Here is a 72,089-nt window from a genome sequence, read left to right as displayed (position 1 = left end):
GTGATGTGGTGCTGATTTTAAGATTTAGATAATACCAAATTAAAGTGGTGTAGATTTTTGAAATATAACATCATAGTGGTAATGTTATTTGACCCTAGATCTCATGGTGACAATATCACTATGTGCTAACCAAGTGTTTGTCTCGAGAGAGCAAGTTGAACAAATCAAGATTCTATTGATTGGGCCAACCGGTTATACAGGTTTATCACAGGGAAATTTGATTTGATCTAATTGGCTCAACTAGGAATGGTGTTGGAAAACATTGGCCTAACTATGTGTGAACTAATAGCACCTGATCCTGTCCGAGAGTCGAGGCGACGGACGCTGGGGACGTGACGCTCCTGTTAACTGCGCGGACCTCCGACGAGACAAGCCTGCAAGCACAAAGCGTTAGTGCCGAGCCAGGGAGTGGTTCCCCGGCGATGGCCCTCCGCCGATCAAGTTAGATCTCCCGTGATGGCAACAAGAAAGTAAAGTAGTGAAATGAAAGCAGCGGAGTAACAGTAGCTACAATAGATTATTCATACCTTCGACGAAGCTTGGGGGGGAGCGCGCGTGCATGCACGCTTCTCAATGTGTGCATGCTTTTCAAAGCCTTCCCTGAAAGGACGTGACCCGAGCATATCCTGACAAGACAGTGGAAGCTTCCGTCGTACGATTCTCTACCTGATCTCTGCTTGATCATGTCGCCGACCATGCTGTCTATCGACGGCTCGGGTCTCGAAGAGGATATCAGTCGATCCTGCTTTTGTCTGCTAGTGGGCTGAGCGAATGATCGCTCGGTTACTTCCACTGTCTAGGCTTGCTGGGTCATGTTTCCGCTTCGCTGGCTGTGATCTGATCTTCTAGCCGCTCGGCACAAGACCTGCCGGTTGCCGCCTGCTTTGGTGATACTGGGTCTTTGAGCGTCGGAAGCTCGTCACAAGACTAAGCTATGATAACGTCGGAAGCTCTACCTAATTTCTGCCTGATCATGCCACCGACCATGCTGTCTGTTGGCAGCACGAGTCTCGAGAAGGATATCAGTCGATCCTACTTTTGTCTGCTAGTGGGCCGAGCGGATGACCGCTCAGCTACTCCCATTATTAGGGTCGAGCGGGGTGGCCGCTCGGCTACTTCCACTGTCTAGGCTTGCTAGGTCGTGTTTCCGCTTCATTGGCTGTGATATGATCTTCCAGCCGCTCGGCACATGACCTGCCGATCGGCGCCTGTTTTGGTGATATTGGGTCTTTCAGCGTCGGAAGCTCGGCACGAGACCGAGTTGTGATAACATCGGACCGGCCACTCCTTAGTCTGATCGGTTGAGGGGGCACCTGGTCAAACACTAGCCTGGGGGCGTTGACCGCCTTGACTTTGACCCTCCACGTGACGCTGACCCCCTGCAGGGTAGGCCCCACCTTACCACCAGATCACTTGTCTCCCCCTTAAGTCTAGTCGAAGGAGGATGCAAGTCCGACTGACTGGACAAGTAGTCTGGAGATCGGATGGCCGGTCAGCCATAATGCTGGTTGGACTCCGACCGATCCGCGCAGGACTGGCCTTCTAGGCCGCTCGGCGATCCGATGGTTTGCACTTGGGAGGTTTCTCCTTCGACGTTTTTGGATGGGCACGAACCGCGCGGTCAAATGTTGACGTTGCCTGAATCTTCTTTGTGCAAATCCCCTCCATTAAGGTCGAGCATGCGCCTCCACCTAATAATGACGCTCATTAAATGTCGCCTTATGGTAACGTGTCATGTGTCGCCACAGCAGTTGCCACACGTCCAAGACGACAGCCGCTGATGTGACACCTGACGATTTGCATTCAACAGCTGGATTTGGCTTCGATGCTCGTGACCTAAATCGAACGTCTCCAGTCGGCCAAGCCCCACCTATAAAAAACCGCAGCACCGCCTTCATCCCTACTGTGCGTCTCCTTTTCCAACGGCTATACGCGACCTCAAGTGACCAGTGCTCCGACGACCGTGCGACCCCCTTTCTTTTCCCTGTTAGCTTTCCCAAACCTTTGTCGTTGATCTTCTACTGTTCTTTCTCTGCCACGCCACTGTTCTGACATCTATTTTGTGTTTTTCCTTCCTTTTGTCCGTCGAGCTTTTCGTTCTCCCAACTCCTTTGGCAATGCCCAGTTCATCGCTGCCGTCAGACATTGCTCCCGGACTCTGGTACACCACTATGGAGACCAGGTTCAACGCAGGCGACGCTGTGATCTTCATAAATGCCTTTGACCTTCCCTCTGACTACGAGATAGTCCTGGCCTCCCCATCCGATCGGCCCCATGACCCGTCGACTGACACTGTCTATTTTTTCTGAGACCAATTTGTGGGCGATCTTCGATTCCCCATCTATCCTTTCATAACTGAGGTCTGTAACTACTTCTGTGTCCCTTTAGCACAACTCATCCCCAATTTGTTTCGCCTCTTGTGCGGCGTGGTCGTTCTGTTCAAAGTGCACAGTATTCCTCTAACACCTCAGGTATTCCATTACTTTTATTATCTCAATCAATCCGAGATGGGCACCTACCTCTTCCAGTCTCAGGTCAATTTGGTCTTTTTTGACAAAATGTCTTCTTCCAATAAGCATTGGAAAGATTACTTTTCTATATGCGACTCCCCGAGTGGTCGAGCTTCCGCACCAAGTGGCAAGTCGGACTCCCGCCTCAACCGGACCTGCAAAAGTATCGGGGTCGGCCGGACTACCTTCACGCGGCTAACCTGCTAGCTGTCCAAAAGTTCGGCATTCACAAGCTGCTGCCAGAGGGGGTGATGTATATGTTCGGGGTAAGCCCCATCCGAGCGAAGCTCCCGAGCAGTCTAGGTACGAAATTTCTCGACCTTCTTCTCTTGAGTCTAACTGATTATTTCTTTTTTTTGTAGCTGACATAATGATGCATGCTCGGGCAACCGGTCTGATGAAGCTGAAGAATGACGAGATAGAGGCGGTAGTGGAAAAGGAGATGGCGAGCCTCGGCCTGACTCCGGTCGGCTCTCATGAGGGCGAGAACGAGGTGATGCCAATTGAAGGAGAAGGCGCCGCCGATCTAACGCCCCACACTGAACTGACGGCGAACCTAGTCCCTTCTGAGGCACAGCCTGCTGCCCCGGCCGAAGGCTCGGGTCGTCTGGCGATGGAGTTCCCCTCTCCATGAACAAGAGACGTCGCATGACCACCCCATCCCGTTCTGCTGCTTCGGCGGTGCGTTCTTCCGAGCGGGGAGGCAATTCTTCTATGGCAGCTCCAGAGACAGTGGAAGCCATTTCTTCCTATCGGACCCCTTCTATGGTCGATCTGCCGCTGGGCCCGATTGCTACCCAGCCGATCGCGTCTCTCCCTCCAGCTCAGCGGAGGATCCTGCGATCCACCATTCTTCTGGCCCCAACCTCCCAAGCTTCCGGCCATGCAGCTTCTTCCCAGTCAGCGCCAACCAGTCGGCGCTCCATAACGACGATCCTCCACCTGTCGATCGAAGATCTCCTTGATCTGAGCGGGCATCCGTCCTCTCCCGAACATCAAATCTTCATCCGCGGATGGCTCGTTCGTATTTGGGAGGAGGCCAGAGTGCGAGCGGCGATGATGCCTCCGGGGGCGCTCGCCAACAGTCTTCTGGATATGTCCATCAGAGTATGTATTCAAACTTTAGAAATTAATTTACCAATTATCTCTGATCGACAGTTACACCCATCTGATCGCTTGCAGTACTGGGTGGAGAATGTGGTGATGTGCAACCACCTGACATTTGTGGAGGATGAGCTGAAAAAAGATTAAGATTTCTGGGGGAGCCTCTTCCTCCCAGGGGCCATCCATTGCCCAATTGTAAGTTGATCTGGAGAAGGCCAAACTCCTGGAGGCTAAGCGGAAGAAGTCTGTCGATCAGGCCATCATGCTGGGTCGGCTCGAGACTCAGTTGAAAACCTACGACAAGAAGATCGAGCAGGCTGCCAATAGGAAGAATCGAGCCATAGATGACCTGGAGTTGAAGAACCAGGAGTCTCGGAAGTTAGCCGAGTAGCTCAAGGAGGCGGAGAACTTGCTGATCGTCGAACGGGACAACCGTTCGACTAGGGAGGCTGATCTTCAAGGGCAAGTGAGAACCCTTGAAGGTGCTCTAGAGTCCTCCCGCGCTGCCCTGAAGACTTACCAGGACGCCGAACCGATCCGCTTCGAGACCGTGAAGCAAGAATACCTCCGCTCAGAGAAATTTACTGACAAAGTTGTTAATCGGGTCGTACGGAGTTTCGAGCTGGCCATAATTGGGGCGTTCAACCAGTTGCAGGCAAACGGGCATATCTCAAGCTCTCTGACTGACGGTGTCGAGTCGATGTCGGACGAAGTCTTCGACTATCTTAACTGAGGAGGGATTTTGTAGTTTTGAATGTTTGACTGCCGCTCGGCAGTGTTTGGTTTGTCATCAATGAAGTCATTTCGCAGTTATCAATAAGCCCTTGTCTATATAACCCCGAACGGACGTCATGCTTGCCTTTCACTTAGTGATAAATTTATAAGGGTCATACCTCTGGGTCTTAAGGCTGCCGATCGGCCCAGGGATTTATAGCCGCCGCTCGACTCTAGAGTTTATAGTCGCCGCTCGACTCTAGGGTTTAATGTTGCCGCTCGACGATTTGATAAAAACTCAGGTTTAAGGTCATCGCTCGACTGTCAGTGGAGACCTGGGTTTAACGTCGCTGCTCGACGATTTGATGAAGACTCGGGTTTAAGGTCGTCGCTCGACCGTCGATGGACACCTGGGTTTAACGTCACCGCTCGACGATTTGATGAAGACTTGGGTTTAAGGTCGCCGCTCGACCATCGGTGGAGACCTGAGTTTAACGTCGTCGCTCGACGATTTGACTTGCCGTTCGGCCTGAAGTTTGGCAATCTTGTGCTTTTGATTTCAGTCCTGCACTCAAAGGGCACAGGGGTATAGAAAATACATTGATTACATCAGCGCACCTCTCATCTGGCTCAGTATGGCTGGAGATGGTTCGCGCTCCATGGGCGTTCCAGTCGCCGTCCATCCTCGTCCTCTAGGTAGTATGCGCCCGAGCAAAGCTTGTCAACGACCTTGAAGGGTCCGACCCATGGGGCTTCCAACTTGGAGACGTGGCCGACCAGCTTGACTTTCTTCCACTCAAGGTCGCCGACCTAGAATGATCTCGGGATCACTCTTCTGTTGTAGCTCTATCTCATTCTTTGTCGGTAGGCCATTATCCGAACGGCGGCCTTAGCGCATGTCTCATCCACCATGTCGAGCTCCAAACGTGTCCGCTCGGCGTTGTCCTCACCATAGCGCTATATCCGGTCGGATTCCACTCCCACTTCGACGAGGACGACTGCTTCACCTCCATACACCAAGTGGAATGGGGTGACTCCAATCCCCTCCTTGGGAGTTATGCAAATTGCCCAAAATACACCAGGGTGCTCATCCACCCAACTCCCTCCGATATGGTCGAGCCGAACACGCAGGATCCACAAGATCTCCTTATTGGCAACTTTGGCCTGTCCATTGCTTTGGGGGTATGCTACAGAGGTGAAGACTTGATGAATGTCATACCCTTCACACCATTTCTTGAGTTTCTGACCGGCGAACTGCCTTACATTGTCCGAGATGAGTCAGCGCGGAATGCCGAACTAACAGATGATGTGCTGCCAAATGAATTTCGTGACCGTCTGTTCGGTTATTCTTGCCAGCGGCTTGGCTTTAACCCATTTGGAGATGTAATCCACTGCGACGAGCAAGAACCTCCGCTGTTCGGTTGCCATGGGGAACAGGCCCACGATGTCCATGCCCCACTAGTCGAACGGGCAAGATACAGTAGACGCCTTCATCTCCTCAGTCAATCGGTGCGAGAGGTTATGTTATTTCTAGCAGGACAAGCAGGTAGCAGCCGTCCGAGCGACATCCTCCTGGAGGGTCGGCCAGAAGTATCTGGCTAGGAGGATCTTCCTTGTTAATGAGTGGTCGCTTGGGTGTCCGCCACAGGATCCTTGATGCACCTCTCGTAGTATGTAACCGACGTCTTCAGATCCGACGCACTTGAGCAGAGGCCTGGTGAAGGCTTTTTTGTAAAGTTGGTCCTCGATCAGAGTGAACTGACAAGCACTTTTCCTTAGTAAGTTGGTCTCTTCCCGATCGGAGGGTGTAGCTCCTGATCGCAGAAACTCTATCAGCGCCGTTCTCCAATCGCTTGGGAAGGTGAGCCCCTCCATTCGATTAATGTGGGCCACTAGGGACACCTGCTCGATCAGCTATGATATGACGATCGAAGATAGAGAGCTGGCCAGCTCGTCCGTGGCCTGATTTTTCGCTCGAAGGATCTTCTGTATGACGACCTCCTGGAAGTTGGCCTTCAGCTTTTCAAAAACCTCAGTGTAGAGCTTGAGCCTTTTGTTACTTATCTCAAATGCCCCTGTATGTTGCAGAGCGGCTAATTGAGAATCCAAGTGGATGAGAACCTTGATGGCTCCGATATGTCAGGCGGCTTGCAGACCGGCTATCAACGCCTGGTATTCGGCTTCATTATTTGTTGCCCTGTAGTCCAGCCAAACGAACAATTGCATCCATTCGTCCTGGGTAAAGACGAGTAGTATACCGATCCCGCTTCCCTGCCGAGTGGACAACTCATCCACATATACCTTCCAAACAGCCTCTGGTTCAGGATTTGGTATCTCCTACCGAGTGGATTGCGCTTTGATGGTCGTTCGGGGTTGATATTGAATGTCAAACTCGTTGAGCTCTGTTTTCCATTTGATCAGCCATCCTGACGCCTTTGGGTTGAGAATAACTCTCCCGAAAGGAATATTGGTCATCACAATGATAGTGTGCGCGAGTAAGTATGGACGGAGCCTCCAAGCGACGAGCACTAATGTGAAAGCAAGCTTCTCGAGACTAGTGTAGCGGGACTCAACGTCTTTTAATATATGACTTAGGAAATATATTGGTTGCTCTTTGTCGTTCTATTGGACTAGTGCCGAGCCGACAGCATGCTCGGTCGAGGACAGATAGATTCGAAGCGGCTCGCCGGCAGTTGGCTTAGCCAGTACAAGAAACGAGTTCAGATACACCTTGAGTTCCTCGAATGTCTGGTCACACTCCTTGTCCCACTAAATTTTGATGGCTCGGCGCAATATCTTGAAAAAGGGCAGACTTCGGTCGGATGATTTGGAGATGAACCAAGACAATGCAGTTATCCGACCGATGAGACGATGAGATTCCTTCAGGTTTCTAGGGGGCGGCATGTCCTGTAGTGCCCTTACCTTGCTAGGGGTTGCCTCTATTCCCCGTTCGGTCACGATGTAGCCCAGAAATTACCCGCTCTTTGCGCTGAACAGACACTTGCTGGGATTCAGCTTGATCCCGTATGTCCTGAGTGTTTGGCAGGTCTCCGCGATATCTGCACAGAGGTCAGCAGCTTGGAGGGATTTGATTAGTATGTCGTCAACATATACCTCCATGTTGCGGTTGATCTTCCGTCGGAACACCTTGTTCATCAACCTCTGGTAGGTAGCGCCGGCGTTCTTTAGCTCGAATGACATGACGTTGTAGCAGTACGTTCCATCAGCCATGATGAACCTGACTTTCTCTTGATCTTTCCTGGTGAGTGGCACTTGATGGTACCCTTGATACGCACCCAACATGCATATCAACTCGCACCCGGTAGTGGAGTCTACCATTTGATCGATCCGAGGCAAGGGATAGAAGTCTTTCGGGCACACTTTGTTGAGGTCCCGGAAGTTGATGCAGACTCACCACTTATTGCTAGGCTTGGAGACTAGCACTACATTTGCAAGCCAGCTCGGGAACTGCACTTCCCGGATGTGGTCGGCTTCCAACAGCTTCTTGATTTCCGCCCGGATGATTAGATTTTGTTCGGCGCTAAAATCTCTTTTCCTTTGCTTCACCGGTCGAGCGTCCGGTCGGACGTGAAACTCGTACTGGGTGATGCTCGAGGAGATGCCGGGTAGTTCATGCATCGACCATGCAAAGACATCGTGGTTCTGGCAGAGACACGCGATCAGTTCAGCTCTCTGCCCGGTATCTAGATCAATAGCTATGAAGGTTGTAGCTTCTGCTCGGCTCGGGTGGATCTGCACCTCTTCCTTCTCTTCATACACCAAAGTAGGTGGCTTTTCGGTTATGGCACTTACCTCCAGCCGGGGTGTTTTCCGAGTGGACTTCGCCTCGGTCTTAACCATCTCGACATAGCAACGCCGAGTGGCCAGCTGGTCACCCTTGACTTCTCCCACCTGGTCTTCCACCGGGAACTTGATCTTCTAGCAATAGGTGGAGACTACCGCTCGGAACTCATTGAGGGCCGATCGGCCCAATATGACGTTGTATGCGGAGGGAGTGTCCACCACTATGAAATTTGTGGTCCTCGTTCTTCTAAGTGACTCCTCCCCGAGCGATATGGATAATCTCATTTGGCCAATCGGCAGAACTTCGTTGCCAATAAATTTGAACAACGGGGTTGTCATTGGCAGCAACTCGCCTAAGTTGATCTGAAGCTGGTCGAATGCTTTCTTGAAAATTATATTTACCGAGCTGCCTGTTTCAACGAAGATTCAGTGAATAGTATAGTTAGCGATTACCGCTCGGATGATGAGGGTGTCATCGTGAGGAACTTCAACTCCCTCTAGATCTATGGGCCCAAAGCTGATCTCGGGCCCACTCGCTTGCTCTTGGCTACAACCTACTGTGTGGATCTCAAGTCGTCTGGCGTATGTTTTCCTGGCTCAGTTGGAGTCTACGTTGGTCGGACTGCCGGCGATGATATTGATTTCGCCTCGTACAATGTTACTTCTGTTCTCCTCCTCCCGAGAGGACGGTCTGCTTCGCTCGCGTTCGACTCGGGTGGGATCGGTGCTTCTCCTATGGGGCTGCTGCGGTTATCTTCTTGCGTCCTCTCTTCGTCCAACGTTCTGCTGCCCGTGTCGCCGATCTAGAGAGGGAGACCGGTGGCGATAACTTCGGGGCGCCGATTGGGCAACCGAATCGAATCCGCGACAGTCGCAGGCGTTGTAAGTTGCTAACTTGTGGAAGGAACAGAACATAGGGGTCCATACCTTTCCTTTTGGTTTTGAACGCTCGGAGGTCACGTGCTAAACAGCATGGGGCCTAGCTTCTTAGTGTGACCATGTCCCTTCGGCTCGGGGTCCTCGTGGTGGCTGATGGCTAATCGGCAGCCTCCGTTCGATCGACGCCGATGGTTCGGACGACATTTCCTTCCTCCTCGTCGCCTGGGCTTCTTCCACGTTTATGTATTCGTTTGCCTTCTTTAGCATGTGGGCGTAGTCCCGAGGTGGTTTTCGGATGAGAGATCGGAAGAAATCTCTGTCTACGAGCCCTTGGGTGAACACATTCATCATGGTCTTGGACGATACCAATGGGATGTCCATGGCCACCTAATTGAAGTGTTGGATGTACGCTCGGAGGGACTCTTTGGGGCCTTGCTTCATGGAGAACAAGCTGATGCTCGTCTTCTGGTATCATCTGTTGCTTGTGAAGTGGTACAAGAAGGCTGTTCGGAACTCTTTGATGCTCCTTATTGATCCGTCCGGTAGCCTTCTGAATCACCTCTGAACCGAACCAGAGAGTGTCGTAAGGAAGACTCGACACTTCACTCCATTTATATATTGGTGGAGGGTGGCAGCATTGTTGAATTTTCCCAAGTGGTCGTCCGGGGCGGTTGACCGGTTGTATTCCCTGATCGCCAAGGGAGCGTAATGTCTCGTCAGTGGATCTTGCAGTATCGCCTCGGAGAACTAGCGATTGATCCGCTCGGGAGAGAAGTCAGCTCGGAGCGCTTTTCCTTTCCTTGCATCCCGAGCGGGCGCTTCATCTAAAGAACTCTTTTCATGATTAGCCTGAGCAATCTCTGAGGGCGTTTGAAACAACACCCGGTGGAATGGAATAGGCGCGGGTGGAGCCTCTCCGTGAGTGCCGGTCGACATTTTATTCTGCCCCCAGATGGAATACTGCTCCGGTCAGTCTTCGTGCGCCGCTCGACCTACCGAAGCTAAGGTCGCTTGCTGTGCTTGCCGATCAGCAAGCGCTTTTTGCTGCTGTTGTTGCTCGACAATCTTCGCAACTCGTGCTTGTATGAGCGCATCGAGCTACTCCTGGGTGAGTGTCACAGTATGTAGTCATCCATCTTCTTCCATCTTCTCGATCCGGATGCAGGTGCGTTCCCACAGACGGCGCCAAACTTGATCCTGTCCGAGAGTCGAGGAGACGGACGCTGGGGACGTGGTTCCCCGGTGATAGTCAGCTTCTTCCATCGAGCTTCGACGAGACGAGCCTGCAAGAACAAAGCATTAGTGTCGAGCCAGGGAGTGGTTCCCCGGCGATGACCCTCCGACGTTCAAGTCAGATCTCCTGTGATGGCACAAGAAAACAAAGTAGTGAAATGAAAGCAGCGGAGTAACAGTAGCTACAGTAGATTATTCATACCTCCGACGAAGCTTGGGGCTCCTTATATAGGACCCCGGGAGCGCACGTGCACGCTTTTCAAAGTCTTCCCTGAAAAGACATGTCAGAAAAAATACCTCTGACATCATACCTCAATAACCTGAGCATATCCTAACAAGACAGTGGAAACTTCCGTCGTACAATTCTCTGCTTGATCTCTGCCTAATCATGCCGCCGACCATGCTATCTGTCGGCGGCACGAGTTTCGAGGAGGATATCAGTCGATCATGCTTTTGTCTGCTAGTGGGTCGAGCGGATGACCGCTTGACTACTTCCACTGTCTAGGCTTGCTGGGTCGTGTTTCCGCTTCGCTAGCTATGATATGATCTTCTAGCCGCTCGGCACTTGACCTGTCGGTCGGTGCCTACTTTGGTGATACTGGGTCTTTGAGCGTCTGAAGCTCGGCACGAGACTAAGCTGTGATAACGTCAGAAGCTCTGCTTGATCTCTGCCTGATCATGTCGCCGACCATGCTGTCTGTTGGCGGCATGGGTCTTGAGGAGGATATCAGTCGATCCTGCTTTTGTCTGCTAGTGGGACGAGTGGATGACCGCTCGGCTACTCCCGTTATTAGGGCCGAGCAGGGTGGCCGCTCGGCTACTTCCACTGTCTAGGCTTGCTGGGTCGTGTTTCCGCTTCGCTGGCTATCATCTGATCTTCCAGCCGCTAGGCACATGACCTGTCGGTCGGCTCCTTCTTTGATGATACTGGGTCTTTGAGCGTCGGAAGCTCGGACGAGATCGAGCTGTGATAACGTTGGACTGGTCACTCCTTAGTTCAATCAGCTGAGGGGGCACCCGGTCGGACGCTAGCCTAGGGGCGTTGACCGTCTTAACTTTGACTTTCCACGTGACGCTGACCCCCTGCGGGGCGGGACCCCATCTTACCACCGGATCAGCACCTTTAATGTCTATATGATTAAGCAGTGTGCTTTCCTTGCAATGGGTGGCAGTCTCGCACTGATTATCTTATTGATTTGTTACTGATACAAGATTTATCAGTTGCTTGTGTAGGTCTTCTATATGTCTTTGTTTCTTTTGATATCCTATTGGGGATAGCTTCATCCTTAGTATGATGTCTAGCTGCTTGTCTAATTGTATGTCAACCAATTTCCGATAGGTTTTCATATTAACAACTTAAGGATGTTAAACATTACTCTTCCTATCTGCTAGCTTGATTTTTCCACTTTTTCCCTTTGTCTGACCCATTCCAACGGATGGCTTGTAGCATTCTCGAGCTTTACAACATCATTTCTAGCACATCGGTCATTGTTACATTGGATCAAGTCACTTGAATCACTTCTAGTCTTTTACACTCGAACACCTTCATATCAAAGTGATGTTCAAGGGGTTTCCAAACCAGTTGCAAAAACTCATTCATAGGCTAATTGGGATTCCTTAGCGTGCGCTCATCAAAGATAGGAGTACAAGAGATTGCCACATGTGTGTTCCAAGCACTCAACTGGTGTAGGACTAAGATGCAAGTCCCTTGGTTGCTATGAGGATTTCCTCATCCTCAACGCGTATTATCTTTAACATATAGACTGTCCATTGGCTCACTGGCTGGCCTGTTGCTTGCATTAAAAGTATGACATACAATTTCTGGTAACAGTTGTAGTGGTAGCTTTTCTTTTGGAAGAAACGAAGAAAACATTAATTTACATACATCCTACTGTCTCATCTCATAATACCAATGACTCTTGAAAACTAGACATTGATATGCTAAAGCTTTAGATGCTCTGCAAGGCAAGTATTTTGTCCCTGGTAAATTCTCTTTTTCTTGACTGCACTGCAAGCTTCTATTAAGAATTCGAAGCAAAGTCTAAAAAATTAAGGATATACACTTGACCAAATGTGACTAAGTTTAGATATTACAAGGTTAAATGAGCCCGCATCAACCTTATCTTCTCTTCCTTCTCCAATTTCTGCCATGAAGTGCAATTCTTGCTACTATTTCTGCACACTGCCGTTCTTGGTGACCATCCTCCTGCTGTTGCCATGGATTCATTGCAGGGTGCACCGCCATCGTCATCACCATCAATGCCACCTTGCCAACGGTTCTACCTCTTCATTGCCTCCAACACCACCATCACCACGTTTTAGAGAAGAGATTGAGCCATGGTACAGCGTCGAGAAGAGGCTAGTCCCCACAGGGCCCAACCCTCTCCACAACTAAAGAATTCATGATGATGTGCATACATTGAGCTAATAATTTTCTTTTCACTTTCAATTCATGCATTATGAATGTCATCTTCGTGGTGATTTGCATGTATGACTATCCAAGATGAAATGTTTTATTAAGGTTTTTAGCATGAAACTCGATTGGAAGTTTATCCCGTGTTGGGTGCGACTAGAGGGGGTGTGACTGCACAAGGGTGACTTGATAACAAAAGTGTGCATTCAAAAGATTATTTTCTCCTACTTTAGGTTTAGGTTTGACAAATATTTGAGTTCCAGATGATATTGATGATATGGTTGGAATTATTCTCCACGCTTCAACAATGAAATTTAAAAAAATTGAATTGTTGAAGTTTGAAAAGTATATGAGGACAATCTTGTACGACATTCAAATTATTTCCCCACAATGAAAGTCATTTGGGATTAATATTGCCGGCACAGAGATTAAGATATAAATTTATTTTTATTTTAGTATACATAAATATTTTGCAAGTATTTGATATAAATTTAATTTAAAATGTGAATGTAAAAATATGACTAGCATGTAAGATATCATTTTTAATAAAATAATTGATGTAAAAAATTATAAATTAAATATAAAATATAGCTTTTGCAATTTAAACGGTATGATCCTACGACATGTATATATATGTAAAAAAATTATAAAAATTAAATATAAAATAGATTCAATGAGAACCCTAGCTCCATTGGAAAACAGGGTGAAGGTGCTTCTGTAAAATATCGAAAAATGACGATTAATGATAAGGAAATTTTTTGAAATTTTTAGAAATATTTTTGAAATTTTTTGGAAATCGTATGGACGAGTTTACAGAGGTAAAATTAGGCCCCAAGAGAGCCTGTTTAGACACCCATTTAAGCGAGGAAAAGTTTGATTTTTCTTTTCCTTTTTATTTTTCTATTTCTTTTCTTTTTTCCCCGTGCCAGTGCCGAGCCCCTTCTCCTCTCACACTCGATCTTTTCCTAACCGGCGCCGCACGACGGTTCCTTCTTCCCCCGAGCCCGATCGACTTCCTCTCCCACACAAACAAAGTCTCGGCAAAGGGGAGAAACCGAGCGCTCTCCCTTCTTCCCTTTGTGCTGTAGCCGACGTCGGTTCACAGCCCAAGCGCCGGCGACACTCGAGCCACCGTCGGTTAAGCCCTTCGCCCTCTTCTGATTTGCTCCGCGCCGATGCCACTGTGTGGCGCTCACCGCTGACGTCTTCTCGCCGGTACTCAAGCACCGCCGACATCTACTGGTGCCAACCTTCCCTTCTGCCCTAGCGCCGGCTGCCACCACTGTGCCTGCCGACGCCGCCGCCGTCTCTCGACCCAGTGTCGGCCTTCTCCACGCCGTGCCCTTAGTATCTTCTTGCTGCTGGATCCAAACAAGACAACAGTGAGGTGAGCAAGCATCAGTGATTTCATTAGGAAGGTGCCACGGTTCCAATCGGTTGGTGCCACTGTCGTTTTTGTGAGGCTAACATCGTTCACAGGCGAGCCACGACTCTGGTCATCTTGTTCCGGCAGAGAACCCTTCGATCGTGAGTTAACAGAAGGATATTTGGATTTAGGTAAGTGCTGGTTAGGGTTCGACTTTGTTATGTGATATTGCCTAATTGTGATGATTGTAATGTAGGGTACTTGATTTGGGAAATCAGTGGATCCACCTAGCTCAGGCCAGCAATAGGGTTCCTTGGTTGCGAGTCCTACAACAGAGCATTTAAATTTGGGTGAGTTGTTTGGTTTGGTTTGATTCATTATGCAGTAGATTGATAATTTAGGGATGGATTGGCTATTGATTAATTGATCGATGGATTAAGGTTTCCTGGTTTAATAGGATTAGATAATCGAGTTAGACTTACTCATACTGAGATTAGCTATGCAGGAAAATATGGACAATCCAATGGAAATAAAAACATAGTTTTTTTTTTTTGAATTATGATTTTTGGTTTAGCTATTTTATTTATAATAAAACTTAGCTAAACCATACGGTTTATTACAGGATTCGGATTTGGATATGGGACGAGCACATCGACATAGAGGTTGATTAGCTCGATCTACATTGGAGGCGGGTACCTTGACTTATCTTTGATAATGTCATGTTGATATGTTTAGTAGGTTATAGCCTTTAGTAATAATTATGTTCGTTCTTGTTTCGATATGTCACTACCGGATACCTGTTAATTGCTTGTTTGCTCACCTGTTATGCATTTTATGTTAGTACCCATATGATTATATATATGCTCATATGGTAGTGACATACCATGCCTCATTATGCTCAAGACCTAGGTTTTTATACCCTACCTGACCTGTGTACCTTAGGTCTTCAGATTTGACCATCGATACTACTGTAAAATACCGGAAAAGGGCAGATAATAATAAGGAGAATTTTCTGAAATTTTTAAGACTTTTTCGGGAATTTTTCGGAGCTTGTATGGATGAGTTTACGGGGATAAAAAACAGGGGTTCGGGAAAGCCTATTTAAGCTACTCATTTAAGCGAGGAGAAGTTTGATTTTTCTTTTATTCTTTCCTTTTCTTTTATTTATTTTCTTTCCTCCATTTCTCCTTCCCTCGCTTGCCCGACGCCTCACTCGGTGTCGTCTCCTTGTTTGCCGTAACCGCACACGGCGGTTCCTCCTCCCCCTCGAGATTTAATCCCTCGGCCACTTTATCTCCTTCCCTTTCTTTCCTTTGCGACACTTCTGCCCTAGATTTGCGGCCACATGGAGCAGCGCCGACCCATCATAGATCGCCTCCTCTGTGCCGAACCCCAGTGCCGATCACCACCTTGCCGCCGGGTTCTACCTCCCCTCTGCCCTTTGCAATGCTCGAGCCACCACCGGCCGAGCCCTTCTCCGGATCCCTTCGTCCTCCACTCGACAGCGCCGGCCGTTTCCCCTCTCTTCCTCCACCACCTCCACACGGACACATCCCGGCAGAGCACTCCCTCACTGGTCTCTCCTGGTCTGCCCCCTTTCGTGCTCTAGGTCGCCAACCCAGCGTCGTCTCTTATGCCCTATTTGCCGACCACCAGTTTTTGGTTTCGACCGGTTATTGTCTACTGTCAGAAAAAAAAACTAGGGTAAGGCAGGTAGTGTTCTATTTTTCCTAATTTTCGTGCTAGTGGATTAGCTGATCACATTTGCTTCTGGTTTCCAGTAGCAACTCTGCTCTTGTAAAATATCGGAAAAATGACAAATATTAATAAGGGAATTTTCCGGAATTTTTGGAAATTTTTCGAGAATTTTTCGGAGCTCGTATGGACGAGTTAACGGGAACAAGAACGGGGTCCGGAAAAGCCTGTTTAGGCTACCCGATTTAAGCGAGGAAAAGATTATATTTATATATCTTTTTCTTTTTATTTTTTTTTATTTTCTTTTCCTTTGCTTTTGTCGCCGAACTCCGCCGACTTCCTCTCGATCTCCCTCACCCTTCGCGACACCACCGCTCGGTTTCCTCTTCCTCCTCCTCTTCTTCCTCATTCCCTGCCCCTCACGACGACAGCGTTCTCATCCCTAGCACCGTCGCCCGACCGCCTGCCCTAGCCACCCGGCGCCGACCACAAAAGCCGACGCCGACCTCAATCGCTGGTGCCCTAGCCCCTGCCCCGACTCCAGTGACGCTGATTCTCCTCTCCTCTGCCGACAGTCGCCCTCACGGAGTGATCCCGACGCCGCCGTCTCCGAGCAGCAGTGTCGCTGGCGACTCCTCCGAGGAGTGCCCTAGGTGCCGACGCCGCACCCAGCACCCGAGCCCTAGTGCCGTCGCTGTGCTATAGCGAGCCCGACGCCACTCCTTGCCACTGCCGCTGCACACTTTGCCCCAGTGCCGAAACCGACCCTTTCTTCTGCCCTAGCCGAGCCTCACATTGGCGTGAGTTGCTGCCCTGGATTCTACCGAGCTTTGGCATTAGGGTAAGTTGTTGGTTTAGAACTGTGGAGGTAAGGTTAGGGTTTAATTCATAGAGGTCGATGTATTGACTACAAATTTTGGTGTTTGATGTGTAGATCAGTGGCTCACTCTAGTTACGACCACGGTTCCAGAAACAGGTGTTCCATCGACAAATTAGCGACGAAGAATACGAATTTGGGTGAGCGTGGATTGAGGTAATGCGTTGTTGCGCGTATAATTGATTTAGGTCTTGATGCGGATAAGTTAATTGATTATCAGTTAAGGTTGATCAATAATTAGGGTTTTCCTAATTGAGTGAGTAGTTTGATTTAGTTATTTAATATATGTTGAGTAACTAAATTATATGTGTTAAATTAGGTAGGTTGATGATTATGACTCAGGGTTTTGCCCTAAATTGTGTTGAGAATTTTATTTAGCAATTCATTTGAATTTTAGCTAAATAAAATATCTGTGTATTGGTATTTCAGGACTTTGACGCGAGACGAGTATCTCGGAGTCAGGATTTGGACCATTTTATCGGAGGCGGGTACTTTTGACTTATTGTCTTTGATATGCTTAGTAATTAAATTAACAAGATGCATTAATTGTGTTTCTTACTTGTTTCGGTTAATCACTGCCCAATACATGCTACCTGTTGATTGATTGTTTGTTTACATCTTGTATGGATATGTACCTGATTCCACATGCTCATGGGTAGTGATATAACCATATTTTACCATGTCAGGACCTAGGTTTGATACCTTATATGATCAGATACCTTGATATGATTCATTCGCTTTGGTGCACATTATGATATGTCCAGAGATTGGTTTAGTATATTACCATGTTTAGTGACATGCACCATTCGCATGATTGCATGTTGAGTGATTGATTGCTCCTTTATTGTCGAGCACTTTGCCAGTTTCATCACTGCTCGGTGCTCCGTGTGACGCTCATGGGTAGCGGGACGCAGTAGCACGTCAGTTTGCTCTTCCGGTGCCTCGTTGGTCCGCTCATGGGTAGTGTGTGTAGGTGCGGGAAGCATCCTCATCGTGTACCGGGAGTTGAGAGCATTGCGCTCCCCATTTATGATTTGGGGTAGAGGATATGTATGACAGCATCCGCCCACTCGATCACTCATCGGGAGTAGTGTTGCAGAGTGCACGGTTGTCACCCTACCCACTCGGTCCCACTGTTGTTGTGAGTGGTGGTGGCGTCGGTGACTATGACATTGGCATCATATGCATGATGCATTTATTGTTTGTGTTTGCGTTTGTTGCACTTATATGCCGCATTGCTTGGATACCTTGATTGACATGCATACTGGTCTTCTATCGGACTGTTTGTCCTTTTATCGGGTCCTGGTTAGTACAGATTCTCTCCTGTCTTCTTCGGTTTGTAGTTACCTTTATCTTTATCAGGAGACTGTACGTATGATTAGTGCTAGGTGTTATTTCTTTACTTTGCATATCAACTGTACCTGCTGAGTGTTGGACTCACCCCGCCTCCATTGTTGATATTTTCAGGTTGATGCTGTCAGGAGAGTTCCAGTCGCTAGTCCTCACTGCACGTAGTGCTGGTCCCTGCAGACCTCGAGTATATGTTTGGTTTTCTTTGGTTTCTTTTCTGTTCTAGACTGTTTTGAACATGATATGTTTTGGATTATTCTGTTTATGGATATTGTATGGATTTTATTATTGCGATGGATTTGGATTTGGATTTTATTCTACTACATACCTGCCTGGATGGCGAAGAGGTGAGTCCGTCGGATTTGAGCTTTACTGAGTGTAGTGGATTGTAGTTGAGTTATTTCTATTGTTAAATTATTTTGTTTACTATTGCTAGGATAGCCGAAATAGATTATATATAAGCTGCGTGGTGATGTTATTTTTTTGTTATTATTACTTATGATTATCGTGAGGTATTTGTGAGATTCTGAAAATTTTTCGGTAGGGATGTCCCGAAATTTTCTCGGACAGGGACTCCTCTGGGGCGTGACAATTTAGTGGTATCAGAGCATAGGTATACGATCTTTTGTTTTCGTATTTTTGATGTTTGGGATAACCTGATACCAATTTATTTACTTGGTATCAGAGCGCCAAGTTTGGCGATACTTGTTGGATTTTTGTATTTTGGATTTTCGAGATTTATCTGATACCAATTTATTTGGTATCAGAGCGGGTTATGATACCTGCTTTTGGTTTTCTGGAGATTTATCGGATACCTGTTGTTGGTATTCTGGATATTTGGGTTAGCCAGGTTTGCGAGTCAAACTGGGCATTATCGGATTTTCGATATGGTTATGTTTCGGATTTCTGGTTCGGATTTTATTATGGATTTTCGGTGGTTTTTTTTTTGTACGGAATTCCGAGGTCATATGGGGACTGGACAGCGACGGAACATCTCCAGATAGCAAATAGGTAAAAAGGTAATTTTATAATTTTTGATACTTGTAGTAATACATGAGTAATAATTACTATATGAGTATTGGTCTTTTTCTCGGTACTCTAAACTATCAATCACATAATCAGTGGTAATATGGACTTTTAGAAAAAAAAAAATATACTTATTTCTTGAGTTGAACTTTATAGTTATCCAATCTTGATCTAATGTAGTGCCAACTTGATCCTTGCTCTTGTCCGTTGCTTATCTGTGTAGTCTTCCTAGATTAATGTGTATCATTTCTTGTCTATTGCTCTATTAGATTGTTACATCCATTTGGTGTGCCATGCCCATGGCTTTGCCTATAACCTTCTGTAAGAGTTCTCTATTCGCAGATTTGTTCAGACTCTCTAAACTTTAATTATCATAAAGTGTTGTCATCTACAAATTTCATTATTATAAGCTTCTGTCCATGCCCATAAAGATGCCCTCAATGGCAGTGCTGTGCCAACTTTAAATGAAATTCCTTTAGTGCAAGGAACTATAATAAAAGAGCAATGGTTCAACTACTTGTTCATTTAAATCATCAACACTACTAAATTATTAGATGACTCTGGTCTAGAAAAGGTTTAAATGTTATGTCTAACCTGCCCTTTAGAATTTGTAACCATGGTAAAAAAAAAAAAAAAAAAAAAAAATTGCAAATCTTTTAGGATCATATATTCCTATCAGTTGAATTGGCGTTGGCACTGTCTTAAAAATATATATATAATAATAATAATCTTGACACTAAAGATTTGGAGAATGGCATAATATATTTAAGAGTTAGATGAGTCATAAAAGTTGCACTAAAAATCAACTGAAATGCTGTAGGATTGGAAGAGAAAACACCTTGATGTACAGTACATCAGAGGTATCCAATTGCCGTCTCTTCCTTGCAGTTGAATCAGGAAAAAACATCCGCATGGGTTTTATCCAACTCAGGTGCTGATCGAATTTGTTCATTAGCCAAGTGATCCCAATATGAAGGTGTTCTTCTACTGTTTAAAACTGTCAATAAATATTGTGAAATTTGTTCTTCACCAATTACTGAGTCTCTGATTGCCCCTGTTAAAGCAAGTCTCAAACCCGTCTCTATATCTGGTATGCTAGGCACCAGAACACCTGGTGTATCCAGTACATATATGCTAAGCCTGTTGCAATCTTGTATCCTGCAATGTCCTTAGTCACTCCGGGTAGCAGTTTGAGAGTATCCGGATGTATTTTTAGAGGAGCTGCCAGGTTTGCCTCCCAGAAGGTCAGTGGAGTTCGCTATTGAGCTGATTCCGGGAACCGCGCCGACATCGAAAGCTCCGTATCGTATGGCACCGAAAGAGTTGAACGAGCTGAAGGTTCAACTCCAGGAGCTTTTAGACAGGGGATTTATTCGCCCTAGTGTTTCACCATGGAGTTCTCCGGTACTATTTGTCAAGAAGAAAGACGGTACCATGCGGCTATGTATTGACTACAGACAGCTGAATGCAGTTACCATCAGAAATAAATATCCATTACCGCGGATCGAGGATTTGTTTGATCAGCTCAAAGGTACATCAGTGTATTCTAAGATTGATCTGCGATCCGGATATCATCAGTTGAGAGTCAGAGATTCTGATATCCAGAAGACAGCTTTCCGTACCAGATACGGTCATTATGAGTTTTTGGTAATGCCATTTGGGCTTACCAATGCTCCAGCGGTGTTTATGGATTTAATGAACCGCATCTTTCTGGAGTATCTGGATCAGTTTGTTATCGTTTTCATTGATGACATATTGGTCTACTCTCGTTCCGAGGAAGAGCATGCACAACATCTTCGCACAGTCTTGGAGATTCTTCGACGACATCAGCTGCACGCGAAGTTCAGCAAGTGTGCATTTTGGTTATCCTCAGTCGATTTTCTGGGACACGTGGTTTCTAGCAGAGGTATTTCAGTTGATCCTCAGAAGATCGAGGCTGTCACCGGTTGGGAGCAGCCGAAGTCAGTTCAGGAGATCCGTAGTTTTCTAGGATTGGCCGGATATTACCGACGTTTTGTCGAGGGCTTTTCACGTATTGCTATGCCACTGACACGTCTTACCCGGAAAGGCGTGAAGTTCGTATGGTCCGAGGATTGCGAGACCAGCTTCCAGGAGCTGAAGAGTAGGTTAGTTTTGGTTTTACCTTCGGAGATGATGGATTTGTACTTTACACCGACGTGTCTCGAGGTTTGGGTCCTGTTACGATGCAGCACGGCAGAGTAGTTTCTTATGCTTCCCGTCGGTGAAGGAGCATGAGAAGAACTACCGATTCATGACAGAGTTAGCCGCCATCATCTTTGCTCTGAAGCTATGGCGACATCATTTATTACGGTATCACATTTGAGATTCTCACGATCATAAGAGTCTCAAATATATTTTCACTCGGAAGGAGCTTAATCTTCGACGGAGGAGATGGATGGAGTTCTGAAGGACTATGATTGTACCATTAGCTACCACGGGAAAGCTAATGTGGTTGCAGAATGCACTCGTGCGAAGTCGGAGGACTTTGGCTTGCCGGATTCGATCACGGACTTGATTCGAGTTTCTCGGAGTTAGATCTTGAGGAGCAGGGACCAGAGGAGGGTATTCTTGTTACCATGGTTGCTCGATCGTCGATCGGACGAGGATCCAAGGCCTGAGGCGATGATCGGCATTTGCGGTTTATTAGCGATCGAGATAGCTTAGGCGTGAGAGTTTATCTGAGACGAGGAGGTATTATATTCTTCCGAGGCGATTATGCGTACCTCGGTCTCATCCGGTCTTACAGGAGCTATTTCGGCACACCGTTCTCGATTTGCGATCCATCCAGCGGAACCCGTATGTATCGAGACTTGAGGCGTTCCTATTGGTGGAACGGCATGAAGAAAGACATCGCGGATTTCGTAGCTAGGTGTCTTGTTTGTCAGCAGGTGAAGGCCGAACACCAGAGACCTGCAGGTTACTTCAGCGGATTCCTATTCCCGAGTGGAAGTGGGATCACATTACCATGGACTTTGTGGTAGGGTTGCCGACACAGACGGAGGATGTCGAGGCGTAGGATCGCCAGAAGGCTTATGCAGACCGGATTCGGAGACTCATGGATCGATTGGCAGATCTGTATAGTCGAGAGATTATCGGACTACATGGTGTTCCGTTGAGTATCATTTCGGATAGAGATCCACGGTTTACGTCTCGTTTACAGCGGTCTGCAGCGGGCCTTGGGCACTCCGTTCGATCTGACTTTCCATCCAGAGCGGATGGGCGATCAGGCGGACCATTCGGACTTTAGAGGACCTGCTGAGGTCATGTGTTATGGATTTCGGAGGCAGATCGTCTGTCATTGGTAGAGTTGCCTACAACAACAGCTTCCATTCGGTTATCCAGATAGCACCGTTTGAGGCGTTGTATGGTAGACCTTGTCGGACACCGTCCTTTGGGATGAGGTTGGAGAGGCTCAGTTGTTGGGACCTCATAGAGTTCAGAGAGACCGAGTTGGTCCGTACTATCAGACGGAGGATGTCAGAGGCACGGGATCGCCGAAGAGTTATGCTGATCGGAGACGCAGACCACTAGAGTTCTCTGTGGGCGACCATGTATTTCTGCGAGTTTCACCCACGAAAGGAGTGAAGAGATTTAAGCTAGCTCCGCGGTATATTGGTCCCTTCGAGATCTTGTAGAGGATCGGAGCAGTAGCTTACCGACTAGCACTACCACCGTCTCTGTCAGGCGTGCACGATGTATTTCATGTATCCATGCTGAGGAGATATGTACCCGATCCGACGTATATGCTGGCAGATATCCCAGTTCCAGTTCAGCCTGACATTACCTATGAGGAGGTTCCGGTACGGATTCTCGACCGGAAGGAGCGTCAGTTGCGGAACAAGACTATCCGGCTGGTTAAAGTCGGATGGCAGCATCATTCAGACGAGGAGGCTACTTGGGAGCTCGAGGATACGATCCGAGCTCGATATCCCCATCTTTTCACTTGAGGTATGTGAGTTTATTTACCGTTCAGCATTTATTATTATTATCTGTTATTAGTACTTGCTGATGGTATATATTGAAATTTGGGGACCAAATTTTTATTAGTGGAGGAGAATGTAAAATATCGGAAAAATGACAAATATTAATAAGGGAATTTTCCGAAATTTTTGGAAATTTTTCGAGAATTTTTCGGAGCTCGTATGGACGAGTTAACGGGAACAAGAACGGGGTCCGGAAAAGCCTGTTTAGGCTACCCGATTTAAGCGAGGAAAAGATTATATTTATATATCTTTTTCTTTTTATTTTATTTTTATTTTCTTTTCCTTTGCTTTTGTCGCCGAACCCGAGTTCCCCCCCCCCCCCCCCCCGACGCCGATTTCCCTCTCAGCCGACTCCTCCGAGCCCTAACCGCCGGCCACTCGGCGGTTTCCTCTTCCTCCTCCTCTTCTTCCTCATTCCCTGCCCCTCACGACGACAGCGTTCTCAGCCCTAGCACCGTCGCCCGACCGCCTGCCCTAGCCACCCGGCGCCGACCACAGAAGCCGACGCCGACCTCAATCGCTGGTGCCCTAGCCCTGCCCCGACTCCAGTGACGCTGATTCTCCTCTCCTCTGCCGACAGTCGCCCTCACGGAGTGATCCCGACGCCGCCGTCTCCGAGCAGCAGTGTCGCTGGCGACTCCTCCGAGGAGTGCCCTAGGTGCCGACGCCGCACCTCTCTTCCTCTTCTCCTTTCGGCATCTGAGCCCTCTCTGTGCCAGCACCCGAGCCCTAGTGCCGTCGCTGTGCTATAGCGAGCCCGACGCCACTCCTTGCCACTGCCGCTGCACACTTTGCCCCAGTGCCGAACCGACCCTTTCTTCTGCCCTAGCCGAGCCTCACATTGGCGTGAGTTGCTGCCCTGGATTCTACCGAGCTTTGGCATTAGGGTAAGCTGTTGGTTTAGAACTGTGGAGGTAAGGTTAGGGTTTAATTCATAGAGGTCGATGTATTGACTACAAATTTTGGTGTTTGATGTGTAGATCAGTGGCTCACTCTAGTTACGACCACGGTTCCAGAAACAGGTGTTCCATCGACAAATTAGCGACGAAGAATACGAATTTGGGTGAGCGTGGATTGAGGTAATGCGTTGTTGCGCGTATAATTGATTTAGGTCTTGATGCGGATAAGTTAATTGATTATCAGTTAAGGTTGATCAATAATTAGGGTTTTCCTAATTGAGTGAGTAGTTTGATTTAGTTATTTAATATATGTTGAGTAACTAAATTATATGTGTTAAATTAGGTAGGTTGATGATTATGACTCAGGGTTTTGCCCTAAATTGTGTTGAGAATTTTATTTAGCAATTCATTTGAATTTTAGCTAAATAAAATATCTGTGTATTGGTATTTCAGGACTTTGACGCGAGACGAGTATCTCGGAGTCAGGATTTGGACCATTTTATCGGAGGCGGGTACTTTTGACTTATTGTCTTTGATATGCTTAGTAATTAAATTAACAAGATGCATTAATTGTGTTTCTTACTTGTTCCGGTTAATCACTGCCCAATACATGCTACCTGTTGATTGATTGTTTGTTTACATCTTGTATGGATATATACCTGATTCCACATGCTCATGGGTAGTGATATAACCATATTTTACCATGTCAGGACTTAGGTTTGATACCTTATATGATCAGATACCTTGATATGATTCATTCGCTTTGGTGCACATTATGATATGTCCAGAGATTGGTTTAGTATATTACCATGTTTAGTGACATGCACCATTCGCATGATTGCATGCTGAGTGATTGATTGCTCCTTTATTGTCGAGCACTTTGCCGCTTTCATCATTCGTTGCTCCGTTGTGACGCTCATGGGTAGCGGGACACAACGTGGTAACGCGTCGGTTTGGCTCTTCGATTGCTCCGTTGGTCGCTCATGGGTAGTGTGACGCATAGCACGTTAGAGATCCCTCCCGTACCGGTACCGGGAGTTGAGAGCATTGCGCTCCCCATTTATGATTTGGGGTAGGATGATATGTACTCCGACAGATCCGTCCACTCGATCACTCATCGGGAGTAGTGTTGCGAGTGCACGGTTGTCACGACCCTACCCACTCGGTCCCACTTGTGTTGTGAGTACTGGCGTCGCGGTGACCATGACATTGGCATCATATGCATGATGCATTTATTGTTTGTGTTTGCGTTTGTTGCACTTATATCGCATTGCTTGGATACCTTGATTGACATGCATACGGGTCTTCTATACCTTTCGGACTGTTTGTCCTGGTTAGTACAGATTCTCTCCTGTCTTCTTCGGTTTGTAGTTACCTTTATCTTTATCAGGAGACTGTACGCATGATTAGTGCTAGGTGTTATTTCTTTACTTTGCATATCAACTGTACCTGCTGAGTGTTGGACTCACCCCGCCTCCATTGTTGATATTTTCAGGTTGATGCTGTCAGGAGGGAGTTCCAGTCGCTAGTCCTCACTGCACGTAGTGCTGGTCCCTGCAGACCTCGAGTATATGTTTGGTTTTCTTTGGTTTCTTTTCTGTTCTAGACTGTTTTGAACATGATATGTTTTGGATTATTCTGTTTATGGATATTGTATGGATTTTATTATTGCGATGGATTTGGATTTGGATTTTATTCTACTACATGTCTGCCTGGATGGCAGAAGAGGTGAGTCCGTCGGATTTGAGCTTTACGAGTGTAGTGGAGTAGGGTGGATTTCGAGTCAGAGTATTATTTTACTGTTAAATTATCTTAACTGCGTGGTTGTGACAGCCAGAGGCTGAATAGATTATATATAACTGCGTGGTGATGTTTTATTTTATTGTTATTATTCCAGCCGCCTGTGGCTGAGGTATTTGTGAGATGTAGAAAAGTTTCAGATTGTCCACCGTACAGGGGAGATGCTGCCGAAATTTTCTCGGACAGGGACTCCTCTGGGGCGTGACAGCTCTTGGGTCCGGCAGCCACTTTCCAGCAGCTACTTCTTCCGGCAGGAACCTCCTCTAGCAGGAAGGTAACGGTTTGGTGTATGGATTGTGTTGGCACGCTCTTGATACAAGTTATTTTAGGTATGAATTGTTACATACATCATTGGTTATGGAGTGATTTAGGTATGTTTTGATACATGGTAAATTATAGTTATGTTTCGAATTTGATATTAGTTAGGTATGATCATTTTTGTTGTAGATGAATTATACTCGATGGTTAGGTTGATTAGGGTTTTACACTAATTTAGCCTTAAGGATTTTATTTAGCCATTCCTTTGAATGTTAGCTAAATAAAAGTATATACATTGATGATACATGACTTTGATGTGAGATGAGCCTCTCGACGTCGAGTTTGGACCGGATACGATCCTTTCTATTGGAGGCGGGTACTTTGACTTTATGTCATTTGATATGCATAGTAATCTTTTTAACAAATAGCAATGATTGTGTTTTTCTTATCTGCTTCGGTTGATCACTACCTGATTTGTTACATGCTTGTTTGTTTATTTGTTATGCACATCATGTTAGTACTTATCTGATTATACATGCTTATAGGGGTAGTGACACAATCATGTTATATATTATGTTCAGGACCTAGGGTTTTTGATACTTTATCTGATCTATATACCTTTGATTTTGTTCATTTTCCTATAGTACACATTTTATATATGTATGGATATTGCTATGCTGTTCAGGATTTTGCCATGCTTAGTATCATGCACCATTCGCATGATTGCATGCTGCTCGATAGTCTGCTCCATTATTGTTGAGCACATCGCCAGTTTCATCACTGTCCGTGCTCCGCTGGTCCGCTCATGGGTAGCGTGATGCAGCGTGGTAGCACGTCAGTTTGCTCGGTGGTGCTCCGCTGGGACGCTCATGGGTAGTGTACTGCAGCGTGGTAGCATGCCGGGATCCCTCCCCGTCATTGTGTACCGGGAGATGAGAGCATTGAGCTCCCCCATTTATGATTTGGGGTAGGAGGATAGGTGTACTCCGACAGCATCCCGTCCACTCGGTCACTTATCAGGGGCAGTGATGGCAGAGTGCACGGTTGTCACAGCCCTACCCACTCGGTCTCACCATTGTGTATGAGATGGCTGACTGGCGTTAAAGGTGACCATGACATTTGCATCATATGCATGATGCATTTATTGCTTGTGTTTGCTGCATTTACTTGCTACATTTATATGGATGCATATGATTGACATGCATACAGGATTTATGACACTCTCGGTCTGACGACCCTGTTGTACTTATACCCTGGTCCTGGTTAGTACAGTTTCCTCCTGCTTTGTTCAGTTGCATTTATCCTTCTTGTATCAAGAGACTGTACGCATGATTAGTGCTGATTGTTATTTTCTTTATTATGCATATCAGTTGATACCCGCTGAGTGTTGGACTCACACCCTCCTCCGTTGCTATTTTCAGGTTGATGCTGTCCGGAGAGTTCTAGTCGTTAGTCCCCTGCAGACCACGAGGACGTTTGTTGGTCTTTTGTTTTTTTTTCTCTTTTATTAGACTTGTTTTGTTTTGATAATTTGGACTTGTATTAGTTTACTTTATGGATATTGTCGATGGGTTTTATTTGGATTTGTTTTACTACATGCCTGCCTAGACGGCAGAAGAGGTGAGTTGATTTTATCGTCAGATTTGAGCTTTATGAGTGTAGTGGAGTAGGACATTAGTTTTGTGCTTTATGAGTGTAGTTGAGTAGGGTTGTTTTTGAGTCTTCTTATCATTGCTTTGGTTGTTCACTATTAAACTGCGTGGATGTTTGGATGTGTATTATGTTTTATTATTATTATTGTTCCGACAGTCTTGGCCGATGTATATGTGGCCCTGGAGGCAATGTATAAAGTTTCAGATTGTCAGCCATACAGGGGAGATGCTGCCGAAATTTCTTCGGACAGGGACTCCCTCAGGGCGTGACAACTACGTTACATATTTTATATATATGGATATTGTTATGCTGATCAGGTTATTGTCATGCTTAGTATCATGCATCATCTCGCATGATTGCATGCTGCGCGATAGTCTGCTCCATTATTGTCGAGCACATCGCTAGTTACATGGATCTGCACACACCACCACTCATGGGTTAGTGGTATATTAGACAGGTGTGTGGTAGTTCTACTGTTAAGCTCCGTTGGTCTGAGGACTCAGCGTGGTAGCCGACAGACAGTTCTGCTCTGTTTGACTCTGCTGGTTTAGGGTAGCAGCATGGCAGCCAACAGACGGTTGGACTTTGTTTGGCTCCATTGGTCCGCTCATGGGTAGTGTGACGCAGCGTGGTAGCCGGCAGAGATTCCTCCCCGTCATTGTGTACCAGGAGATGAGAGCATTGAGCTCCCCCATTTATGATTTGGGGTAGGAGGATGGGTGTACTCTGACAACATCCCATCCACTCGGTCACTCATTAGGAGCAGTCACGTCAGAGTACACGGTTGTCACAGCCCTACCCACTCGGTCTCACCATTGTGTATGAGATGGCTGACTGGCGTGAGGGGTGACCATGTCATTGGCATCATATGCATTGATGCATATACTGATTGTGTTTGTTGCACTTATATGCTGCATTTGGATGAATGCATATGTTTGACATGCATACAGGATTTATGATACTCTCAGTCTGACGACCTGACTATTCTGATAGGAGGCCCTGGTGAGTACAGTTCTCTTCAGCCTATTCTATTGTGCATTTCCAGCTTTTGTCTAGGAGACTGTACTCCATAGTTATTACTGTCTATTATATATAACTATACATATCAACTGGTATCTGCTGAGTTGTTGAACTCATCCCCATGGACACTGTCTTTTTCAGGTACCTGGTTGTTGATGGAGTTGCTTGGAGTATCCTACCTGCCGGTCCCCACGTCACATTAGAAGACCAGTCTCCGAAATTTATTTATTTTTATCTTGGTATATGATATGTGTGTATTTGGCTTTGTGTTCTGGTTTTGTTTCCGGAGTGTTGTGTTGTTGTGTGGTGTAAGCCTAGCCGGCTAGCAGTCTTCGTTTATAGTTGTATGTGTTGTCTATTGGATTTCCGCTGTGTTTGGTTTTGGTACAGCCGAGTGGGTTGTTAGATTTACATATAACTGCGTGGTTGTATTTTTATGGTATCAGCCGAGTAGGCTGCATATAAACTGCATGGTTGTGTGTATGTTCCAGCCGCCTGTGGCTGATGTATATTGTTTCTGTAGAAATATTTCAGATTGTCACCCATACAGGGGAGGTGCTGCAAAAATTTCTTCAGACAGGGGCTTCCCCAGGGTGTGACAATTTAGTGGTATCAGAGCAGGTATACGATACTTGCTATGTGTTCTGGATTTTTGAGATTTATCTGATACCAATTTATTGGTATCAGAGCTCGGTTTACGAGTCTTATATCTCGTGTTTCGGATTTCGTATTTTAGTCTTGTCGATGTGACTTTTCGAGTTTTGGGACCTGGTAGCAGCAGGACATCTCCAAGTTATAGGAGGTATGTTGGTATATTGTCATCCTACCTTTTTGTTGGTATATGCATTGTTGACTATGATAGTTATGACATGTTTTAGCACTTTGTATTTGGTATCTGTTTGATGTTGTAGCCCATATTGCATGTGATGGGTTAGCCACTGATGATGATCGACCCTATTAGAGATCAAGGATTACAGTTTCTGTTGATTTTTCATATCATACACCAGTAGTTTTAGCTTCTGTTACTACTAGTTGGTTAGCAGATTGAGGCACATACCAACCTCTGCTATTATTAGCTGGGTAGTGCATAGTATCTATATCTTCATGTTGACCTAGCCAATAGTATACCATTTTATCTTAGTTAATTTCATCAGTAAATATTGATTTAATCTTGTTAGATCGGTCAGTAGAAGACTGATTTACGTTTGTCGACTTGGGTAGTTGTAGATCGATATACCTTTGTGATTGTGGAGGATTAACGTACATTTGTTAGATTTAGATAGTCGATCACCGATTCATTGTTTTGGTTGGTCCGATCAGCAGGGGATCGACTTACTCTATTTTATAAAAATACTGATTTTTGGGTGATTCGTGCTTAGTTGGATATCTTGAGCACATTGGGTACATGACTTGCACTGACGTGGAAAAGACTGAATTAGCGACATACCATTATCGGTTTGGTCAGTCTATAGAGGATCGATGTATCCTATTCCATGTGGACTTTCATTTTTTGACTGTATGTACCTAGTTGGATAACATAGAAGGTAGCATGGGGAATGCCAAGTTGATTTGGGTTATATATGCTGGTTATTCATAGCTATGTTGCATGTACATATGATTGTTATGTGTTGTAGGAGTCCTGTGGTAGATTGTCCATTTGCAAGTAGTATATGTATACATGTTCTGATATGGTTATTGTAGGTTCCTTGTGGATCATAGCTATGTAGTTAGGTGTACGTGTCTGATTGTTTTATTGGAGGTATCTTATCGATTTAAATCTGTGTTGTGATATATACATATGTGTTTGGTGTGGTATTTGAGGTATCTTGTTGATTATGTTTGATTTGTGAGTGCACCTGGGTTTAGTATGCTTTATTGGAAGTATATGTTGATTATACTCTTGGCATAGGTGTATATATGTCATGTGAGTGTTGTTTGAGGTGTATTATCGATTATACCTACGATGATTTATGCACACGGGTTCAGTATGTAATGTTGGAGGTATCACACTGATTTTTTTCCTGTGTTATGAGTATGCTTGGTGTGTACTAATTGGAGGATCATGGTGATCATACCCTAGTTGTGTCTGCACGTGTGTCAGGTGCATTATTGGTAGTTTCATGATGATTCTACCTATGTTGAGTGTTTATCATTATGTCTTTGATTGTACACCTTGTCAACTACTTCTTCTACTAGTGAGTGACCCACTATGACGTGGAGAGAGTTGACAAGGGATTTGATATTCTTACTAGGTTGTTTTATCCTTGGATGCTAACAGTGACCTGTGGTAGAGTGATCTCGTGCATTCTCTAGCTAGATAGTTAGATGTCTTGATCACTTAGGGATTGTTTGTGGTGGAGCGTTGCTCCCATATATTGAGGATTTCTTGTGGTAGAGTGTTGCTCCCACATATGTGGTATTTCCTGTGATGGAGCGTTGCTCTCGCACTGGAGGATCTATTCTTTGGTGATTTATATTTGTTGGTGATTAGATTTCAGACTTATTGTCAGGGGTCTTATGGTTAGGAATGTCTTTAGTACGGACATTGTGAGTTCTTGATTTTACCATTAGAGCTTGCGGAGCCTTAGATATTTTCAGGGACTCGATGATTTTGGTATTCCTAGGATGTTTGGATCGGTTTCCATTGTTTTGTTGCCGATGTTGTGATCTATTTCGGATCCGAGGTGAGTCACGTACACTATCTTTGCATAGTTCTAGAGATGTTTCGATGGGAACATCTATATGCGAAGTTCAGTAGTGCGTTTTGGGGTTGTCTTCTGTGAGATTTTTAGGACACATGGTTACCAATAGGGAATACCGTGGATCCACAGGAGATAGAGTTTGTTACCATTGGATAGTAGTCGTAGTCTATACTGGAGACTTGCAACTTCCTTGGTCTGACTCGATATTATAGACGATTCGTCGAGGGTTTCTCCCGTATAGCTATGCCACTGGCACGCCTGACCAGGAAAGGCGTGGAGTTCATGTGGTCCGAGGACTACGAGACCAGCTTCCAGGAGCTGAAGCGGAGATTTGTGTCAGCTCTAGTTTGGTTTTGCCTTCTCAAGAGAACAGATTTGTACTCTACACTGATGTTCTGTTCAGGGTTTGGGCGCTGTTTTGATGCAGCACTGCAGGTTAGTCTCTTATGCTTCTCGGCTGTTGAAGGAGCATGAGAAGAACTACCCAGTACATGATTTGGAGCTGACTGCCATTATTTTTGCCTTAAAGATTTGGCGGCATCACCTTTATGGTATTACATTTGAGATTCTCACTGATCATAAGAGTCTCAAATATCTTTTTACTCAGAAGGAACTTAATCTCCGACAGAGGAGATGGATGGAGTTCCTGAAGGATTATGATTGCACCATTAGCTACCACCCGGGGAAAGCTAATGTGGTAGCCGATGTACTCAGTAGGAAGTCCAAAGGGACTTTGGCTTGTCACCGAGTTTTAGTCACGGACTTGATTATGGGATTCTCCGAATTGGGCCTTGAGGAGCAGGGACGAATAGAGTAGGGTATTCTGGATACCATGGTTGCTCAATCCTCGATCAAGATGAGGATTCAGGAGGCCCAGGCCGGTGATCAGAATTTATAGTCCATTGGCAGCCAGATAACTTACGGGCAGCAGATCGAGTTTACCCGAGATGAAGCGGGTATTATATGTTTCCGAGGTCGCTTATGCGTACCTCCATCTCACTCGGTCAGGGAGGAGTTACTTCAGGAGGCTCATCGCTCTCGATTTGCGATCCATCCAGGTGGGACCCGCATGTATCGAGATTTGAGGCGTTCCTACTAGTGGAACGGTATAAAGAAAGACATCACGAAATTTGTAGCGAGATGTCTTGTTTGTCAGCAGATGAAGGCTGAGCACCAGAGACCTGCAGGTTTACTTCAGCGGATTCCTGTTCCTGAGTGGAAATGGGAACATATTACTATGGACTTTGTGGTGGGTTTGCCGAGGACACAACGAGGCCATGACGCGATTTAGTTAATCGTTGATCGATTAACCAAATCGGCGCGCTTCTTAGCGATCTGGAGGACAGATTCCCTGGATCGATTGGCAGATCTGTATTGTCGGGAGATCATCAGATTACATGGTGTTCCTTTGACTATTATTTCGGACAGAGACCCCCGGTTCACGTCTCGTTTCTAGCAGAGTCTGTAGCAGGCCTTGGGCACTCAGCTCCATTTCAGTACAGCTTTCCATCCGCAGACAAATGGACAGTCAGAGTGGACTATTCAAACTCTAGAGGACTTGCTGAGGTTATATGTATTGGATTTTGGGGGCAGTTAGGATGACCATTTTCCATTGATAGAGTTCGCCTACAACTACAGCTTTCATCGGCTATCCAGATGGCACCATTTGAAGCGTTGTATGGTAGGCCTTGACGGACACCCACCCTCTGGGATGAGGTTGGGGAGGCCCAGCTGTTGGGACCTCATAGAGCTCAGCAGGAAGCATAGTTTTTCCGTACTATCAGACGGAAGATGTCATCGGAGTAGAACTGCCAGAAGAGTTATGCTGACTGGAGTCGGAGACCCTTAGAGTTCTCTACAGGCGACCATGTATTTCTGCGAGTTTCACCCATGAAAGGGGTGAAGAGATTTGACCTCAGAGGTAAGCTAGCTCCACGATATATTGGACCTTTCCAGATCTTGGAGAGAGTTGGAGTGGTAGCTTATCGTTTGGCGCTAGCATCGGCTCTGACAGGCGTGCACGACGTATTTCATGTATCTATGCTGAGGAGATACATAGCCGACCCAGCACATGTGCTGTTTGATATACCAGTTCTCCTTTAGCCTACGTCACTTATGAAGAGGTTCCGGTACGGATTCTGGACCAGAAAGAGCGTCAGTTGCGGAACAAGACTATCCGCCTGGTTAAAGTCGGATGGCAACATCATTCCGACGAGGAGGCTACCTGGGAGCTCGAGGATACGATCCGAGCTTGATACCCTTACCTTTTCACTTGAGGTATGTAAGTTATGGTTCCGTTCAGAATATATACTATTTAACTTTTGCTAGTACTTACTGATGGTAGATAACGAAATTTGGAGACCAAATTTTTATTAGTGGGGGATAATGTAAAATACCAAAAAATAGCGATTAATGATAAGGGAATTTTCTGAAATTTTTAGAAATTTTTCTGGAATTTTTCGTAGACCGTATGGACAAGTTTACAGGGATAAAATTGGGCCCCAGGAGAGCTTGTTTAGGCTACCCATTTAAGCGAGGAAAAGTTTGTTTTTTTCTTTTTCTTTTTCTTTTTCTATTTCTTTTTCTTTTTCCCCGTGCCAGTGCCGAGCCCCTTCTCCTCTCACGCTCGATCTTTTCCTAACCGGCGCCGCACGACGGTTCCTTCTTCCCCCTAGCCCGATCGACTTCCTCTCCCACACAAACAAAGTCTCGGCAAAGGGGAGAAACCGAGCGCTCTCCATTCTTCCCTTTGTGCTGCAGCCGACGCCAGTTCACAGCCCAAGCGCCGGTGACGCTCGAGCCACCATCGGTTAAGCCCTTCGCCCTCTTCTAATTTGCTGTGCGCCGACGCCACTGTGCGCCGCTCACCACCGACTCCACTGTGCGCCGCTCACTGCCGACGTCTTCTCGTCGGCACTCAAGCACCGCCGACATCTACTGGTGTCGACCTTCCCTTCTGCCGTAGCGCCGGCTGCCACCACTGTGCCTGCCGACGCCGCCGCCGTCTCTCGACCCCAGCACCGGCCTTCTCCACGTCGTGCCCTAGGTTTCTTCTTGCTGCTGGATCCAAACAAGACAACAGTGAAGTGAGCAAGCATCAGTGATTTCATTAGGAAGGTGCCACAGCTCCGATCGGTTGGTGCCACTATCGTTTTTGTGAGGCCAGCATCGTTCACAGTTGAGCCACGACTCTGATCACCCTATTCCGACAGAGAACCCTTCAATCGTGAGTTAACAGAAGGATATTTGGATTTAGGTAAGTGTTGGTTGGGGTTCGACTTTGTTATGTGATATTACCTAATTGTGATGATTGTAATGTAGGGTACTTGATTTGGGAAATCAATGGATCCACCTAGCTCAGGCCAACAGTAGGGTTCTTTGGTTGCCAGTCCTGCAACAGAGCATTTAAATTTGGGTGAGTTGTTTGGTTTGGTTTGATTCATTATGCAGTAGATTGATTATTTAGTGATGGATTGGTTATTGGTTAATTAATCGATGGATTAAGGTTTCCTGGTTTAATAGGATTAGCTAATCGAGTTAGACTTACTCATACTGAGATTAGCTATGCAAGAAAATATGGACAATACAATGGAAATAAAAACATAGTTTTTTTATTTGGATTAGGATTTTTGGTTTAGCTATTTTATTTATAATAAAACTTAGCTAAACCGTATGGTTTATTACAAGATTCGAATTCGGGACGAGCAGATCGACATAGAGGTTGATTAGCTCGATCTACATTGGAGGCGGGTACCTTGACTTATCTTTGATAATGTTATGTTGATATATTTAGTAGGTTATAATCTTTAGTAATAATTATGTTCGTTCTTGTTTTGATATATCACTACCGGATACCTGTTACATGCTTGTTTGTTCACCTGTTATGCATTTTATGTTAGTACCCACATGATTATATATATGCTCATATGGTAGTGACATACCATGCCTCATTATGCTCAGGACCTAGGTTTTTATACCCTACCTGACCTTTGTACCTTAGGTCTTCAGATTTGACCATCGATACTACGGTACATATTTTATATATATGGATATTGTTATGCTGATCAGGTTATTGCCATACTTAGTGTCATGCATCATCTCGCATGATTGCATGCTGCGCGATAGTCTGCTCCATTATTGTCGAGCACATTGTCAGTTACATGGATCTGCACACACCACCACTCATGGGTTAGTGGTATATCAGACAGGTGTGTGGCAGTTCTGCTATTAGGCTTCGTTGGTCTGAGGACTCAGCGTGGTAGCCGGCAGACAGTTCTGCTCTGTTTGGCTCCGCTGGTTTAGGGTAGCAGCGTGGTAGCCGACAGACGGTTGGACTTTGTTTGGCTCCGTTGGTCCGCTCATGGGTAGTGTGACGCAGCATGGTAGCCGGCATTGATTCCTCCTTGACATTGTGTACCGGGAGATGAGAGCATTGAGCTCCCCCATTTATGATTTGGGGTAAGAGGATATATGTACTCCGACAGCATCCCGTCCACTCGGTCACTCATCAGGAGCAATGACGTCAGAGTGCACGGTCGTCACATCCCTACCCACTCGGTCTCACCATTGTGTGTAAGATGGCTGACTGGCGTGAGAGGTGACCATGTCATTGGCATCATATGCATTGATGCATATACTGATTGTGTTTGTTGCACTTATATGCTGCATTTGGATGGATGCATATGTTTGACATGCATCCAGGATTTATTATACTCTCGGTCTGACGACCTGACTATTCTGATAGGAGGCCCTGGTGAGTACAGTTCTTTTCAGCCTATTCTATTGTGCATTTTCAGCTTTTATCCGGGAGACTGTACTCCATAGTTATTACTGTCTGTTATATCTTACTATACATGTCAACTGGTATCTGCTGAATTGTTGAACTCACCCCTTTGGACACTATCTTTTTTAGGTACCTGGTTGTTTATGGAGTTGCTTGGAGTATCCTATCTGCCGGTCCCCACGTCACATTAGATGACCAGTCTCCGAAATTTTGTTTATTTTTATCTTGGTATATGATATGTGTGTATTTGGCTTTGTGTTCCAGTTTTGTTTCCAGAGTGTTGTGTTGTTGTGTGGTGTAAGCCTAGCCGACTAGCAGTCTTCGTTTATAGTTGTATGTGTTGTCTATTGGATTTCCGCCGTGTTTGGTTTTGGTATAGCCGAGTGGGCTGTTAGATTTACATATAACTGCATGGTTGTATTTTTGTGGTATCAACAGAGTAGGCTGCATATAAACTGCGTGGTTGTGTGTATGTTCCAGCCGCATGTGGCTGATATATATTGTGTCTGTAGAAATATTTCAGATTGTCACCCGTATATGAGAGGTGCTGCCGAAATTTCTTCAGACAGGGATTTCCCTGGAGTGTGACATATTCATTAAAAATGTAGGTAATTTCAAGAATTTAACAACCTCAAGTGTGAATTACAAGTTAATTCTATTTCTTCTCCAACTTTAACTTTGACAAATTGAGTAGATAATATTGATGATATAGCTAAGCCTAATTGAACAATTAGATTTTTTTTTTAAAAAAGTTTTGAGGCGATGAAGTTTGAAAATTCATAAAGAAAGGAAAACCCTTGGACTCTCTCAACTTATACAAATCAAAGAAAGGCACCCTAAATCTATAAATATCACTAAAATTTGTAACACCTACACCCACTAAAATATTATTTGAAGCTATGGAAGAGTATACCGGTATTTTTTTATTTTATCATTTTTATTTATTTTAATATTTTTACAATCATAATGATTTTGATGAGGAATGAATAATATGTGTAGGGAAAAATTCATGGCCGGAATTGGTAGGAGTAAATGGAGACAAAGCAGTGACTATTATTGAGAAGGAGAATCCAAACGTAGGTATGTCACGATATAAATAAAACTATGGATTGATGTACCATTTATATGAATTAATTAATTATACGGCATGCTCTATGGATTGATATGTTGATATATTTAGTACATAATTCAGTTCACTTCTTTTATTTACAAGTGTTTTTTCTCTCCCCTTTGTCATTCTTCCATCCTCATAATTAGTCATTTTAATTTATCGAACGATTAATGTTTCAATTCTCCTAAATTTAATTTTTGATCTTAATTAGAAGGTATCCTCGTATCATATTAGATGTGGAGTCAGAAATGTATGCTTAAACATCTCTCAATGGATTTAAACTTCTAATCTTTTATCAAAACCCCTCCGAGTTTAGTTTGATTACTACTAAACGAAGCAACAGTTGGATAAATTCAATTTTGATGATCAATACGTTACATAATATTCCTTTTTTCACATGAAATTGTAATAATAATCTATCAAACTATTTTATTTCTTTTTTAAAAAAAGAAAATGTTATATGCATTGATCGCACATGAAGAGCCTTTTTGACCAGCTACATCAAGTCCTCCACTATCTCAAGGTAGAGGTGTCAAAGAAGATTGATTGGGTCGAACATGACATAGGCTTGATTAACTCGTTTACACATCGTGCCAGATCTAACGTGACACAACTTAGCATGGGTCATGTCAAGCACGACCCATAACATTATCATAAATGACCCTACATGAACTCAATCTCGAACTCGATGTGCTAGTTGACCTGTGCCTATATGTCAAATTTAACCTATGGACCAAATGAACAGAGATTCTTTGGTCCATAAAAAAATGGATCAAGAGGTGGGTAATTTATAATTGTAGTAGGATCGTGGTCGTGATCTGGTTGTAATTTAGGTCGGCATGGGTGGCCGGAGGTCACTTGGAGGCTGCCGACGATGGACAAGTACCCAGGCTATCGGGCGTCGAGCGTCGAGCGAGGGCGACCTCCGGGTAACCTTTGACCATCCGTTTTGACCCAAACTATAACCTGGAAGACAATGAACCCAGAGAGGAATTACAACCAATTACGACCGGATCACAACTATGATCCGACTATAATTATAAGTGGTTTATTTCTGGTTCACTTTTTTTTGGACCAATGGTTCTGGCTTAAACCAAATCTCTATCATCAAACTTGAAACAACATTGTCCATTTGTATCAAACTCTTTGTCACTAGCTATTCTTCTCACATAGGCTAACTTGATTTTCATTTTTTTACAGATTTACTAGCAAAAGAAAATAAACAAACACAAACACAAGGTAGTTTAATGCAATTAATCATCAACAATTGACCAAATAAAGCACTTAAAGTTTGAAATTCCAATAAGATACACCTAACTTTTAGATTTTTCAAAGGATACGTTTCTTTTCCATTTTATTCTTCCCACTAATCATTGTAGTGCTGCATGCGTTCAAAGAGCAACACTAATGTGGTACTGAATTTCAAAGAACAATATTATTGTGTTATTATATTTTAAAAATCAACACCACTGTGATGTTAATTTTTAAAAATTAGCACCATTATGATGTTAGTTTTAGGATTTATACAATACCAAATTAAAGTGATATCGATTTTTGAAATACAGTATAGTAGTACTATTATTTGAAATCCAACACAATGATGCTACTATTTAAATGTAGCACAATAGTAATTGACAAGAGGGGTGAACTTGTTTGGATCCATGCGAGCTAAAGGGGATAAAAATAGCTTTGATCGCTTCTCATCTTGATCTTGTGCTCGTCGTTTGAATGCATAGCGGAAACTTGAATCAATACCGACACCACATGCACAACTCTAGAATTTACTTAATATTCGTCTCTTAGGCGACTAATTCAAGACTTACTCCTAGTGATCTCCCTCCTCTATAAACTTCTCCTTTTCAAATACCTTCTGGTGGCGGATAAGCTTGTTACAATTATTGGTGCAGTTAGTAGTGATAATTGAACTTGTATTTTGATGTCTGGAAAAATGTTTAAAGTTAGACATTATGTGTTTGACATACTAGTTTGATATAAATTTTTCTAAATGTTCTCTTATATTTAAAATATAGATATTGCATCCAAACACTTTAAAGTAATTAATGTGAGGTTTTTTTATTATAATAAATTTCATAGGAAGTTTTATTATGTATTTTATGAATTGTTGTTCTATTTTAGACATAGTAAGCTGTACTTATAGCTTTAGCCCATAGGTATTTGGATAGTTGATATTCATTTAGCATTGTCCTAGTGACCTCTAGTACGGTTCTATTTTTTCTTTAAACTACTCAATTTTGTTAAGGTATTATAGGATATGAGAATTCTTGGTAATAGACATTTTCTAAACAAAATTTTATAAACCTATAGTTTTTAAATTCGCCACCATTATCACTCCTAATTCTTATTTTTGATTTTTAGTTTGCTTACAGAAATTACTAAATATTTTAAATGTTTTATCTTTATATTTTAAGAATTTTACCCAATTGAACCTTGAATAATCATTAATTATTACTAAGCAGTATAGACTACCATTAATTGACTTAACTCCATGCGAGTCAAATAAATCTAAATATAGTAATTCTAGTATAAAATTGGCTTAAGTTTGATTAGTCAGTTTATGAGTTGATTTGGTTTGTTTTCCTTGTTGGCAAACATCACAAATTATTTGCTCAAGGTTAGGTAATTTTCGTAAGCCTTTAACTAAGCCATTTATTTTAGTAAGGTTTCTAAAATGAGTGTGAGATAATTTTCTATGTCATAACCAGGTTTCCTCTTTTTGTGTCAAGTGACACGTAAGTAAGGAACTATCTAGGTTAATTGTATATATATTATTATGCCTAAATCCTTTTAATTTTATATTAGGGGTTTTTATGTATATAATTAAATATTTAGATGATAAGAACCTTACCTTATAACCAAAATCACATAATTGACTAATTCTAAACAAATTTAATTTGAAATTTTTAATGAGTAATACTTTGCTAATAAAGAAATCAAACTCTAGTTCAATGTTACATATTCCAATTACCTTAAGCTTACCGTTATTTTCAAAGACAACTATTCCTAGGCTTTTATGTTTTAGTTCGATGAATTTGGTATGATCCCTAATCATATGTCTGAAACAACTGCTATCTAATATCCACTTGGATTCTTACAAAAGGTAGGAGTCATTATTAATTTAGATAACATGATTAATCTTGAGTTAGGTTTAATTAAGTTCAACAAGCTTTAAGTTTTTAAATTAAGTTTTAAATTTAGTTAAGTTTTTAAATCAAGTTTTAAATTAATTTTAATTTTAATTTTAATATAATTTTAATTTAATTTAATTTAATTTTTTAATCATCTCACTTAATATAATTGTTCAACTAAGGTATCCTATGATTTTGTGAGATTAATTGGTTAAGTTTTGAAGATGATTTAACTTTATGTTAGATTTAGGTTTAGCCGTTAGTTAATTAAATACACATTTCAGAAATTGACTTCCAGGCAATGGTAAGTCACATGGGCCTTCTTGGATATCGTAGGAAAGACCACTTTTTAAGACAAAGCCTTTTAATGAAATTATTCATTTAATTGACTTTTTGAGAAACCCTAGTTTAATTAGTCTAGCATGTGGTGAGGTAGCTTCAGTTAGCTTCACATAGCTAAGTAGACTAAGAAGGGTACACCTTACCCTACTCGACTCCCTAGACCAAGTTTTCTTAACATACTATCATCTCACCCCACCCTGCTATTATGGTTGGACAAGAGCCAAATTATTTTTATAGTTTAGACTTAGTTACCCAACTGGATAGACTATTATTTTGGAGGTGCCAGCTAATTTGATGCCTCCCATTGAATTATTAAACTTGGGTTTTGTTTTATGTTTAGTTTTATGTCAATTTGTTTAGTAGTTGTAGTAAACTTGATTATAGCTTGAGTTTGGATTTGATTTGTTAGAGTTGAATTTGTAGTTTAAGTTTGGATTTGATTTATTAGATTTGAGTTTGTAGTTTATTTTTGGATTTGAGTTATTAGGCCTATCTTGTTTTGTTTTTAGTTATTGATTTCATTTTTGGGTATATAATATTGGTTTAGTCATACTTGCTTGGTTAAACAATCTTTTGGAACCTAAGCTTTGGTTTGGTTTTTATTTTGGCTTATTAGTGAGATAAAAGTTTTGTTTGTTGAGTTAGACTTGTATCCGAGTCTATATTTGCTATACACAGCTCGTTAGGATCTAAGTATCATATCTAGGTATTTAGATCTAGTTGTGAATTTTTCTAGTAAATCTTTTAGATTAATTACTTCACTTTTTAGGTTGGAGTTTTCTTCCTCAAGGGTTTTGACTTGAGTTGAGTTAGTGTTTTTTGTTTGGAAATTTACTTGTTCCTTAAGGTGTTGATTTTCCTTAAGGAGTGTTTCATTTTGTTTTTCATATCTAGACAATTTCCAATTCATGCATGCAAAAATTTTGAAAAACTTAGCAGACAAATTTGGGTATACCTTATCGGAACCTTCGAAAATGAGTACGGAATAGTGGCTTGACTCATGTTTGGACTCATCATCTTGATTCCTGTCTAGATGCCATCAGTGTGAGGTAGTTGCTCTGCTTTGGTTTGTCGTTATTCGATCCTTCCGAGGATGACTCGTCCCAAGTCACTTTGAGAGTCTTCTTCTTCTTGAATTTCATTGGTTTATCTTCTTTAAGATTTGGACACTCTTGCTTGTAGTGTCCCTTTCTGTTGCACCCATAGCAAGTGATACTTGACTTGTTGGAATTTGGCTTCTTGGTCATCTTTAGAAGGTCTTTCTTACTAAAGTCCTTCTTCTTTCTAGTGAACATCTTCCTCACCATGTTCACAAGCTACTCTTCTTCATTTGAGTCAAGGTTATATTCAAATTTAGGGTTAGGTTTGAACTTGGTCTTTCCCTCCTTTGAAGAACTTGTAAAAAAATATATACCCTTCTCAACTTGTTTGACATTAGTTTGCTCATGGAGTTATAATTCACAAAATAACTCATATAATTTTAGTTTATATAAATTCTTTGAAATTTTATAAGAATCAACTATAGATGCCCGTAGTGCATTTCGAGTGAATGAATTTAAGCATACCTAAGGATGGGAATTTTTCCCGTGAGTTTGGGGCCCCGCGGGGAAAATCCGAAACGGGGATGGGGATTCCCAATTTTTTCGGGGATGGAGCAGGTTCGGGGCAGGTATGAGAATACTATCCCCATCCCCGAACCCGCCCAGAATAATAATAATAATAATAATAATAATAATAATAATAATAATAATAATAATAATAATAATAATAATAATAATAAATAATGAGATTTTTTTTAAAAATATTAATAATAGTGTTAATATTAATATTAAATTTTTTGAAAATATTAATAATAATATTATTATTAATATTGATATTAATATTAATATTATCATTAATAATAATGATATAATAATAATAATAATAATAATAATAATATAAATTAAATTAAATTTGGAGATGGAGCGGGGATGGGGATGACAAACTCGCTCCCGCCCTGCCCCATTGCCATCCTTAAGCATACCTGATAATATTACAGTTTTCCACTTCGTGGCCAATCAGGTGAAGTTTGTTGAGGATGTTTTTAATCCTTGTGTGAAGCTAACTTACTGTTTCTCCTTCCTACATTTTCATGTTAAAAAAATTATCCAAAAGTAAATCTCTTTTAGTTACCTTAGCATCACAGGTGCATTCGTGAGGACCGTGATTGTTCGATAGAGGGGGGGGGGGGTGAATATCGATTCGAAAACTCGAGTGTAAAAGTACACAGCGGAAAAGTAAATGAACACAATTGATTTTACTTCGTTCGGAGCCTGTGACGACTCCTATTCGAAGGCCAGTGGTCCTTGACCACTTTCGTTGGGCAATCACTAGCAATTCGAATGTGATTACAAAACGAGTGCAAGAAATGCTAATGAAACAAAACACAAAGCTATACCGACAAAAAAGAAAGCTTAAAGAGCAAGGGCGCGTTGTCGGAGCTTTGTTAGCGTCGCTGGAGCACAGAGCAGCAAAGCAATCTGGGAATTCTGAGATCATGTTGAAGCTCCACCCTTGGGGCTTCTTTTATATGCTGCTCCGGGCGCCTGGATCCCTTCCGGGCGCCTTGGTGCGACGTGGCAAGTCCAGTCAGGATGCTCCGCGCGGCGGGCGCGAGGATGCCTTCCGGGCGCCCGGATCCCCTCCGGGCGCCCGGACCACCTTTTTCCAGAGATTCCTTCTCCTGCAAAATAAGGTTAGTCCGAGGCAAAATATATCCTGCAACACAGATTGTTAGCACAATTTATAAAGTATGAATTAACAGAAAAAGTATGACTTAGATTCCGTCTTTCCGAGACCGGAATCTAGTCACGATCTCGACTTAGATATCCGAAATGGATCTAAGCCGGATCGACGCCTAATGTTCCCTTCCTGGGAACGCGTCCTCGCAGTCACTCCCCTCCAGTGACTTACCTTACTTACCTGCCAGACGTCCGGTCAGCCCGTCGACCCGTCTGGACTTCGTGCCAGCTATCCGGTCAGCCCGTCGACCTAGCTGGGCTTCGTGCCTAAGCGTCCGGTCAGCCCGTCGACCCGCTTGGACTTCGTGCCAGCTATCCGGTCAGCCCGTCGACCTAGCTGGGCTTCGTGCCAGACATCCGGTCAGCCCGTCGACCTGTCTGGACTTATCCTGCACACTCGATCAGAGTGTTAGATCAACAATAAACCTAACTTAACCTATTTGTCATTCATCAAAACCTGGGTTAAATCGTTAGTGCTAACCGCACCAACAATCTCCCCCTTTTTGATGGAATGACAACCTGGTTAAGTTAGTGAAGATATTTGCAAGAAAAACAGATAACATCATTATGTGGAGGTTTTTAAGTTAGTTTGTATTTTCAATTGGTTTGGCTAACTTAACCCACCTAACCCTCCCCCTTTGGCATTCATCAAAAATAAGCATGTTTCAAGTAATTAAAAATACAGACTTCAGACAAAGTAAGGAGTCATGTCAAGTTAATCTGGGGGAGTTAAACTTAGTAAGTTATCTTTTGTAAAGGAGCTAAGTTTTGAGAGAAGTTTAAAAGATCTACTAGGTAAAATTGATTTTCTAAAACAGAGTTGGTAAAGGAATCAACTTTCAAGACTTACGAACATAAAAGACTTGATTTTTTTTTTTTTAAAGCTAGTTTTCAAAAATAGGTGTATATAAAAAAATCCAGATTTAACGGCTAAGTTTTGTGAAAAATAGCTAATTTTTCAAGTATGACTTCTAAGATTAAGGTTTAAGAATAAGTTCTAAATTTCAAAAAAAAAAATTAAAACAGGTTTCAACTCTTTTCAAACATAAGCAAAATTTCAAAACTAAGTTTTAAAATATATTTCAAGATTGATTAAAGTTTAATTTTCAACACTAAGTTTGTAAAAATTTTTTTAAAAAGACTTAGTTTATAAACTTACGCTTAGTTCACAAAAGTTAATTTTTGTAGAATTAAGTAAAGTCAAATTCTCAGAACTAGATTCAATTTTCAAAACTACGTTAAATCTAATTTTGAAATTCAATAACTTAGTTTTCAAAAATAGGTTTAAGAAATTTTTAATAAAAATGTTTTGAAAAATCGAAAAAATTTTAATTGATTCCTCCCCCTGGACCTGACATCAAATCAAATGTCTAACCAGTTAGTTACTGACTGACTTATCAAAAGATAGCAGCTTTCACTTGGTTAGTCAAGTTAAGGTCAATCTTAACTTGATTAATATATATTTTATTTTTAACGCCCAGACTTATGTCGATGCACTGAAATAAGCATCTTAAGTCTTAGGCAAGTGGCCTATGCATCTCACCCCTTTCTATTGTTTGGCAAACACAAGCAAGGTAAGCCTAGGGTTTTGGTGAGATGCTCAAAACTAGTCCTATGGGTACATGCTTTCTAAGGATTCAAAACTAGTCTAAGGCTAAAAGTTTATTTAAAAATCTAAAAATAGGAAGGTTTTAAAAACTGACACATGTTTGAACCTATGAGTTAAAAACAATCATCTTTGAAAATATTTAATTAATAAAAATTAAATATTAAAGATAAAACTTATCTAATAAATTCCACTAATTATATCAACTTAAAAGATAAAGAAAATATAAGGATAAACTCAAACGCTCTGATACCACTTATAGGACCGTGATCGTTCGATAGAGGGGGGTGAATATCGATTCGAAAACTCGAGTGTAAAAGTACGCAGTGGAAAAGTAAATGAACACAATTGATTTTACTTCGTTCGGAGCCTGTGACGACTCCTACTCGAAGGCCCGTGGTCCTTGACAACTTTCGTTGGGCAATCACTAGCAATTCGAATGTGATTACAAAAAGAGTGCAAGAAATGCTAATGAAACAAAACACAAAGCTATACCGACAGAAAAGAAAGCTTAAAGAGCAAGGGCACGTTGTCGGAGCTTTGTTAGCGTCGCTGGAGCACAGAGCAGCAAAGCAATCTGGGAATTCTGAGATCATGTTGAAGCTCCACCCCTGGGGCTTCTTTTATATGCTGCTCCGGGTGCCTGGATCCCTTTCGAGCGCCCTGGTGCGACGTGGCAAGTCCAGTCAGGATGCTCCACGTGGCGAGGCGACGCAGAGGATAAAAGTTGCCTCCGGGCGCCCGGACCACCTTTTTCCAGAGATTCCTTCTCCTGCAAAACAAGGTTAGTCCGAGGCAAAATATATCCTGCAACACAGATTGTTAACACAATTTATAAAGTATGAATTAACAGAAAAAGTATGACTTAGATTCCGTCTTTCCGAGACCGGAATCTAGTCACGATCTCGACTTAGATATCCGAAATGGATCTAAGCCGGATCGACGCCTAATGTTCCCTTCCTGGGAACGCGTCCTCGCAGTCACTCCCCTCCAGTGACTTACCTTACTTACCTGCCAGACGTCCGATCAGCCCGTCGACCCGTCTGGACTTCGTGCCAGCTATCCGGTCAGCCCGTTGACCTAGCTGGGCTTCGTGCCTAAGCGTCCGGTCAGCCCGTCGACCCGCTTGGACTTCGTGCCAGCTATCCGGTCAGCCCGTCGACCTAGCTGGGCTTCGTGCCAGACATCCGGTCAGCCCGTCGACCTGTCTGGACTTATCCTGCACACTCGATCAGAGTGTTAGATCAACAATAAACCTAACTTAACCTATTTTTCATTCATCAAAACCTGGGTTAAATCGTTAGTGCTAACCGCACCAACACATTCGTGCAGCTCGACTAGTTTGTCCCAAAGCCCCTTTGCGTTCTCGAAAGGTCTGACTCGATTGAGTTGTTCCTTGGTTAATCCACATTGTAGGGTGTTTAGTACCTTCGAGTCAACTTGTGTTTTCTTCTTCTAGTTTGGATTCCAATCTTTTGGTTTAAGTGGTATTTTTGTCACTTCATCTATAGGCGCCTTATATCCTTGTCGGATGGAGAACCAAAGGTCGATATCTATTTTGAGGTAGACTTCCATTCCATTCTTCTAGTATGGGAAGTCGTCCCCAGCGAAGAGTGGAGGGCATAGGGTGTTGTAGCCTTCACTTTGGGTCATTTGATTCTTGTACACAAAAGTAAGAAACAAGACGATGTTCCAAAACTAGGTCTTGGATTAGTAGTATGGGAGAAAAGAGAACTAGTGAAAAGAAAGCTCGAAAGGTGTTGCATCAATTTTGAGTGATTAAAAAAAAATCAAAATGAGAGATTTATCTGAAGAGATAACTGTACCAATTCAGATCAATTCTAAAAAGTTAAAACTAAAATAAAAAGCGAAGTGAAAGAAACTAATAAAAATAAACCCCTTGCTCAATTAGTAGTTGCACCAATTCAGAGTGGCTTGACTTTAATACCACTTATAGGATCAATACACATGTGAGGGGGGGGGGGGGGGGGGGGGAATCATGTGTGTTTTTAAAGATAGTGTCTTTTAATAATTTAAAACAAAGTGCAACAGAAAGAAACAAACAAAAACACAAGAAGTAGAACACAAGACTCGATCGGTTATTTAGTTCGAAGCCTTTGGTGACTTCTACTCCAAGACTCATGATCCCTCAGACCGTATCAATGGGAAATCCACTATAAGCCTCTTCTGAAACCGTCGGAAGAGAGAATAGAGTACAAGTATAAAAAATGAAAAAGTGTAACAGCTTACACTTTTCTTTTGCAATTATGAAAGATGTACACAATATGAAATCATTACCGATACTTAAAAGTATAGAGTCTAAACGATCTCGTGTGTCAGTGTCAGTCTACCAACAGTGGTCGGATGTCATAAAGTAGTAGGGCAGTAGCAGTACGACGTGTTCAGACAAGCAGAAGAGTTGTAGTAGTTCAGGAAGAAGTTGTGTATAATGCACTATTCGACAACTTCTTTTATAGATGATATGAGGAGCCTCCTTCCCTTAGAGGCACCTCAGGTCGATCTGAATTTCACTAAAGATAACAGCTCTTATCCGCACATAGGTGCCTCCTTCCCACTGGAGGCGCCTCAGTTCACTGAGGCTTTATCCTTCACGGCAATAATCCTTATTCGGACGGGGAGATGCCTCCTTCCACTTGAGATGCCTTCGCACCTTTTGCACTAAGTCATCGCCGCGCCTTCTACACTTAGGCATCTCCGCACCTTCTGCACTAAGATGCCTCCATGCCTCTAACATAGAGGCTTCTTCTAACTACTTTAAGGCACCTCTAATAATCCGAGACACCTCGGGTGAATAGTATCTGAGGCTTCTTTAACTTCTAACTCCTACAGAGACATATTAGTAAAAAGGAAAATAATAAAATCAACAAAATAGAGTTAGCATAATTATAAGTATTATTAATTATATCCTGTCCTCCAAACCAAGATCTAGTCTTGGTCTAAGATTTGATTTCCAAAATGGATCTAAGCTGGACTAGCGACTAAAGTCTCTATGGTGACTCATCCTCACTGGACCACTCTCCTCCAGTGACTTACCTTACTTACCATGTAAAATCACTTGACTCTCCTTTGACCCACCAAGTCTTCTTGCTAGTTGTCAGGTCCGCAAACCCTACTATATTTCAGCCAATTGTCAGGTCCCGCAGACCCAGTTAGACTTTCTGCTAGATATCGGGTTAGTGCTTGACCTATCTGGACTTCCCACCAGCTATTAGGTCCAACATACCTAACTAGATTTTAGCCTGGTGTCATATTCTCCAAACTTGTCAAGTCTTGTACACTTGGTAAGAACATTAGATCACACAAAACTTAACTTTAACTATTTGTCAATCATCAAAACCTAAGTTTGATCATTGGTGCTTACTGCACCAATAAGGACAACCCTAGGTGTTGATCCAACTAAAGAAACCAATAGAAATTTCTAAGTTGAGATCATACTGTCTTAACTATCAAAAAATCTATGCATACATTTATGAATCTAACTCTATTTTACATTATTATTATTCATAATATCTATTGTGCTAACTTTGTTTTATAGTTAAACAAAGTCTTTGGTTGACCAAAGGATTCAGTCCACTGAACATGGAGGTTTGGGTGACCAATCCTAGTACATAGTCACAGATCAAATTGAAATCCAACAAAGAAGGAAATAAAGGTTCAGTCTACTGATTATGGAGTTGGTCTATCATATGGATTTGGTAACTAGAGATCGGATAAGATTGGATCAAGAAATAAAGGGAATTCAAGGGTTTAGTCCATCGAATATGGAGTTAGTCAACCAAATATATATGGTAAGCACAGATTAGATAAGATCGGACCAGGTAACAAAAGAAAATTTTGATGTTTAGTCAACCGAATAGGTGGTTGGTCAACCAATAAGGTTGATTTCTCAAGAGATATGATCTAGACAGATCATGAACCTTGACATGAACTCGAGCAGATTTTGAAGATCAATCGATCGGATGAAAAATTTATAAAAGAAGCCTTGAGGTCCAAGGCTGTGTATTCAATTCAATTTGTTCTCATACTTCTTTGCGACTTCGTTCGTGCAAGTGATACTGTTGCTATGCTAAAAGGCTCTCTATAAAATATGGTACCCAAATAATAATTAAATAATAAGGTTTAATAGATGAATAATCTTATTAAAATTTTTAGGAATTTTTAAAAATTTTATGGGAAAATTTCGGAGCTCGTATGCCGACTTTAAGGGGATGAATTTCTAGGCTAAGTGAAAAGCCGATTTGGAATACCTAAAAGTGGGAGTTGATTGAGGAATTAACCTAGGGTTTAATTAGAGATACCTAAGTTTATAATATTTCATTTTTCTTTTTCTCACCCGTGCCCTAAAACACACACAGCCGAACTCCTCTTCGCCCACTTCCCTCTTCCTTGCGCCCCCTCTCCACCTGATCTTCTCTTCGTCTCCTCTAAACTGATCATCTTCCCCAACCCGATGATGTCGCTTCGATTCCTCTGCTCCCACGTGTACAAAATCGATCGGCCAAGGAAAGCCCTTGAGCCCTCTCCTTGCGTTGTCTCCTTCCTCTTCTTGCGCTGCCACAGACCTTCTCCTCCTCCTTTGCATCGCGTTGCCTCTGGTCGCCACGACATGACATCGGTTGCTAGCTATAGAGCGTTGACCGCCTTCCCTCTGCCCTAGTGCGGGTAGCCCGATTTCCTCCTCTTCATCACTGTGCCCTTTTCCCCCTTATTGCTGGCATAGATCACCATCGACTCCTCATGAGGGCTTGGATCGACAATGTTTGATGCGACCTTTAATCGATCCTGCTCTCCCGATTGTCATGTGCTATAGCACGAAGCCACACCTTGTAGCAGGTACAAGCCGACGATCCTCTTCTTATCTTTGGATCTCTCATGTTGACTCTCTCACTTTTGGATCTAAGCAGGGTAGCAGTTGATAGAACTTTAGGTTATGTTGCCTCCGTCTCACAGATCCCTTTGTTGAGGTTGAACCATGGCCATCGGTGTTGGATCTCTGCTTAACACTGCTGGCTGATTATGTTGGATCTCTGCACGATGTCGTTGCCCGATTTCACCTTGACTATAACACAGGGAGATGAGAGCTTTGGCTCCCCCACTCTATTTGGGGTAGGAGGATAGGTGTACTCTTACAGCATCCTGTCCACTAGGTCACTCAGGAGTAGTGATGGCAGAGTGTACAGTTATCACAACCCTACCCACTCGACCTCACCATCGTGTGTGAGGTGGCTGACTAGCGTCAGGGGTGATCAGGACATTTTCATCATATGCATGAATTACATTTATTGCTTGTGATTGCTGTATTTTTGTGGTTGCATATGATTGACATGCATACAGGAGACATGATGTGTTTGGTCTGATGACCCTTATATCCGGATAGGAGGTCCTGGTGAGTACAACTTCTTTGCTTGTTCAGTTTTCGCATTTCCTATTTTTGATCATGAGAATGTACTCCATGATTATTACTGTTAGACATATCTTACTATGCATGCCAGCTTGATACCCGCTAAGTTGTTGAAGTCACCCCGTTGCTTTATTTCTATTTCAGGTTGAGGTTGTCAGGAGGTTTAGTCGCTAGTCCCCCACCTCGTGTATATATGGTTTTTTACTTTTAGACTTTGTTTCCTTGTTTTGTGATCTACATGCGTGTGATGTGTAGATATTGTACTCGTGGATGTTATATCGAGTTTGGTCTACTACCCTTGTTTTCTGCTGCGATGATTTTTCGTTGTGGGTTGTGCATTTTCTCGAGTAGTGGAGTTGGTTTTATTATAAACTGCGTGGATTGTTTGTTTATATTATTGTATATGTTCCGGCTGTGTTGGCCGAGGATTATGAGGCCCTACGGGCTATGTAGTTAAGTATCAGATTATCACCCGTACAGGGGAGATGTTGTCGGAATTTACTTTGGCAGGGACTCCCCCGGGGCATGACACTCTCCAACAACCTACACTGAATATCTATTCAAGTGTTGTTGGTAACATTTAATTACTTACATTCATTAAAAGAGAAAATAGCTTGTTATTATACTCTTTTTTCTCTTGTACGAATTTTTCTTCTTCTCTGAAAGCTTTTAGGAAAGAAGAATCTTAGTGGATTACCCATTCAAAAGATATCCGAGTCATTGTGAGCCTTGGAGTAGCAGGCATTGGACTGTGAACTAAGTAAACTAAACATGTCTTCTCATTTTTAGTTATTCTACTGCTTCTCTCTATTTTAGTTTTCAAAAAGAAAGGTTTTTCAAACCCATGATATTCATCCCCCTCTATTGCATATTTTGATCCTACAATTGGAATTAGAGCCAGTTTGCTTTGAATAAGTTTAATCACTTTTTCAAGATTTTGAAAATTCTTTTCTTCTATTTGAAAAAGAACTTGAAAATTATCTATTTTCAATAGAATATTTTTTTTACACTACTTACCCAAGACGGTAAAAAGTCTTGAAGTTTATTTTAAATTCTTCTTTAGAAGAATTGAAAATGTCTCTACAAAAAGGGTTCATTACCACTCGTCCACCACTCTTCTACTGAATAAATTTCCACTCATGGAAAGGCGGATGGAGCAATTCTTGAAGACAGAAATTGATACATGGATCATCAACGAGAATGGATTCACCATGCTAGTCAATGAATCCATAGAACTGCTAAATTTTAAGACCAAAAGAATTCACATATCTCCATAATGATATGGTATTATCCATTTTGGACCTAAGCCCTCATAGATTTATTTTGGGGCTCAACCCAAAAGGTCTTATACTAATGTAGATATCTTCCATCTTATAAACCTATAATCTTTTCTATGTATTTCCAATGTCAGACTTTGATTGTATTTCTAACAAACCTCCCCTCAAATGAAGGTCCGCTATTATTCTCATGGTCTAGGTCTCCCCTTAGACATTGGGTCACCCTTGACTTGCTTTAGGCCTCGTCTCAAGTATTACATCACTATTGACTTGCTTCGGGAGTCCCCTTAAGCATCCAGTCAATTGACATCACTCATCTCCTCTAAGAATTTTCACCACATTGGGTTCAATCCCCCATAATTTATGCCAAGTATCAGGTCACCCTTGATCTGCTTAAACTTTTCACCACCTAGGGTTCACTCCCCCAAGATTTCCTCCAAGCACCTAGTCACCCTTGGCCTACTTAGACTTTTTGCTTAGAGTTCACTCATATGGGAGACCCACCTCCTTTGTTCAAGGTCATTATTCATCCACATTGTTTGATCTAGACCATGACTATGATACCACTTGTTAGGAAAAAAAATTCATATATTTTCATAATAGTATCATATTGTCCACTTTGGACCTGAGTCCTCATGAATTTATTTTTTGCGGTCTACCCAAAAGAGTTCATACTAATGGAGATATCTTTCATTTTATAAACTCATAATCTTTTTCATGTATTTCCAATATAGGATTTTGATTGTATTCCCAATACTAAATATGGAAAGATAGACTCCTGACATCAAGAAGTCTCAAATCGATACTTGGGCCACACACAACCTACAATGTGTCTTGACAAATGATGAACTTGATCAAGCCAGATCTTCCAACAACGCTAAGGAGCTTTGAGATAAGCGGGTAGAAATTCACTATGAAATCTATGTTTCAAGGTAATGAAAAGTGATCTTAATTTAAATAAATTATCTAATAATAAAGTGTAGGATAACAAATCATCTTCGGAGGAGTTGAACAAGGAAGATCCAAACTAGATGAGATTCATGATTTTAATGGCAAATAAAGAAGTGTCTGATGGATCGAAAGCGCTAGAGGGGGGGGGGGGGGGGGGAATAGCGCTCGTGGCTATTTTAACGATTTAAAACTCAGAGTTTCAACGCAGCGGAAAGTAAAATCAAACACACAGAGACGCAGGTGTTTTACTTCGTTCGGAGCCTATGGCGACTCCTACTCGAAGGCCCGCGGTCCTTGACCGCTCTCGGTGGGCAACAACTATATATCGGAAAGATTACAATTTGAATTACAATTAATGCAATAAGTAAACTAATACCGACAACAAAAGATCGAAGAGTCTGAGCTTCGGGTTGTCGACGTCGAGTAGTAGCACTTCAAGGTCGTCTCGTTGGCAGCACTTCACAAAAGAAAGCTTAGAATGTCTTGTTCTTTGGCTGCACCCTCGACCCTCCTTTTATATGCGGTTCCGGGCGCCTGGATCTCTTCCGGGCGCCTGGAGTGTGACGTGGCCAACCAACCAGGATGCTCCACGTGGCGAAGTCGCGGCAGGAATAAAGTTTGGTCCCGGGCGCCTGGACCTGTTCCGGGCGCCCGGACCTCCGAGCGCCCGGATCCATCCCGGGCGCCCGGACCACCTTTTTCCAGCAGGTTCCTCACCTGCAAAACAAGGTTAGTTCGAGCAAAATCCCCTGCAAGACAGTGTTAGAATCTGATAAAACACAGTAAGGAATAACTGATAGTCTTCGGACTGTCCGAGTCTGACTTCGGATTCCCAACTGGAAACCCTAGGTCGACCCGACACCTACTGTTCCCTCTACGGGGAACGCGTCCTCACCTACTCCCCTCAGGAGAGATTACCTGATGCCAGTCTGGTCCTCCAGACCGACTGGACTTACCGCCTAGGGTTACCACCCCCTAGGACCTAGGGTTACCGCCCCCTAGGGTTTTTCTCCACCTAGGGTTACCGCCCCCTAGGACCTAAGGTTACCACCCCTTAGGGTTTTCCTCCACCTAGGGTTACCGCCCCCTAGGATCTAAGGTTACCACCCCTTAGGGTTTTCCCTCACCTAGGGTTACCGCCCCCTAGGACCTAAGGTTACCACCCCTTAGGATTTTCCCTTTGCCTAACCGCAGCTAGGACTTTCCTGAAACACTTATTCAAACATGTTAGATCACACACTAACTTAACTTTGAATCCTTTGCCATTATCAAAACTAAGGTTCGATCGTTGGATGCTTGCCGCACCAACAATCTCCCCCTTTTTGATAATGGCAACCGAAATTCAATGTTAAGTAAAAGAAATATGCTGTTATGTATAAGCACAAGACACAAGATAAGCGTGATAGCAAGATAAGCATAAACATAGCTCCCCCTTAATACAAGCTCCCATTAAAATATTTTCTTTGAATTTGAATTTCTATTTTATTTCTTTCTTTGAATTTCTCTACTCTCCCCCTTTGCCATATATCAAAAATGAGCTAGTTTTGAAAAACTTAATTTTTCAAGACAGATTTTAGCAGAAAACATTTTAACTTAGGCAAGGAGCAAGTGTAAGGCAACACCTTAGAATAGCAATATTTTTCAAAATTTTATCAATTGATTTTGCTTGAAGAGATTTGCAAAGAGGAACTCTTTTTAACTTAGTGTGTTTTGAGGAGAAAAAATTTTCAAACAAAAATTTAACTTCAGAAATTTTCAAACAAAATTTTCAACTTCAGAAATTTTCTGGAAGTAAAAATATTCAGGTTTTTAAAGAAAATTTTCAAGGAAGGTTTTCAACTTAAAATTTTTTTTAAGGCTTTAAATAATTTTCTAAAAAAAAATTTAACTTAACGAATTTTCGAAAAGATTTCATCTTAAATAACTTTCTAACAAGATTTAAAAAGGATTTTCAGAATAGAGGACACTTGAAAGTTTTAAATTTGGAGAAAGTTTTTGAGAAAGCTGCTTTGAAATGAATTTAAAAAATACTTAAGGCAAAGGAGAAGCGATAACCTTATTTGTTAATAGCTTGTCATTTTATTTTAGTAAGGTATCAGAGCCCTAAAGTCCAAGCATGAGTAAAGATTTGTTTTGATCAGGTATCAGATCCCTTAAGTACAGACATGCTTAAACTTATTATTTCCTTCACCAACTGTCTAACCGTTTAGCTACTTGCTGATTGCCTAGAGGGCAACAGTGTTCACTTGGTTAGTCAAGTCAAGTCAATTGATCCAGTTAGATTTGACTAAGGCTGGAAGACTTGATTTGATTACTGTTAATCATGTATTTAACGCCCAGACTCATATTGATGCACAGAAATAAGCATTCTCGAGTCCAGGCTGTACCCTATGCATCTCACACCGTTCTATGTTTACAAACACAATCAAGGTAAACCTAGGTGTTTGTGAGATGCTCTGGCCGAATCCTGGGGGAACATGATTTCTAGGGGAAAATCCTAGGCTAAATCCAACTTTCGAAAGTCTAGTAAAGTAGGGATTTTGGAAAATCAATTTTGCCTAGAAGTTATAAAAATGTGATTAAAAGACTAATCTATTAGATTAAGGTATAGTCAATCAAGCCTGAAGTAAAACAATCTATTAGATTAAAAAGTCGACATAGATAAAAGAGTCATAATAGAGCTGCTACAAGCTGTACTAGAGTCATAATAGAGCTACAGTCGGAGCTACTGAGATGATGAGGGAGGTGGTCCGGAACCCAGCGACCGGAGTAGTGTCAGGAGCTCAGTGTGACGAGCCCGATCGTCCTCTCATAGATCTCGGCGTAAGTCGGAGAGCTCCTGCCGTACATCTCGTCGTAAGTCGGAGACCTCCTGTCGGACCTCTCGTCGAAGATCGGAGACCTCTCGCCGCATGGCCTGATGAAACTCGGAGCTCTCGTTCTGGAGACTCGACATCGCCCTCTCTAGTCCGGAAACTCGATCAGCTAGAGTGCGGGGAGCTGGGTGTGGTGCTCGAGGTGGTGGTGAGGCAGGAGCAGCCTCCTCAGGAAATAGTGCCAACATGAACTCATCTTGCTCTGCCTCCCCCGCCTGTTGGTGTTGTGCCCCCCTACGCCAGGACATGGTACCCTCATCGTCTATATGGATATTTGCTAGGGAAAAGTTCCTAGCTCCTATGATGTCAAACTCGGTCATGTGGCAGATGTCACCTCCAGTGACATCAATGTGCAATGAGGACATGTAAGCTGTCAAAATGTGACAGTAAGGCATATGTACTCGTCTGCTGGTCACGTATCCAGCTGCGTAAATAATAGTGGAAAAGATGTGTAGGCTGATGTCTATGTCTAACCTATGACATAGGGCATAGAGAAGAAAGGAGTGAAATGGACGCATCACCGCAATGTCGTGAGTGGTCAGCGGTAGAATACAAAGTACTAGAACCCTATAAAGGGCGTAGTCCTGAATTCTAAGGTTAAGTGACCTAAACTGGGTCTCAGTGGGATCACGCTGGTCCTCAAAGAAATACGAATAGATCGTATCGAGGGTAATATGTGAGTAGGGATCTCCAAAAGGTAGCTCTCTAGGAGGATAGCATAAAAAGGTGCAGGATGACTCTCGTAACCCTAGAAACTCACGAATGGTGGTGGGAGATAATGTGATATCCGTGCCAGCTGCCCTAGTGGTATAGGAGTAGTCGTCTACTTTCACTAGGTTGTAAAATTCGGCACATAAACTTATGTTTATTGGGCTGGTGCACTCAACAAGGTTTCGCAACCTATAGTGGCTTATAGCCTCGGAGACTAGAATACAAGAGCGTAGAAAGAACGATCTATCTATACATTTGGTTCTAATGGCCATGTAATTTGTTGACATAAACTTAATCCTAAGTTCTTCGGTGGGAAACTTAGGGTCAATGCTAGGTGTAGAGGGCCCAGCACCAGATTTAGGATGCTTTCTAAATTTCAAATTAATATTACACTAGGAAATAAACAAGCATTATAAGAAATAAAGTTTAGGAGGGGATAGAAATTTTACCGAGGAGCCATTGTAATAAATTTTAGAACTGACGACCTCGGTTGAGTCACGACTCCGTATCAACCGCGGAAAATTTAAATTTTGAAAATCTTTGCAGGTAAGCTAAGAAGCTTTAAGGAGGAAGACTTGGGTGCAAGGGTAGGGGGCGCCTCCTGCCCCCTATATATAAGGGAGTCCGGGCGCCCGAACCTGTTCCGGGCGCCCGGGGTCGTGTGAGCCTTGTTTGTTCGTTCCCTTTTTTTAATTTTTTAATTAACTTAAAAACGTTTAAGTTAATTTGATTTTAAACATGTTTAATTGAGAATTATTTTAAATTAATTCAATTTTGAAATTGTTTAAGTTAATTTGATTTGAAGATGTTTAAGTTAAGTAATTTGGAGGAATATTTTAATTTACTTAGTCATCTCACCCGATGTTTGTTTTCAATCAGGGGATCCTATTATTTTGTGAGATGAATTAGTTCAATTTATAGGGTTTTGTTTAACTTTATGTTAGATTCGGGTTTAGCTTTGGGTTCAACAAGTAAGCGTTCTTTGGATAAACTTCTGGGCTATGGTGAGTCACAAGGAGCTCATTAAAGTAACCATGCCTTCGAGGTTTCCCAAATAGTCCTACCCATTGAGCTTAATACTAAACCTTGGTCTAACTAGTTAGGATCCATTTAAGGGTAGCTTCGGTTAGTTCCACTTGGCCATATGCACCAGGTTGAAGCCATATCTTCCTAGACATGCGATGCCCAAGTTTTCCCAACGTACTATCATCCAAAAACTTCACCAGTACTGTGCTTCAAGTTAAAATTTAATCCTTTTTAATCTATCCTTATTTACCCATCCGGGTAATCTACTCTTGTTTACCCATTTCGGGTAGATTAAGTTCGGTTACCCTGTCGGGTAAATAGATTTTGGAGTTGTCAGCTATTCTGGACTCTCCTTCTATTTGATTTTTTTGAGTTTTGAATTTTAGATTAATTTCGAATTTTGAATTTTGAGTTTTAGATTTAAATTTTGAATTTTGAATTTTGAGTTTTGAATTTTGAATTTTGAGTTTTGAATTTTGAATTTTGAATTTTGAGTTTTGAATTTTGAATTTTGAATTTTGAATTTTGAATTTTGAATTTTGAATTTTGAATTTTGAATTTTGAATTTTGAATTTTGAATTTTAGATTTAAATTTTTAATTTTGAATTTTGAATTTTGAATTTTGAATTTTGAGTTTTGAATTTTGAATTTTGAATTTTGAATTTTGAATTTTTGAGTTTTTGATTAATTTCGAATTTTTTATTTTGAGTTTTTGATTAATTTCGAATTTTTAATTTTGAGTTTTTAGATTAATTTTGAATTTTGAATTTTGATTTTTTAGATTAATTTCGAATTTTTATTGTTTTAGCTCCCCTTGGATCATAGTCTCGATAAGGTTTATTGAGGTAATGTATTTGATCCTTAGGAACCCAATAATGTCCAAGTCCAACTTGATTGATCAGGTTGGACTGGGCAACCCATGCTTGGACCATTTTTCTATTTGGTTTGTTTATTAAGGATAGGTACGATTTATACTTCTTTTTATATCCTAGTCCAGTTCGATTGTAGATTGCCCTTTGAGTTCCAAGAATTAAGTCAAGATTCTTGGATCCCAAGGAAAATCGCTCTAGAGTTGTTTTCAAATCCTTTACTTGACTTTTCAGATTGGAATTCTCTTCCTCAAGTTTTTGAACTTGAGTTGAGGTTCCAGTCTGAACTTGATCAGTTAAGGATTCGTTGTTAGGCGTTTCTTTAAGGAGTGTTACCTCCTTTAGAAGCGCTTTAATTCGAATCTTAGACTTAGCTACTTTATGCATTAAATAATTAATTAAACTATATAAACGACTTTTACTTACAGAGGGGTTCGGCCCTTCGAAAACGGATGCGGATCCGTGGCTTCTCTCGGACTCGGCTTCCGATTCGTCCTCACTTCCGGATCTGTTGGTGTAGTCCCTGGCTGTCAAGGCGAGAAAGTTCGTCTGTTCCAGTTCTTCGTCGTCGGATTCCTCGGAAGAAGACTCGTCCCATGTTGCCTTCAATGCCTTCTTTCTTTTGGGTTTCTTTGAATCCTTCTGGTTCGGGCAATTTGCCTTGATGTGACCCTTCTGATTGCACCCATAGCATGTCACTTCGAATTTAACCTTCGAGCTTGGTTGGGCTTCTTTAGACTGAATGGCCTTTCTGAGATCCTTTTTGTTGAAGCCCTTCTTTTTGCAGAGCTTCTTTACTAAGTTGACTATCTCGGTTGTAAGTTCATCATCGTCTTCCGAATCTGGTTCTTCTTCTGACTCAGGTTCGGTTCTTCGCTTGATTTTTGACTCACGCGATCTCCCTGTTCCTGCAACCAAAGACAACACTTTCTCGGTCGGGCGTGCATTAGTCTGTTCGTGAAGTTCGAATTCAGCAAATAGTTCATCTAATTTAATGGTAGATAAGTCCTTGGAGACCTTGTAGGCATCTACCATGGATGCCCACAAGGTGTTCCTTGGAAAGGCATTTAGAGAATACCTTATGATGTCCCGGTTGTCTACCTTCTGTCCAATTGCATGAAGACCATTGAGCAGATCTTGAATCCGGGCATGGAGTTGGGCAGCTGTTTCACCTTCCTGCAATTTGATGTTAAATAATTTATTAAAAATTAAGTCTCTTTTACTTACTTTGGTGTCGGATGTCCCTTCGTAAAGTTCAATAAGCTTCTCCCATAGTTCTTTGGCACTGTTGAAGGGGCCGACACGGTTGAGTTCTTCTTTTGATAGGCCACACTGGAGGGTGCAGGTTGCCTTGGCATTAGCTTCTACTTTCTTGATCAAAGTTGCATCCCAGTCCTCGTACGGTAGTGGTTTGCCGGCACTGTCAGATGGTAGTTTGAATCCGGTTTCGACAATCATCCAGACTTCAAAGTGAGTCTGGAGATATGCCTCCATCCGACCTTTCCGGTACCCGAAGTCGTCTCCGGTGAATAGCGGAGGGCGGGCAGTACTATAGCCTTCTTGAAGGGCCATTTCAGTTTTACCTAAAGCGAAAAACAACCACAAAAAAAATGTCCCAGGACTTGGTCCTGGCTTAGTAGTGCGGTAGAAGAAAAAAAATGGATCTCGAACTTGGGTGGTGTTGCACCAATTCCGAGAAAAACTGATTCGAGGGAAAAAGAATTAGAATATAGCTATGAGGCTAAATTCTAATCGACTCCGAAAAAAAAATACCGCGAAAAAATATTTTGAATGGTGGTTGCACCGATTCAAAATGACCCCGCTCTGATACCAATTGATGGATCGAAAGCGCTAGAGGGGGGGGGGGGTGAATAGCGCTCGTGGCTATTTTAACGATTTAAAACGCAGAGTTTCAACGCAGCGGAAAGTAAAATCAAACACACAGAGACGCAGGTGTTTTACTTCATTCGGAGCCTATGACGACTCCTACTCGAAGGCCCGCGGTCCTTGACCGCTTTCGGTGGGCAACAACTATATATCGGAAAGATTACAATTTGAATTACAATTAATGCAATAAGTAAACTAATACCGACAACAAAAGATCGAAGAGTCTGAGCTTCGGGTTGTCGACGTCGAGTAGTAGCACTTCAAGGTCGTCTCGTTGGCAGCACTTCACAAAAGAAAGCTTGGAATTCGTTGTTCTTTGAAGCTGCACCTCAACCCTCCTTTTATATGCGGTTCTGGGCGCCTGGATCCCTTCCGGGCGCCTGGAGTGTGACGTGGCCAACCAACGAGGATGCTCCACGTGGCGAAGTCGCGGCAGGGATAAAGTTTGGTCCCGGGCGCCTGTACCATCTTTTTCCAGCAGGTTCCTCACTTGCAAAACAAGGTTAGTCCGAGCAAAATCCCCTGCAAGATAGTGTTAGAATCTGATAAAACACAGTAAGGAATAACTGACAGTCTTCGGACTGTCCGAGTCTGACTTCGGATTCCCAACCGGAAACCCTAGGTCGACCCGACGCCTACTGTTCCCTCTACGGGGAACGCGTCCTCACCTACTCCCCTCAGGAGAGATTACCTGATGCCAGTCCGATCCTCCAGACCGACTGGACTTACCGCCTAGGGTTACCACCCCCTAGGACCTAGGGTTACCGCCCCTTAGGGTTTTTCTCCACCTAGGGTTACCGCCCCCTAGGACCTAAGGTTACCACCCCTTAGGGTTTTCCTCCACCTAGGGTTACCGCCCTCTAGGACCTAAAGTTACCACCCCTTAGGGTTTTCCCTCACCTAGGGTTACCGCCCCCTAGGACCTAAGGTTACCACCCCTTAGGATTTTCCCTTTGCCTAACCGCAGCTAGGACTTTCCTGAAACACTTATTCAAATATGTTAGATCACACACTAACTTAACTTTGAATCCTTTGCCATTATCAGAACTAAGGTTTGATCGTCGGATGCTTCCCGCACCAACAGTGTCCAAACTTGAATCTGAGTCCGAGATAGAAAAAAGTCATGGATTCATATCAATTTTAGACAATCAAGAAGATGATGTAAACTCTCCCCTAGTTGATAAAATGTACAATAAAATTGCCTGCTTGATCAGAAAGTTAGCTAAATCTAAGAACTGTGTTAGATCCCTCCAAAAGGAGGTAAAAACCCTCAAGGTGGAGATTAGCCTAAACCCTTAAACTAACTAAGTTCAAGAAGTAACCCCAACTCAAGTCCAAAAAACTTGAGGAAGAGAATTCCTTCTTAAAAGGTCAAGTTAAAGAGTTTAAGACAACATTGGAAAAGTTCACTTAGGGCTCCAAGTATCTAAATATGATACTTGGAACTCAAAGAGTTTTGTACAATAAATCCAAACTTGGATACAAGCTTAACACTAAAATATAACTTATCTGACTTTAGTAAATAGAAATGCTAAAAGATGTCAAGCATGGGTTAGAAAAACACATTTGATTAACAAAGTGGGAAATAACAAATTTTAGGTTCCAAAAGAGCATGTTTACTATGTAAATAAACAATACTAATACTATGATCCAAGGGGAGGGGAAAACAAAATTGTATCATTAATTTAGGGGAGCAAGTTTTGTTTTTGTTTTTCTTTTCTTTAAATTTCATGCTATCCTTATGCTTTAAATATCATGACATGTTTACTTTATGCTTAGAATGGATAGATAGGGAAAATATTTTAATCTTGATCAATGGTATCAGAGAAGGTTGAGATGATAGTAAGTTAAGGAAGCTATGTTGAATGCATGTCGAGGTTGAATTATATATGTTCTACTTGGTGCACTAGACTTATTGGATTTAACTGAAGCTACCTGTGTCTAATCTGAATTAGTTAGACCAAGACTTAGTAGTTAATTAGTACCAAGTCCCATGGATGATATGTTTTGGAAAAACTTTGTCTTAAACACATGGTCACTTTAATGATGTCCTTTGTGACTCACCACGGTCTGGAAGTTTATTATCAAAACACTTGCTTGATAAATTCAAAGATGAGTTTGAATCTAACCCAAAAGATTAAATTATCTTAGACAAATCATGTTAACAAATTGAATTAAGCATCTCTCAAAACTCATAAGGCTATCATGTTTAAAAATCTAAAAGATGAGAGATGCAGAAAAACAGTTAAAAATCATAAGAATCTAATAAATTTCACATAATTTATAAATTGACATAAAAGTCTAAATCAATGCGTGTTGGATAGTGGATGCTTTAGACATATTACTAGAGATCATTAAAAATTCATCAAGATAAAATTGAAAACATAGGATCAGTAGCCTTCGAACATAATGGAAAACTTAAGATAATTAGATCAGGTAACATTGAACTTATATCTAACTTCATTATTCATAAAGTTTTACTTGTTGATAAATTTGATTTCAATTTACTTAGTATTAGTCAGTTGTGTGACTTAGGTCATGTAGTAGAATTCCATGCTAATAAATGCCTAATTAAAAGATTTGACATAAACTTAAAAGGAATTAGACAAAACAACATCTATAAAATTAACTTACCTAGTTCCTCACTTAAGTATCTTCTAACACAACAAGAGGAAAATTGGTTGTGGCACAGGAGACTGATCCATACCTATTTTAGGAATGTATCAAAACTAAGTAAAAGTTAACTAGTTAAAGGATTACTTAAATTAAGAAACTTGGAAAACAAAGTTTGTAATGCTTGTCAATAAGGAAAACAAACCAAATCTACACGTAAACTAACTTGAACTACTACACTTAAACTTGTTTGATACCCATGGAACCAAGTCATTAAATGGTAAACAATATTATTTAGTAATAAATGATGACTTTTCTAGGTTTATATGCTTAAAATTCCTAAAACTTAAAAATGAAACACTTGAACAATTTATTAATTTATGTAAATTCATTGAAAATGAAAAGAATATAAAAATTAAAAGAATTTGAGGTGACTATGGAGAAGAATTAGAAAACCATAAGTTTAATAAATTTTGTCTAGATAATGGGTACCATCTTGAATTTTCAAGTCCAAGAACACCTAAACAAAATGGAATTGTAGAAAAAAAATAGAACATTACAAAAAGTTGCAAGAACAATGTTAAATAAATATAATCTACCTAATTAACTATAGGCTAAAGCAATAAGTACATTCTGTTATGTACAAAATAGAATCACAATCAATAAAAGTTTAAATAAAACACCTTATGAAATTTATTACAATAAAATTCCAACTCTAAAATATTTAAGAGTTTTTGGGTGTAAAATTTATATTAAACACTAAGGATTATCTAGGAAGATTCACATCTAAATCAAATGAAGGTATTTTTATTGGATATTCAATACTCAGTAGTGCATATAGAGTATAATAAAAACACATTAAAAGTTGAGGAAATAACAAATTTAATTTTTGATGCAGAAAATATTAAAAATCCTAAATTAAACCAAAATAAAGAAATAATTTTTGATAAACCAATCAATGACTAGTGGGAGACTTAGAAAATATAAGAAACAATTTAGATGAAGAAATAAAAAATGAACAACATGAACAAGAAGAAGAAAATCAAGTTACAAGAATAACTAGGACAAACACAAATCATTGAACCAATCAAATCTTAGGAGACCCAAATTAAGGAATCAGAACAAGATATCTTATAGAAACATAAGTCAAATTGCACTAATATTCACACTAGAACCAAAAATTATAGATGAAGCATTACTTGATCCTAACTGGATGATAGCAATGCAAAAAGAGTTATCTAAATTTGAAAGAAACCAAGTCTGGTATTTAGCACCTTCACCAAAAAATAATATATTATTGTAAAATATTGAAAAAAAGGGGCAAACAATAATAAGGGAATTTTCTGGAATTTTTAGAAATTTTCTGGGAATTTTTCGGAGACCGTATGACTTCGTTTATGGGGATAAAATTGGGTTCCGGGAAAAGCCTGTTTGGGCTACCCCGTTTTAACGAGAAATGTTTATATTTATATTTCCTTTTCTTTTATTTCTTCATTTTCTTTCTCCCCCTCCGAACCACCCTCGTGCCTGACCCTCACCGATGCCTCCTCGCGCCGAGTTTCTTCCCCCGCCGAACCCGTGCCCTAACCGCACGGGGCAGTTTTCTTCTCCCCCTCCCATGTACAAAACCTCGGCCAAGGGAGCCGAGCCTTCTCCTTCCTCCCATAGCCTCCGCCGAAGCTTCTACCTCTCCCTCACGAGCCGCCTTTACTTCAACCTGTGCCCTAGCCCTAGAATCGTCACGTCGGGAGAGGAGGACAACCCTCTCTCGGCCTCGCACCAGCCAGCAACCCGATGCCTTCTTCTCTCCCTTGTGTGAAAGTCTTCACCTCTGCCCGTCGCCCCTCACCATGGAGATCCCAGTCGTCCCTTTGTTGGAGCAAAACAAAGGGCGGTGCTGCAGCAGCCGCCTGTCTACCTCAGCCACTGAGTGTCTGGCACCGTTTGTGGTGTTGCTGCAGGTCTCCACCCTTCAGCCACGTGAAGGTATGATGTGTCTCCTTGTCCCTAGCTGTTCTTGTCCAATTGCTAACCATGGTTGACCATCGGAGGGTGTTTTGGATTACAGATTTTTGGCTATGGTGATTCCTGTTGATTTCTACACAAGTTCATAATAGGAAAGGGGCGTTAATTCTGACAGGGGTCAGCGGTTCTTGTCTCTCACAGCTGTATCTAGATCCTTCACCAAGTTGTGCAGATTTAAATTGGGTAAGATACTTAATTGAGTTTGTTTGGATATGTTTGATTCGTTATATAGTTGGTGGTTCATGTGTAGTTAGGTCGACTTGTGGTTAAGTTAGGAAAGGAACCCTAAGCTTTGGATTAGGGATAGTTAACTGTGATTAACTATTTAATTAGGGTTCCTGGAGAAAAATAATTTGGTTTAGCTATTTTGCTTATAATTAAACTTAGCTGAACTGTACGATTTATTACAGGACTTTGATTCGAGATGGTGTCTCGACGAGGGATCTATTACCGGATTGGACCCTTTTATTTGAGGCGGGTACCTTAACTTATCTTTGATAATGTCATGTTGATATGTTTAGTAGGTTATAGCCTTTAGTAATAATTATGTTCGTCCTTGTTTCGGTATGTCACTACCGGATACCTTTTACATGCTTGTTTGCTCACTTGTTATGCATTTTATGTTAGTATCCACATGATTATATATATGCTCATAGAGGTAGTGACATATCATGCCTTATTATATTCAGGACCTAGGTTTTTATTTATACCACACTTGTCTTGTGTACCTTAGATCTTCGGATATGACTTATTGATACTAAGGTACACATTTTATATATATGTGGATTGGTTTAGGATATTTCCATGCTTCGTGTCATGCATCATTCGCATGATTGCATGCTGCGCGATAGTCTGCTCCATTATTGTTGAGCACATCGTCAGTTTCATCACTGTACAAATGTATATATTCACTGAACCCCTTAATTAAACAATAATGTTGTAGTAACGAGCCCAGGATCGATCCGAGGAACCAACGGTAGAATGTAATTTAGGATTATCTTTTTATTCCTATTTTTGGGGTTTTCGATATAAAAATGGAGTTGGGGGTTTTAAAGCTTTGAATATAAATCTACAAAGGAAAACACAGCAGTAAAGAAATTAATCTAAAGCATAACTAAAACCTACCTATGTGCCAACAATCAAACCTTAACGTATTGTCACTCCTACATTGAGATTAAATCATTGACACACTCTTAAACTAAGGAATGAAATACAAGATGTAAATAAATCTAATCTACAACACCAATTAAAACCCTAGCTTGAATTTAAACTCTAAACACTTAACCAAGCAACAAATTAAAATTAAACTAAGCTTCAACAAAGAAAGAAATGCTAACTACTTGCATAAAAAGATAACAAAACATAAAAGTAATCTGTGCTAAACTATAAAACAGTAACAAAGCTAAATAAACCCTAACCGATCCAACTCATAACCAATCCATACAAGTTTCACACTCTTGCCGTCACACAAGAGTGCCAAAGTCGAGACCACCCAACTTTGGACCTCAATGGAACATCTCAATGGCATATCAACTCAAGGAGTGCTCAACTACACCGACGGACCACCCCCGGCGAGTTAAGAACATCCCGGAACCCACTCAAGTGTCGAAAATGCTGGAAATTTGCAAATCTGAAACTCTGGATCGGAATGAGCACTGTGGATTGCGGATGGGCATCGGATGAAGCTCAGGAACGCCGGCGGACCACCTCCAAGCGTCTCTGATGGGAATCGGAGTCGCCGATTGGAAGACCACCTCCAAATCGGCGCTGGAACAGAGAAGAACAGAAATGCAAAATTCGCCGGAAGAAACACCCACCGGAGGCTCCAGATGATCGGGATGAGCTGCCGTAGAGATTATCACCGAGGTAGAAGCTTGAGAAGATCGATTGGAGAAAGAATCGGGGCCGAAATCCGCTGGAAGACGCGCGCCGGGACTGAGCTGCGCGAAGGGGATCGACGAAGCAGAAAGAACACTGTAGCTTCTGTTTTGAATCTGTTCCAGATCTGAACGGACGGCTGGGATTAATTTGGAGCTAAATCAACGGTGAAAGTTTGCCCAAAATCCGATCTGAAGGTATTGATCTTGCTCTAGTGTCTGGATCTACCCTCCCGTAGGTCAGATCGATCAGATCATCACTGGATGGCCCAGATCGGCCCAGTCTTCATTAAACGGCCCAAATTAATTCGGGCTGGATCAATGGCTGGATGAACTCAGATCTGGATCAAAACTTCTAGATCTTCATAAATGTCTTAGATCTGCTCCCCATTAAGTTGGATCGGCCAGATCTTCAACGGATGGTCTAAATCTGTCCTATTCTTGATGAACGGCCCAAATCGACCCAAAGCTTGATCTTCTTGTTTCAACTCTGATTCGAGCCCAATTTCGGCCCAAATAGATCCAAATCTAAGATCCTTTGATGCCTACAAAATAAGAATCAAATATTAGCATCAAATAATATAAAAATAAAGTAATTTACAATTAAGTCCAAAAATACACACAATGCACAAAATGTGATGTAACCATGATTTTAACCTATGAAATTAACATCAAACCATGCATATATGAATCAAAATAATACAGTAAAATCATGGTTATCAGTAGCATGGGGAATGCCAGGTTGATTTGGGTTATATATACTGATTATTCATAGCTATGTTGCATGTACATATGATTGTTATGTGTTGTAGGAGTCCTGTGGTAGACTGTCCATTTGCAAGTAGTATATGTATACATGTTCTGATATGGTTATTGTAGGTTCCTTGTGGATCATAGCTATGTAGTTAGGTGTACGTGTCTGATTGTATAATTGAAGATATCATGTCGATTAAATCTGTGTTGTGAAATGTGCACATGTGTTTGAGTGTTTTATTGGAGGTATCTTATCGATTTAATCTGAGTTTTGATATGTCCAGATGTGTTCGGTGTAATATTCGAGGTATCTTGTTCATTATATTTGTTCTGTGTGTACACTCATGTCGATTATGATTTGTTGGAAGTATTACATTGATTATACTCTTGGCATAGGTGTATATATGTCATATGAGTGTTGTTTGAGGTGTATTGTCGATTATACCTATGTTGATATATGCACACGGGTTCAGTATGCATTGTTGGAGGTATCACACTGATTTATACCTGTGTTATGAGTGTTGGGTGTGTACTAATTGGAGGATTATGTTGATCATACATATGTTGTGTGTGCACGTGTGCCAGGTGTATGGTTGGTAGCATCATGATGATTCTACCTATGTTGAATGTAGAATGTTAAATGTCTACATTATGTCATTTGTTGTACCCTGTTAACTAATTCTCCTATTAGTGGGTGACTCACTACGATGTTGATGGAGTTGATGATGGATTTGATTTGCTTACTGGGTTGTTATACCCCTGGCTGCCACAGTGAGATGTGGTTGAGTGGTCTCGTGCAGTCTTTAGTTGGATAGTTTGAGGTCTTGTTCACTTATGGAATGTTTTGATGGAGCGTGCTCCTATATATTATGGATTGCTTGTGGTGGAGCATTGCTCCCACATATTTTGGATTGTTGTGGTGGAGTGTTGCTCCCACATGTTTTGGATCGTTTGTGGTGGAGCGTTGCTCCCAGATATTACGGATTGCGTGTAGCGGAGTATTGCTCCCATATTTATTGCAGATACATATTTCGGATTATTTGTGGTGGAGCGTTGCTCCCACATATGGAGGATCTCTTGTGGTAGAGCGTTGCTCCCACATATGTGGTATTTCGTGTGATGGAGCGTTGCTCTCACACTGGAGGATCTATTCTTTGGTGATTTATATCGTCGGTGATCAGATTCCTGACTTGTTGTCGGGGATCTTATGGTTAGGAATGTCTGTGATACAGACATTATGTGTCTTGGTTTTACCATTAGGGCTTGCGGAGCCTTAGATGTTTTCAGGGACTCGATGAATTTGGTATTCCTAGGATGTTTGGATCGGTTTCCATTGTCTTTGTTGACGATGTTGTGATCTATTACGGATCCGAGGTGAGTCTTGTACACCATCTTCGCATAGTTCTAGAGATGTTTCGACGCAAACATCTTTATGTGAAGATCAATAGTGCGTATTTTGGTTGTCTTCTGTGAGATGTTTGAGACACACGGTCACCAGTAGGAGTATACCGTGGTTCCACAGGAGATAGAGGTTGTTACCGTTGGGAGTAGACGGAGTCTATAAAGGAGGCTCGCAACTTCTTTTGTTTGGCTCGATATTTCCGGAGATACGTTGAGGGTTTCTCTCGGATTGCTATGCCACTTACACGCCTGACCAGGAAATGCGTGAACTTCACTTGGACTGAGGATTACGAGACCAGCTTCCAGGAGCTGAAGCGGAGATTAGTGTCAGCTCCGATTTTGGTTTTACCTTCTGGAGAGGACGGATTCATGCTCTATACCGACGCATCTCTACAGGGTTTGGGCGATGTTTTGATGTAGCATGGTAGGGTAGTCTCCTACTTCTCGGCAATTGAAGGAGCATGAGGAGAACTACCCAGTACATGACTTGTCGCTGGCCGCCATTATTTTTGCCTTGAAGATTTAGCGGCATTATCTGTATGGTATTACCTTTGAGATTCTCACAGATCACAGAGTCTCAAATATATTTTCACTCAGAAGAAACTTAATCTCCGATAAAGGAGATGGATGGAATTCCTGAAGGATTATGACTGTACCATTAGCTACCACCCGGGGAAAGCTATTGTGGTTACCGATGCACTCAGCAGGAAGTCCCGAGGGACTTTAGCTTGCCACCGAGTAGTGATCACAGACTTGGTTCAGGGTTTTGCTGAGTTGAGTTAGGAATTTAGGAACAGGGACAGACAGAGCAGGGTATTCTGGTTACCATGGTTGCTCAGTTTTCGATTAGGACGAGGATCTGAGAGGCCCAGGCTGGTGATCAACATTTACAATCCATTGGCAGCTAGATAGCTTCCAGGCAGCAGACTGAGTTTCCCCGAGATGAAGTAGGTATTATATACTTCCGAGGCAGATTATGTGTACCTCAGTCTCACCCGGTTTTGTCAGAGCTACTTCAGGAGGCTCATCGCTCTCGATTTACGATCCACCCAGGCAGGACCCGCATGTATCAAGATTTGAGGCGTTCCTACTAGTGGAACGGTATAAAGGAAGACATCGCAAAATTGTAGCGAGATGTCTGGTCTGTCAGCAGGTGAAGTATGAGCACCAGAGACCTGTCAGATTTCTACAGAGGATTCCTATTCCTGAGTGGAAATGGGAACATATCACCATGGACTTTGTGGTGGGTTTGCTTAGGACACGACGAGGCTATGACGCGATTTGAGTAATCGTTGATCGATTAATCAAATATGCGCATTTCTTAGAAATCCGGAAGACTGATTCCCTGGATCGTTTGGCAAATCTGTATTGCCGGGAGGTCATCAGATTACATGGTGTCCCGTTGACTATTATTTCGGATAGAGACCCCCGGTTCACGTCTCGTTTTTGACAGAGTCTGCAGTAGACCTTGGGCACTCAGCTCCGATTCAGTACAGTTTTCCATCTGCAGATAGGTGGACAGTCAGAGCGGGCCATTCAGACTCTAGTCATGTGTATTGGATTTTGGAGGCAGTTGTGATGACCACTTGCCATTGGTAGAGTTCGCTTATAACAATAGCTATCATTCGGCTATCCAGATGGTACCGTTTGAAGCGTTGTATGGTTGGCCTTGTCGGACACCCACCCTCTGAGATGAGGTTGGGGAGGCCCAGCTGTTGGGACCTCATAGAGCTCAGCAGGAGGCAGAGTTGGTCCGTATTATCAGACGAAGGATGTCAGAGGCGCAGGACCGCCAGAAGAGTTGTGTTGATCGGAGACGCAGACCCCTAGAGTTCTTTACAGGTGACCATGTATTTCTGCGAGTTTCACCCACGATAGGGGTGAAAGATTTGGCCTTAGAGGAAAGCTAGCTCCGCGATACATTGACCCTTTCCAGATCTTGGAGAGGATTGGAGCAGTAGCTTATCGTCTGATACTACCACCGTCCCTGGCAGGCATCCACGACGTATTCCACGTATCTATGCAGAGGAGATACGTAGCTGACCCAACACATGTGTTATCTGATATACCAGTTCTCTTCTGGACTAGAAAGTGTGTCAATTGCAGAATAAGACAATCCGACTAGTTAAAGTCGGATGGCAACATCATTCGGACGAAGAGGCTACCTGGCAGCTCGAGGATATGATCCGAGCTCGATACCCCCACCTTTTCATTTGAGTTATATAAGTTATGGTTCCGTTCAGCATTTATACTGTTTAGCTTTTGCTAGTACTTGCTGATGGTATATAACGAAATTTGGGGACCAAATTTTTATTAGTGGGGGAGAATGTAAAATACCGGAAAAAAGGGGCAAACAATAATAAGTGAATTTTACGGAATTTTTAGAATTTTTTTGAGAATTTTTCGGAGACCGTATGACTTCGTTTATGGGGATAAAATTGGGTCCCGGAAAAAGCCTATTTGGGCTACCCCATTTTAACGAGGAAATGTTTATATTTATATTTCCTTTTCTTTTATTTCTTCATTTTCTTTCTCCCTCGCCGAACCACCCTCGTGCCTGACCCTCACCGACGCCTCCTCGCGCAGAGTCTTCTTCCCTCGCCGAACCCGTGCCCTAACCACACGGGGCGGTTTTCTTCTCCCCCTCCGGTGTACAAAACCTCGGCCAAGGGAGCCAAGCCTTCTCCTTCCTCCCATAGCCTCCGCCGAAGCCTTTAACTCTCCCTTACGAGCCGCCTTTACTTCAACCTGTGCCCTAGCCCTAGAATCGTCGCGTCGGGAGAGGAGGACAACCCTCTCTCGGCCTCGCACCAGGCTGCAACTCGACCCCTTCTTCTCTCCCTTGTGTCGAGGTCTTCACCTCTGCCCGTCGCCCCTCGCCATGGAGATCCCAGTCGCCCCTTTGATGGAGCAAATCAAAGGGCGGTGCTGCAGCAGCCGCCTGTCTACCTCAGCCACTGAGTGTCTGGCACCGTTTGTGGTGTTGCTGCAGGTCTCCACCCTTTCGGCCACGTGAAGGTATGATGTGTCTCCTTGTCCCTAGCTATTCTTGTCCAATTGCTAACCACGGTTGACCATCGGAGGGTTTGTGTCCCTAGCTATTTTATATATATGTGGATTGGTTCAGGATATTTCCATGCTTAGTATCATGCATCATTCGCATGATTGCATGCTACGCGATAGTCTGCTCCATTATTGTTGAGCACATCGCCAGTTTCATCACTGTCGGTGCTCCGCTGGTCCGCTCATGGGTAGCGTGACGCAGCGCGGTAGCATGTTAGTTTGCTCGGTGGTGCTCCGCTGGGACGCTCATGGGTAGTGTACTG

This window comes from Zingiber officinale, chromosome 6B (genome assembly GCF_018446385.1).
Source record: "Zingiber officinale cultivar Zhangliang chromosome 6B, Zo_v1.1, whole genome shotgun sequence".
Lineage (NCBI taxonomy): Eukaryota > Viridiplantae > Streptophyta > Magnoliopsida > Zingiberales > Zingiberaceae > Zingiber > Zingiber officinale.
Note: the sequence above shows the minus strand (reverse complement) of the source record.